The sequence below is a fragment of the Ceratotherium simum genome, chromosome 4 (assembly GCF_057802395.1).
Source record: "Ceratotherium simum simum isolate JZ-2026a chromosome 4, ASM5780239v1, whole genome shotgun sequence".
Taxonomy (NCBI): Eukaryota; Metazoa; Chordata; class Mammalia; order Perissodactyla; family Rhinocerotidae; genus Ceratotherium; species Ceratotherium simum.
Genome location: NC_141903.1, coordinates 88650949 through 88711896, shown reverse-complemented (window position 1 = coordinate 88711896; position 60948 = coordinate 88650949). Strand labels below are relative to the sequence as shown.

General features: G+C 43.2%; 1 protein-coding gene and 1 non-coding gene across 3 annotated transcripts; both read right to left on the bottom strand.

Moving 5' to 3' along the window:
• Positions 1-3074: 3074 nt before the first annotated feature.
• Positions 3075-17008, bottom strand: ZBED3 (zinc finger BED-type containing 3). Of its 2 annotated transcripts, none has more exons than XM_087430143.1 (3): positions 16260-17008; positions 9391-9486; positions 3075-8683 (listed from the first exon to the last, which is right to left on the bottom strand). In XM_087430143.1, the coding sequence occupies exon 3, from the start codon at positions 8669-8671 to the stop codon at positions 7994-7996; it is 678 nt and encodes a 225-aa protein (XP_087286269.1). In that variant the 5' UTR covers positions 8672-8683; positions 9391-9486; positions 16260-17008; the 3' UTR covers positions 3075-7993. The 2 variants fall into 2 exon arrangements, with proteins under 2 accessions (XP_087286269.1, XP_087286270.1); XM_087430144.1 differs by lacking the exon at positions 16260-17008 and adding an exon at positions 15616-16141.
• On the bottom strand, positions 11682-11819 carry LOC147917360 (small nucleolar RNA SNORA47). The gene has a single exon (XR_015552121.1). It is a non-coding gene; the product is annotated as a small nucleolar RNA SNORA47 (small nucleolar RNA).
• Positions 17009-60948: the final 43940 nt, after the last annotated feature.

The window sequence follows — 60948 nt, the reverse complement described above, 5'->3', positions numbered from 1 at the left end:
TGAGAAGAATAGTAACTCTGCCTGCTCAGACATTTGGATTTTGTGGTTCTAAATCTGAACAATAAATCATTAAAGTACCAAAAACAAAGCAACATGAATCAGGTCACTGGAACTTGGAGTTGATGGGGAACGTGTACATCAGCAAGTCCCTGGAGGATGAGGAGCAGACACACTTGGGGAAGTTAATGTGAATGGAGGCAGACAGTGTCTTCTTCCTGCTGAGTAAGAATGCGTTTTCCGAAATTCTTCCAAGAAAAAGCTAGCTTTCGGGGCATGCCCAGTAGTGCAGTGGTTGGGTTCACACATTCTGCTTCAGTGGCCTGGGGTTCGCCGGTTCGGATCCTGGGCATGGACCTGCTCACCATGCTGAGGTGGTGTCCCACATAGAAGTACCTATGACTAGCATATACAATTATGTACTGGGGGCTTTGGGAAGAAAAAAGAAGAAAAGAGTAAGATTGGCAACAGATGTTAGCTCAGGGCCAATCTTCCTCAAAAAAAAAAAAAAAACAGTGAAAACTAGCCTTCTTCATCTATGTTAAAATGCTATGGTATTTCATTGCCCAGAAAGCAAAAGACAGGGAGAAGTTGGTGGAATATTATTAAATGTATTTAAACATGTGACGATGTGTTACTTAGCTTCCAATTACTAGTAGACTTCAGAGGCCAGGAAGGTTGCCAGCTCATTCATCTGATCGTTACTTATCTTGACCAAAGGCCCAAGAGAATATATACTGAAATAATAAAACTTTCATTAACATTTAATGCTTTTCCTTAAAGCTTTCATTTTAATACTATGAAATCAGATTTCAGAGAATGTCATAATTAAGATTTTCATAAAAAGAAACATTTATTACTATTTAAATATGTAATGACTCCCAGTGCTCTCTGAACTCATTCACATCATAAACCCACTAAAATGGACTTTAATCTCTACTATGACCATGCTACCTTTACTTAACCTTAATATACAACACTATCAAGGCCAATTTATGAGCCACACAAAAATAATTACCATTGCTTTATTATAATCACAGCTTATTAACCAGAAAAGTTAATCTGGTTAATCATTTACCATATTCACCAGACGGCTTTGAATAACTGGCAGCTCTTTTAAAAAATCAAATTTTTCTTGGAGAGGTAATATTTGCCAATTTAAGGATGTTTTAAAGAATGTGCCAGAGACTCTGAGAGCTACTCTAAAAGAGGAGTTCCAGAAATGTTTTAAGCATGGAAGCATTTTTGGAATTACTATGTAGTTTCCCAGGGTGACTACTCTGAAGGGAAAAGTACTTAGATGGGTAGGTTTTGATATGTTTACTTGTAAGATTGGTCAGATTACTTTGTATGCACAAGTCATCTTGAGTTTTGACTGGATTAGTTCATTTGGCAAATCAGGTATGAAGTTTATATTCTGACAGAGAAATAGTTCTATCATGAAGGAAAATGACTGGGCAAACCTTTGTGGCTTGCCTGCAGCTGCTCTCAGGAATCATCCCTGGGAACCTGCTCATTCCGAGGTCCTTTGGATTGGTTATGAGCTCCCATTCAGATAAGTAAAAGAAATAGAAGTCATAGTTATTGAGTTTAAACTATATGTCAGAATTTGCCTAAATAACTCACTTAATCCTGATAACATCTCTGTAAGGTATGTGTTATCCTCATTTTACTGATGAGGAAACTGGGTTTTAGAGGGCTTAAGGTGGCTGCCAAGGTGACACCTAACATACGTGGTTGGAAGCTTAGACTTTAATTCACATCTGGCTCCAAAGGCTTGATGAACTCCTCACATGTCACCACCCGGCCTTCCAAGTCAGCAGGGTCCTAGTCAGTGCACAAATTTACAATGTTCTCAGAACTATGGAGGCCTCTGATTTCCCCCCAGAGGCATCCTTCATACCCACCTTCCAGCTCTCTGTCTCAGAAAAGGCTAAGTGCTCCCTGCACTGGGCAGAGAGACTAAGATATGAGGGGAAAGATTGGGACCCCCACTAAAGTATTGATTTCTGGGGAAGACAGGCTTCCCATCAAGCACATGACTTTCTCACCTTCCCCAAACTCTTCCCCGACTGGGCCGGGCAATATAATGTTGTGGTAGGCAGAATAATGCGGCCCCCAAAGATGTCATGTCTTAATCCCTGGAATCTATCAATATGTTATTAGGCAGGGGAGAATTAAAGTTGCAGATAGAATTAGGTTGCTAACCAACTGACCTTAAGATAAGGAGAGTGTCCTTTAAATGTGGAAGAGGGAGGCAGAGTGATGCAATGTGAGAAACACAGGCCCTTGCTGGCCTTGAAGATGGAAGGGGCTACAAGCCAAAGAATGTGGGCAGCTCTAGAAGCTGGAAAAGGCAAAAAATGCGTTCTCTCCTGGAGCCTTTAGAAAGGAACACAGCCCTGCCCACCTTTTGAGATCCATTTTGGACTTCTGACCTGCAGAACTGTAAGATAATACATTTGTGTTTTAAGCCACTGAGTTTGTGGTACTTTGTCACAGCAGCAATGAGGAACTGATACAAAGGCCAGCCTTGCCTCGTCTAGGAAAGCTGGCTGGCTTACCTCCAGCACCAGAGCTCCTGGCGGGAGTAGCCAACACCAACCCAAGTGTCAGCGAGCACTCAGGCTAGGATCCAGATATCCCAGCACCGCTGAAGAGGTGGGCCAAAGGAGAGGCATGGAAGGATGCACAACTGTTGGCCCCAGGTGTGACTGAGATCCAGGGATTGAGCTCCAGGCTCCAATCTACTGCTTAGTAGCTGTGTGGTCTTCAGACGGTCACTTCTCCTTGCTGACGTGTGGAGCCTCACCTGTAAAACATGGCCAGTTATACTTGCCCTGCCTGCAGGGTGTTGTGAGGACAGAGAGTCTAGTATGGAGAGCATGCTCATTGCTCTGCACACACTTTCAGTTCTAGGTGGTGAATCTGATGCTACCTCAGTACTGTGGAAGAAGTTTGGTATACTACTATTATTTTTAATAATAAGCATATATATATGACTTTCAACATTTTCTTCTAAATCTGCAGTTAAGGAGAAAATCCAATTAAACAGAGCAACTGATTCACTCCAAGGCTGGTTGCTGTTTCATTGTATTTCATGTAATCATAGCATATTAGAGCCAAAGGGACCTTAATGATCACCTCATCCATTTTCCAAACAAAGGAGCAGATTCAGGTTGCGAAAAGGTAAGATGTTCAAACCTTTAGAAATAGAATTCCCTAATGAGTCCATGGCAGCAAAACAAAACAAAAACAAAAGCCCAGTGTTTATGAATCCCTTCTGAGACATTAAAGACATGGATAGCTATGTAAAGTAGAAACTCAGCCCAAACCAAGTCAACCCTCCCATTCTCCAGCCTCCAAGGATGACAACTTGGGTGTGTACAGGGCCCTAGTTGTTTCAACCTTGGCCCACACCCCCTCTTCCCTGCCACATTTCAACCTAAAGAAGTGACTGATCACTTTACTTCATGGCAGGAGTTCAGGAGTTGGGTTCAGGGCAGTCTGATTCCAGCATCCTAATTCCAGCCATGCACCTTGCTAATGCAGTGCATGCACTGCTCTCAAAGGCAGCACCTGGGTGGTGCGATTAGCAAGCTATCACCTAAATCAAGGAAGTGCTGCCGATATAGGTGCGGTGTGTCACTGTCACCTATTTGCAGTGACAACGCGCTGAGAGCAAAGTGTCATAGCCAGAGAGGCCTCTGTAATACCCAGAACCCACCTGTGCGTGGCATAGCTGACTTCAGGGTGCCAGCTGAGCTGGTTGGTTCTGATAGCCCTTGTGCTTTGCCAGGTGAGCCAGCAGAAGCCCTCAAGGCCAAAGCAGCAGCATAGCTGTTGAGGAGGCTGGAGTCAGGTGAGCCGCCATAGCCACTGTCTCCTGACGGGACAGGCCACCCTGGGACTCATTTTTCTCCTCCGTCAGATGATAGAGTTGGACTGGATAAGGGCTACATTTCTTTCTAGGCTTTTATGGAAGTGAGGATTATATTAGTCCTTGTGTTAGAGGTTTCCTTTATTCTAACTAAGAAAGCTGAATGCTAATGGTGAGGATTTTTCATGTGCAAAATGTAAATTATTATAAAAGTATTCACGCTCGGTATAAAAAATTATAACAGTGCAGAAGTGTATAACGCAGAAAGTAAAATCTCTTCACTCCCACCACCAGCACTCAGTCACCAGTCAGGCTAATTGCTCTCCCGCCCTGGAACAGGCGATTGGCGCTCCCATTAGCTACCTTTCTTGAGGGAGAGGTTAAGATTCTAAAAGTAAATCTTGGCTTATTTTAATAGTTCTAACAATTGGTGAAATAGAAGAATAACATTTGTAGAAGTTTTTTTCTTTTTATAAAAAGTCCAGATTTAGACCTTATAGCCCAACTTATAAATCCACATTACGAAGTTAAATTTCAATACTTAAGAGAAATAACTTCTTATTAGAGTAATGTAAAAATTGCAAGAGACAAACTACATTAAAATGTTAATAGCTATTTTACCAAGGTAACAGGACTGTGGGGGATTTTTTTTTTTCCTGCTGTTCTTCCTAGATTGGGACATTGCATTTGTGTTACTTGTATAACGAAAAAATAATAATTTTAAGAAAAAAATTCCTGATAATGACATACTAGAACAGTTGATGGGATTCAAATCAAACAACCCAATAACTGACACTTCTTAAATTTTTATTGACTAAACAGCTTTAAAAAGATTATTACTGCTATTTCCTTTTAGGCTATTTTTTTCTGTTATGAATTCTACTCAGAGAATTAAATGAATAATTATATTAGTAACTATGGGAAAGCTAACTTGTAAAAATCTTAAACACATTGAGTGGGTTAAATGCCTCAAATATTTGAGCAGCTATTATCTGCAAGGCACTGTGGGAGTAGAAGGAGTAAACTCCATCCCTGTCTCCAAAGCCTCAAGATCTGGCAAGGGAGTTATACAAGAACCCATAAAGCCCTATGCTAGATTGCCTGTTCTAAGGGTTGTGAGATACAAAAATGCTATGCGAGTCAGAGAAGTAAGGAATCGACTAACCAAGGAGGAATCAAGGAAAGCTTCATGTAGGCAGTTGAATTTGGGCTTGGTCTTAGAAAATGGTGGGATTTCTCATACTCAGAATTGAAGGGGCTTTTTAAGTGGAAGGAAGGTGAACAGAGGCATAGAGGTGCCAAGACCAGGGCATGTGAGGAAGAACAAGGCGTGCAGTTTGGCTGGAGCTTACAGTGTACGAAGGAGGGACAGATAAGACTGGCACGGGGCGGGGGAACTTGAATGTCAAGCCACAAGGGCCAAGCTTGTAGATGATGGGTGATCTTGGGGGGCTTTTGAGCAGAAAACGTGTATGATCAATGTTGGCTTGGGACAGTTCCTTTGGCCAAGCTGAGTGTTAGGCAGGGGACAGTGGAGGAAGACAAGGATGGGAAGATGAACCCCAGATGAATGATAAATGGGGCCTGTGCTTGGCAGGTGGCATCAGAAGGAAGACAGGTGTGATATTTTGTAGAAATACACTCAGTAGATCAGGGGCTTAGGATCTAGAGTTCAAATCCCACTCTGCCTCTTAGCAGCTGTGTGACTGTGAAGACATTACTTAAGCTCCCCTGGGCCTGTCTCCTTGTCTATAAAATGGGCATAACAGCAGTTCTATCATGTGGTTGCTGCGTGGTAGGCAATAATACTTGTAAAGCATTTAGCACAGCCCTGGCCCATGTACATGTTTATGTCACTGATGATACTACCTGGAACTGGAGTTAGGAAGGAAACAGGTGTCAGCCCGGTGACTGAGTAACAAGGGAGACAGTACAGCAGCTGGGAGCATGGCGTCTGGAGGTAGACACTGGATTCAGATCCCAGCTCTACCTACCAGCTGTGACCTTGTACAAACTACTTAACTCTATCTCAGTTTCCTTAGCTGTAAAATGGGCATAGTATTAATACCTCCCCATGGAGCTGCTATGAGAATCAAGTGAGATAATACATGTCAAGTGTGCAGTGTGTGCTCGATACATTTAAGTGCCCAGTAAATGTTAGTTCTTGGATGAGGGGTGGGGACGCAGAGTTGAACAGCTTCATCCGTTCCACCTGTAGCCGCAGGTTATGCAAGCAGAGGTGAGACATGCAGCAGGGGATTGATTGCACATGAAGGTCAGAGCCAAGAGAACACTCATGGATGGATTATTCAGGAGTCACTGGCACAGAAGAGATGACTGTAGCTCTACAGGCGGATGAGCCGAGAGTGAGTGCACAAATTAGCCTAAGGAAACAATCAGACAAATCCAGAATATAGGACATTCTATAAGACAGATGGTCGGGACTCTTCAAAAATAAATGTCATGGAAAAAAATAGTAAGGGGGTTGTTCTAGACTAAAAGAGACTAGAGAGTAAGAATCAAAAGTAATGTATAACCTTGATTGGACTCTGTTTTTAAAACAAGATAAAAAGACATTCTTGGGACAACTGGGGAATTTTGATTAAGGATTCTATATTAGAGGCTATTAAGAAATTGTAATCATGTAGAATCATGTCTTTATTCTTAGGAGATAAATGCTGAAATAGGGATGAAATGTCGTGCATGTATGGGGTGGAGGGCAAAAAAATTAAATATGGCAAAATGTTAACAATTGTTCAGTCTAGGTGGAGGGTTTATATGAATATTCATTGTACTGGCCTTTCAACTTTTCATGGATGCTTGAAAATTTTCAATGTAAAATAATGAGAAAAAAAAGAGACCTGAAGAAAAATTGTTTGAGAACTAGTCTACATCAGGAAAAGGAATTCTGTGGAGGAAAAGCAAATTCCACTTACCAAAGGAGAAATTTCAAGAAGGGAGAGATTGAGCAAAATGAAGGCTGAAAATAAATCATCACATTTGGCCATTGGGAGATGGTGGTGGCCTCTCAGAGTCCAGTGTAGCATGAAAAGCTGACCGTGGAGTAAAGGAGTAAAGAATAGGGAGGAAGTATAGCAGCAAGGTCTACTCAACCCTCCTTGAATGCTGTTCCGTCGGGAGCATCCAGGCTGGGGGAGTTCCTCTTTTCAGAACAACGGAGCCTGGGTGTTGCTGAGGAAGAGGAAGAGTCTGGAGAAAGGGAGGGAATGAGACAGAGGAAAGGAGGAACACCAATGGAGCAAAGGCCCAGTGAGAGGAAGAGGTGGCCTTAGGTGGCAGGGAGCCTTCTCCTTTGGCCCACAAGTGAGGGCTGTGGAGACTTGTGGGGAAGGAAGCGCTCCTCCCACCAACGAGAGGATGAGGTCAAGTCTTGCTAGTCCTGCGGCAGGAGGTGTGAGGTGGAAAAGTGGGGAGGCTTACCACAGCTGCCACGAGGTCTGGACGGGGGAGAGAAGACAAGCTGGGGAGAGGGAGGGTGCACTTGGCCTTTTGGGGAGTAACAGAGGGCCTCTCTGGGACAGCCTTGAGGAGGCACAGAGATGGGGAGGGTAATCAGTGGCCCTCTTTTCAGAACTTCGTGTTGGGCAACAACTACCCATCAAAGACTCACTCATTAGGAAATGAGTAAAACTCTCCTGGATAAAATGCTTTGTCCTCATTTCCATGCACCCTCCACCCTGGGTTGCCCTGCTGGTGTACAGGCACATGGTGTGATAGTCTTTGGTGTGTAAGGAAGCTTCTGTCCTTCGAAGTCACAGGTGCACGGTGGCCATAGCTCTGGGTGATCTGGGCCCACAGGCTGCTGGAGCGCTCATTCCCCAAGGCACTCGGAGGAAGCCCAGCCCCACACGAATGGCCACTAGACGCCCACAGCAAAGGAGGCTGCTGGAGGTTGCGCTCCGGGCCCCCCCAGAGCGGAAGTGACTTTGGGTTCTACTCTAGCTTCCGAAGTGCTTCTCAAAGCCCCACATTTGGAGATTCCGATTCCGCAGGGCGGCCTCGGGCCTGAGATTCAGCTCCCAGGTGATGCTGAAGACGCTGTCCGCGGACCACACTGGAGTAGCGCTGGCATGGGGTGGTGGGAGCGGCCGGAACCTACAGGAGGACCTTCGTGATCAGGTAGCCGTCCCTCTCCCCTTCGGGCTCCTCTTTGAGCGGAGTCTGCGGCGGAGCAGCGGCCGCGGCCAAGACGCCCTCGCGGCGGCTGACCTCCCGCAGCCGCGCCTGCAGCGCCTCTCTCTCGGCCTGCAGCTCCCGCCGCGCCCGGGCCGCCGCGCGCTCCTCCTCCCGCAGGGCCCGCCGCCGGCGCTCCAGGGCGCGCTCGCCCTGCTCCACGGCCGCCTCGCGCCGCGCCAGCTCGCGCTCCCGCAGGCTGCCGCGCACGGCCAGCGCGCCCATCTGCTCCAGCAGGCGCGCCCACTCGCCCTCGGCGGCCGCGGCGGGCCCGGGGCCGGGCGGCGAGCGGCGGGCGGCGCCCTCCTCCAGCTCCCGCCGGTGCGCCCTCTTCAGGTGCTCCCACAGCGCCGGCGTGCCCGCCTGCAGGCCCGCGCCGCCGCTCACCTGCTCCCCGCACAGCCGGCAGGTGGCCCGGCGGCCCGCCGCGTGGCCCGGGCGCGCCGGCGCCAGGTGGAAGTACCCCCAGGCCTCGGAGTACGGCGCCCCCAGGCGGCCGGGAGGCGCGGGAGCCAGCCCCGGGCACGGGCCGCCCTGCGCCGCGGCCTCGGCCGGCCCGCCGCTCTCGTCCATGGTCACCGCCGGCTCGCCACTCCGCATCGTCTGCAGCGTCTGCTCCCGCGCGAGAAGGGGTAAGCACAACGACGAGCAAGTTAGATAGATACATGCACACACTCTCAACCTCTGTGCCTATAGTTAGCCTGTGAAGAACCATGCCTCCCTGTATTACAGGTAAAAATCCTGTGGTTACTTTGGGTAAATACCTGGCTTTCTTTTTCAGTATTATTAGCTGTTGATTCCTCAGGAAAAATATAAGGACGTCTAGCCCTCTTTTCTTAACTGGGAATTCTCTTAGAAATCGAATGGGTCCCCAGCCTACAAGTACTTACAGTAAAAATGGGCAGCCAAGGCTCCTAAATGGAAAGAACTAGCTAAATCCGAGCCCCATGTACTTAGTTGTAAGCAGTCTCCTTTCTCTGCTACAAAAGTTAGTCTTTTCTCTTCAGAATAAGAGCAGGGCTCCCTTTTGTATTCTTCTCTCAGCGTTCCAGAGCAAACTTGAGAAAGGAGCGGAAAAGAAAGCTTTAGGAATGAAAACTTTGTTTCTTAAACTTCAGGGGCAATAGTGCCAGCAGTGAAAAGCCTTTTAAAAAGCTTTCAATGATGGTACTTTTTCCAGATAAAAACATCTTTGTTTTCGTGATTTTAAAAACAATGTGCTTATGAGAAAATTCGCAGTACCAAAAGCCATTAAAATGTTTTTAAAATATGCACATTTAGGAAATAGCAATATACAAAGCAGCTTTCTAAACTTTTACCTTTAAATTAGGTGGTGGGCCATGTCCTCATTGCCTCAGGGTTTCCTGCCAACCCAGTTCTCAGGTAGAAACTGCAGCATGACTGTCAGCAGTGTGCTAGGAGTAAATTCAGAGGACAGGCAGCTGAGCAAAAGGAATTCAATTCAACAGCCTTCAAGATGCTACGAATACTGGCTAGCGCCATATCCTTCTGGTGTTCATTTTTTCAGACACTCTCATAGGTGCTGGAGTCATAAAACAAATAAAATTAGTTTTCTATATTGCTCATCCCAACTAAATAGCCCCCTCTATATATTTGCAAGATACAAAGCTTGGGCAATACTTTTGATTAAGGAAGAAAAAGAAAGAAAAGCAATAGCTTCTTGCTTTGTCCAACAAAATATCTGTGTTAAAGGGATCCAAACGCAATGCAATGACTATCATTCAAAGTCTTTTCTATTAGGAAACAGTTTACCACTGTGATAACCTATCAAACAAGAGGTATAGAAAGGTGAAGTTTATTCTTTAGGAAATAACTTCACAAAGGACCCGATGTGTGATTCTAGACAAATTTGCTTTGAAAGTTTAAAAATAATAAGAGAACACCTGAGAGACTCTTGGAGCTCATCTGAGAACTTATTTCAGGAGAAGATCAAGGCCAATTTGGGAGAATGATGCACAGTGAGATAGCCAGTGCTGGCTCCGTTAGCAATGAGATGATAAAGTTCCAGAATCTCTCTTGTTAAATGCAACTAGGAATGACTGAAGACAAAGATGAGAACAGGAAAAATAAGTTGCTGTAATAATAGTAGTATTTAGTGTAAGCTTTTCATTCAGTTGCTAATAGTCTTGTTACAGATGCACTCCAGTTTTCTAAACCTCATCATTTTTTTCCCACCAAGCAAGTCCACTAGGATCTGGCATGACATTTAACATCTCTCTCTCATTTTAAAAAAAGATAACGAATTTACCAGAATCATCAAAAAAGTACCAGGCCTCTTCTAACAAAAGAAATAGCTATTTACAGATCTTCTGATGCAATAGGCATTGATTTGAATATGGTTACTTATGATGGCCAATTAGTATAAAAGGTCTTTAGAAATTAAAGGCTAGATTTCCCCTAAGAGATTTATTTTTTATTTATTTTTTTTGTGAGATCAGCCCTGTGCTAACATCTGCCAATCCTCCTCTTTTTTTGCTGAGGAAGACTGGCCCTGGACTAACATCCATGCCCATCTTCATCCACTTTATATGGGACGCCGCCACAGCAAGGCTTGCCAAGCAGTGCGTAGGTGCGCACCCGCGATCTGAACCGGCGAACCCTGGGCCGCTGCAGCGGAGCACACGCACTTAACCACCTGTGCCACTGGGCCGGCCCCCCAAGAGATTTATTAAATAGCCCAAGTCCCCAAAGCAGGAGTGGTGGGACAAAGAGGGGAGTTACAGACTACCTTCAAGGATAATTTTTTTTATGGTTAGTAAACATTATGGTTATGTAACATTAGGGTTAGTAAACAGAACCAGATTTTAGTCTTAGAAATGTTTTTTCTTATCCAACTTTACCTAAAATTTTTTCTACACTTTTTTCTTTTTTTAGAATTCCATTCCTTCTATTTTAGAATCTTATCTTTCCCGAGTTCCTTTTTTTGTTAATAGACATATACAAAAGTGGAGAGAATAGTATTATGAATCCCTGTATTTATTTTATAAATTAAAAGAGATTTAATGTTTTTCTATAATATCAAGATTATCGCATTGCATTCTGATATGCTTTCTTGAGCTGCTGGTTGAAAACTGTACATAAGCTGCAGACTCTCTTACCTGTGCCAAAGTCTGAGAGTAATCATTACTGATATGCCTCTAAAAGTTCCAGAGGTGGCCGTTACTGTCATGCTTTTCCTCCCTGCAAGATGTCTCTAAGTTTCTTCAAAATCTGGGATACCCAGAGGAGTGCCACATACGTGAATGCCATCTGTTACAAGAGTTACGCTGGAAACAAGGCTGAGAAGCACTGATTTTTTTTTTTTTTTTTTAAAGATTTTATTTATTTATTTTTTCCCCCCAAAGCCCCAGTAGATAGTTGTGTGTCATGGCTGCACATCCTTCTAGCTGCTGCATGTGGGACGCGGCCTCAGCATGGCCGGAGAAGCAGTGCGCCGGTGGGAGCCCGGGATCCGAACTCGGGTCGCCAGCAGTGGAGCGCACTCACTTAACCACCAAGCCACGGGGCCGGCCCAGAAGCACTGATTTTGATGTCTTAATCCTTTAGACTTAGTGGAACGCCTCAACTGAGCCAGGGACAAGCAGCACCACAAATGTCGGCCAGCACAGGGCTGCCCCTGCGAGGGCGGCAGAGGGACGTCCTCTGCCTTGGCAGGCCTTCGCTCTCGGAGGTCTCAACCAGTGGAAGGCAGCACGGTACAGAACTGCCTCACCTTCTCAGTCCTCCGCCCAGCTACATTCTGGCTCAATACACTCTTCTGCTCAGACACAGTATCTAAGGAGTGACCAGCAGTCTGTGGCCACAAGTCATAACAGCCTTCCTAGCTCTGCTAAACAACCCCTGAGCTCATTTCAACTGCCCGTACAGGGCAGAGGGAGAGAAGCCATCTTGGCTTGGGAGAGAAGCCTTAGAATCATCAGCTACCACCCTAACATGCAAAGAGCTCTTACAAACTGCCAAGAAAAGGACAAAACACCCAGCAGAAAAATGGGCAAGAAATATGAGTAGGCAGATGACCTAAGAGCAATCAAATGGCCGGGAAATTTGTGAAAAGACACACAAAATAACTTATATTCAGGGAAGTGCTATTAAAGTAACAATAAGGTCTCATTTTCGATCCATCACACTAACAAAAACGAAGACGTCTGTCAGCCAAAGCCAGAAGGGACGCAGAGAAAAGGGTATGCTCGTGCATTACTAGTGGACATGTGCAGGATTTTAGGAAAGCAACCTGGCAATTTCCATGCATTAAATAGAGATATAATCAGGGATCCCACTCCTGGGAATCTATTTTGTAGAACTCCAAGTACCAGTACGTAAAGTAATGTGTAGTAGGATGTTTATTGCAGTATTATTTAGAATGACAAAAACTGGAGACAGGAGCGCCTATCAGGAGCAGAGTGGCTGGGTAAATAGTGTGTGTCCACATCGGGAATAGTTGCAGCCATGACAAGGAGGGACTGGAGCTCTGCCAGATGACCTGGAGGGATTGCTGGAGGAACTGTTGAGGGAGACAAGCAAGATGCAGAAAAGCGTGTATATGTGGTCTCGTCATTATTAAATAATATACAGATGTGTATAGGATATATAAAGTTTGTAGATATATGTGAAGACAAATAAGGAAGGAGACACGCTGTGGGTTGAGGGGTGGCAGCTGATGTGGGAGGAGAAGGAAAGAGGTGAACACAAAGGAGAAGAAACAAGGCACTAAGAAAGCGTGCAGGCCATCCTGGGTGTACATTTAGATGAAGCATGTACATGGCAGGGTCTATACCTAAATAAAAGGTAATTTTATAAAACAGTCCTCAGGCATGTGAGCTCAGGCAGGGCTAGGCAGCCTTAGCGATGGAGGCTGGAGGGGACAGTCCCGTGGGGCATAGTGCGCTGCCATCTGGCCCTGGAGGGAACCTCGTGTGTGAGGTCACTCAGTGTTGGGTGGTTCGCTGGGCCCTGGCTGCGCAGAGGGAGATTCTATATCCACAGGAGACGGAGGATGCACTGGGAGAGCAACCTGCCTCACTCACCTCCCTGGCACAGGGCAGACACTGAGGGGGCGCTGCATTAAATGAAGTGAGCCCGTCTTGACGTTTCTTAGCCCCAGCTCACCCGAGTCTCCATCTCCCCTTCTGTCAAGGGAAATGATCAGATTATCTGCCTCTAAACAGGTGGCTGAAATCAGATGATGCAAATGATCTCACTGTTGGCCTCTCCAGTGCTATATAAATTCAAAGCATGAACAAAAAGAGGCTACCAGTATTTACTGCTCAAATATGCCCACGTTAAGATCGTAGTGGCTAAAAGGCACTTATTTTTCTCTTTGACATTCTATTACTCAATAGAATAGATAGCTGGGGATTTTTTATTATGAAAAGCAAATAAAAAAGAATCACAGATCCACCTCCCCACCCCCAGCCAAATTTATTTTCACTTCCTAAATTGATCTTCATGCAAAACAGGTTGCTCATTACTCAGGCAGAAGATGACAGGGAGGTCTGGTTAGCTGGAATCTTGTGATAGGCATTTCTTCCTGACCACATACCCAGCAAAAATGCACCTCCATTAACTGTATGGTTAACTAACAAGAAGAAAATGAAAAATAAGAGCTCCCTTGATTTATCCTTAAACAGTTTTTAAACTACCCGAAAGGTGCCAAGGAATGTGATTATTTTGCTTACATCCATCCAGTGCATCAACTCTTTCATTCAAATGCTCTTGTGCACCTGCTCAGGGGGCACGTGCTCGCTGCTGAGGATGCCAGTGGGAGCACCACATAGTCCCTGCCCTCTGCAGCCCACTGTCTGGTGGGGAGAGAGGCTTCAAGCAATAATTCAGATGCCTGTGGGAAAGGTCAGAGCAGCGTTCACTCATGAGGAGTGAGGAAGTAGGGGGCTTGGGGGCCCTAACACAAGACGTTAGTGCAGACACTTCTGCTTCAGCATCCCTCCTTCCCATCCTGCTCAGGGTACAAAATTGACTACAACACATTACCACTAGTGCTGACTCTAACAAATAAAGTTCCAGTTCTTTAGTTGTTTAACTAGACTTCCAAGCATGTATTTTAAAATAAAATTTCTTGAAGCTAAATAAAGCACTGCTAGCATGAAATTAATTTAACAGTGGAAATTTTTTAGTACAATTTCAGGGGAGAAAAAGTAGATTTTAGTTATCTCATGGAAGAGGAGAGAGTGATATTGTTGGTGCCACGCCTCTGAACTCTCTATGGTGAGTTTCATTCTAGTATCCATTATCTGGAAGGGATGATAAGAAGTGTAACTCTGTGGAAGATAAATTCACATTAATTACGTCTGCATTTGAAGTTCTCTGAAGAAGTTTTATTCTTCTAATAATCCATCAGATTAAAACCTATATTCCTCAGTATGCTCTCCCTAAATACCAATATTCAGGGAGAACAAGGGAAGAGATCAAAACCTGGATGAATAATTTGTATAAATATGGGTATAGACACACACCATATGACTGTAACATTGAGAATCATCCTACAAACCACCCATAAGAGTTAATTTTATTATTTTATACTTATGCTTGTACACGTACAAAATATCAGGCAGGCTAAAGGCCAAAGAACCAGGCAATGTTCCCAAAAGCAAATAACAAATGAATTATAGCACTTGTAGTCCTTCCATAGTCAAGGCTAATGTGGATTAATCCAGCAGGTTGAGCCCAGATCTTAGGTGGGAAATTCACACTGATGTGAAATCTACACAGACTTGTGTGGAAACAATGAAAACATTTTCATTTAGTTCATCCACCAGTAGCTTGACTCAAAGCAGAACATAATGATTAAAACAGATAATTAGCCTTGACAACTGAGGTATCAAGGAAACCACAATTCATTCATCTGTCACCTGTTATCTCTGTTGAAATATTAGTTTACTGCCACGTATTAATCTATTTATAAGCAGATCCAGACAATTAGAAAAATTAGTCTAGAATCACCAGGCTGAAGGCTCAGATGAAGTAAAAATGCTTCCAAACTGTGAGGTACGGATACCTGGGTTAGGGAATAAAGGGTTAAGTATGAAGAAATTTGGGAAAAGGTTGCATATGGACTGTAAAAAATGTACTCGACCCACAGCTAATTATCTGGTGAATCAGAGGTGTTCTCTAAAGGTCATAAGCCAAATTCTCAGCTACCTCTACCATTAGCTAAAAGGCCGAGAAACACTCACTCTCTATTAATGCATTTTTTAAAAATGAAAATTGTGACGTGTTCTGCCCTAAAGTGGACTTTCATGTCAGGCCTGCATTATTTAATACATATGTTCCCAAAAAGAAGCGTGTTGATCCATTTTATCTTATAAAACACATAGTTTAATCTGAATTAGAGGGATTAAAAGCTGCCCTGCTTGTGCCACAGAGGTTTTTAACTCAGAGCTGTCTTGTTTTGGCTCTTGGCTTTTTACACATTGTGGTATACTTTTTATTGTCGGTTGCCTCAGGCTATTTTTGGCCAAAAAAGGTGTACAAAAAATACACTAATGCCAAGTGCAGAAAATAATTACCCTAATTATGTCCCTTTATTAAGCCGTTTTTACAACAGTTTCTCTTCAAGACCGTATCTTTGTAGCGTTGGCTAATTAGAAGTTCCAGTGGTGGCAGGTAGCATTGTGGCTTCCAGGGAGGGAGAAAGAACTTTGCCGGGTCGGCTCTGGGCGTCTGGTCCGCGTAACCACAGCCAGCCGCTCGCGCCCGCCCCGGGGGCTCAGCCCCTCGTGCGCGCCCCGCGGGGGCTGCGCGGGGCTCCACGTCGAGCAGCTGGCTGCCCCCGGGCCCCCTCCCCGAAGTGGGCCACGTGGAGAGTGTCCGTCAGACAAAGACGCTCCCGCGCCCCCAGCCGCTCGCACTGCCCCAAGTCCGCCACGAGGCGACCTGCACAAAGGGAGAGCAGTGGTGTCCCACGTTCCCGAGTGACTCTTCTGAGGGGAGGCCGGAGAGGGAGCAATAACGAGGCTGCAGGAAGCCGCGCGGGGCCTCTGCAGGGTGGCGGTCGCCAGCGAGGACGGCCGAGCACGGCGAGGGGCCCGGCCGCGACCGCAGCAGCCAGCCTGCGCGGACGGGCCCGCCGCCCCGCCCCGCCCCGCCCCGCCCCGCGCCGCGCCCCCCCGACCGGCCGCGGGCGCCGGCCTCCCCGGGCGCGCCCACTCACCGCATCTCCCCGGGCGCGGCGGCGGCGGCGGCGGCGGCGGCGGCGGCGGGGCGTCGCGACCCCGCAGACATCTTGTCCGGTGCGGAACCGCCGCGCGGCCCCCTTAAAGACACAGCGCCCGATTCCCGCGTCCGGGGGTGGAGGGGGACCGTCACGTGGGACCCGTGGTGGAGGGGGCTGCGGCGTCACTCCTAAACCCTCCGGGCCCGCGAGCGATAGACTTTGTGTTTGCCAAGGTTTAAAAATGATGCAATAGTTCAGCGATTTTAAAAATACAATTTTTGTTTCACAGCTTTACGTTAACCTTCCAAGACCTGGATTCCCGTCTGGAGTCTCGGAGGGCAGTTTGCGTCCTCTCAGGTCCAAGGTGTGATGGCGCAAGTTGTTAGAAGAAATCCCCCAACCAAGGTCTGGACAGAGCAAGGTGGGGCTCAGTGGTGTTCACTAAAACTCAGTAACACTGGCCTGCTTGTTAGTCAGCTTTTGACAGATGATGCTGGGGTAACAACTTTTACAACTCAGTGATTTACAGCAACAAAGATTCCTTTCCCAAGCAAATTACGTCTGCTGCAGGCAGCTTTGGCTCTGCTCCACCAGTTCCCTTTATTCCAGGCTCCAGGCTGAAAGATCAACTCTTTTGGGACATGCCCCCTGTGTGCTGGAACCAGCTTTGAGGGAGGAGGAGTCCTGGTTTGCAGTGTTTGCTGTTTCCATGATACTCCCACAGTTGCCAATTTCATGCTACTAGCAGTTTAACAAGTGGCTTGCCAAGTTTCTGGAAACGCAACAACCGGCTCTTATACACCACTGGCACGTGCAGCTCTTAAAACGTAGAACAGCTCACGTTCTATTGGCCAAAGCCAGTCACGTGACAAAGCCTGCTGCCAATGGGGCCAGAAAGCACATTCCTCGCATTGGGAAGCCTTGCAAGTCACATGACAGTGGGCAGAGATTGTATCATCCTTTTCAAAGGAGGACAGGGAATAACTGGTTACGTTAATACAATCCACCTTACATGCTTTGGTTCAAGTAATTTTTTTTATTTTTTTACCTTATTCTTTCTATAAACTAGAATTTCAGAGTCCATTAATGGAGTTTCTCCTTACAATTCCACGAATGGATTCAGAAGAAACTGGTTGGGTGTCTTCAAAGGGATAATTTTGCAATGTGATGGTGAACTGTTAGGTTACTACTGTTCTCTCCCAAAAGGACACTTACAGCTGTGGTCATCTCATTAAAAGAAAAGTAGTATAAATGAATCAGGTAAAAGCTATCTCTTACTCATGGTTTAATTCATAAACAAATTTTTAAGGTTTATTGTAATCTGGCAATCCTTTTAACAAGAGGCTTTATGACTGAGTACCTTAAAAATCCATTTGGTTTTGAACTTACCATGTAATGTTGATAGTGCCACGGAGTAGGTTCCGACTCCTAGTGGCCCTGTGTACAACAGAGCGGAACCCTGCCCAGTCTTGTTGCACCATCCTCTCACCTTTCGGGCCCTCTATCCGACAATGCTCCGCTGCTATTCATAGGGTTTTCATGGCCAATTTTTTTGGAAGTGGGTGGCCAGGTCTTTCTTCCTACCCTGTCAGCTCCACTGAGACCTGTCCACCATGGGTTGCCCGGCTGGTATTTGAAATAATGGTGGCATAGCTTTCAGCATCACAGCAATGTGCAGCCACCACAGTATGACAACTGACAGACGGGTGGTGTGGTTCCCTGACCAGGAAACACCTGGGTCACAGAGTGAGAGCACCGGATCTTAACCACTAGACCATGTAATGAGATACGTGCTGTTTTCCTTAGTTCATAGAACAGTTTTTAGTAAGTGCTGGTTATGGGCAAAGCACAATCCTAAACCTGAGTAAGAGTCTGGAGATTCAAGAGACCATTCCTGCCCTCGAGAAGATTACACTCCAGTAAGACAGTAAGACAAATGCAACTCTAGGAAGAAAGTGAAAAATGATGTAAGAGGAAATATTCAAGTGCCGCACTGAATTGAGAACAGCCACATGTTCCTGAAAGTGGCAGCATTTCTTTTTTTTGTGAGTAACACTGGTTTATAACATTATATAAATTTCAGGTGTACATCATTATATTTCGATTTCTGTGTAGACTACATCGCGTTCATCACCCAAAAACTAATTACCATCCATGACCGTACATATGTGCCCAGTCACCCCTTTCACCCTCCTCGCTCCCCACATCCCCTCTGGTAACCACCAATCTAATTTCTGTATCTATGTGTGTGTTTGTTGTTGTTGTTGTTTTTATCTTCTCCAAAGTGGCAGCATTTAACCAAGACCTGCAAAAGGGTAGGATTTGGACTCCTGGAATTATGTTGATTATCCTAGCAAGATGTGTTTTGGATTTATTTTTAAAGTCCAGAGAAAAGGAGCCTGTCATTTCTGTTTGATTCAATGCTTAAACTTTCCTATAGTCTGACATCTCTTTCTTGTGGTTTTAAATTAAATTTTAAATCAAATTATAAAATATATTACAAACGTCTAATAACTCTTCTTCTTTGCCCCACATTCTTTGTTCAAATTTCAGCAAGAAAAACACTCTTCAGTTCTTATTTTCCTAGTGGCAGTTTTCCTAACTTTCATCATGCATTTAACAATAAATAAATAAATAACATTTAATTTTCATAAAAGGACCTCATTTCCATCCCCTGTCCTGGAAGTTGGCAAAACATAAAAAGCTGCATTTCATTGATAATGCAGAGTATTTACTTTCCAGAGTCTTTTTGTGTGTGTGAGGAAGATCAGCCCTGATCTAACGTCTGTTGCCAGTCCTCCTCTTTTTGCTGAGGAAGATTGGCCCTGAGCTAACATCTGTGCCCATCCTCCTCTATTTTGTATGTGGGACGCTGCCACAGCATGGCTCGATGAGTGGTGTGTAGGTCTGTCCCTCGGATCCAATCCTGTGAACCCTGGGCCGCTGAAGAGGAGTGCATGAACTTAACCACTATGCCACTGGGCTGGCTCACGCTTTCCAGATTCTTCACTGAGATTATAGCCTTGAAATCTGCTATCTAATTCTTATCAAAAACCCAGCTTGAGAAAACTGTTTATGGAGATTGCCTCAAAGACATGAAATTATAGAGCTGTATAATCGGAACACACTTTTTTGGTACATCCTATATGTGCTCTTGGTCTGTAGTTTTCTTGTGATGTTTTGTCTGGTTTTGGTGTCGGCGTAGTACTGGCCTCATAAAACGAATTGACAAGTATTCCTTCCTCTTCTATTTTTTGGAAGAGTTTGTGAAGAATTGGCATTAATTCTTCTTTAAATGTTTGATGGAATTCAACAGAGAAGCCATCTGGGCCTGGGCTTTTCATTATGGGTAGTTTTTTAGATTACTAATTCCATCTCTTCCTTTGTTATAGATCTATTCAGATTGTCTGTTCCTTCTTGAGTCAGTTTTGTAGTTTGTATCTTTCTAGGAATTTGTCTGTTCCATCCCAGTTATCTCATGTGTTGGTATACAGTTGTGCATAGTATTCCTTTTTATTTCTATAAGGTTGGTAGTAATGTCCCCTCTTTCACCTCTGGTTCCTCTATGTGCTCCTAATGAACTTTCCCTTGGGGTCATACCATCTGCCTTCAGTGAGGCACCTTGTAGGAAACAGCTGCATAAAATTCATTATCAGGGCCAGTGTCATGATGTCATCGACCACAGTCATCCATTGCATCTCACAGTGTTTCTTCTGTAGGACTCAGAGAGAAGACCATTCTCTGATCTCCCGTGTCATGAAAAGCTCTGCATCGCATGAACAAATGGGACCTTTTAATCCTGTGGGCACTGTGGATCATGTAACAGGCTGTTTCCTTGCCTAAACCACTAGGAAGGCTAAGAGTCAAATATGGGATGCCTACTCTGTTAGTTTCCGAGGGCTGCTGTAACAAAGTACCACAAACTAAGTGGCTTAAAACAACAGAAATTTGTTCTCTTATAGTTCTGGAGGTTAGAATTCTGAAATCAAGGTGTCAGCAGGGCAGTGCTCCCTCTGAAACCTGGAGGGGAGAATCCTTCCTTGCCTCTTGCTAGCTTCTGGTGGTGGCCAGCGGTCCTTGGTTTGCAGCTGCATCACTCCATCTCTGCCTCTGTTGTTCTCTGCCTCATGGCGTTCTCTTTGTGTGTGTGTGTGTGTGTGTGTCCAAATTTCCCTCTTCTTATAAGGTCACCAGTCATATTGGATTAAGTCCCACCCTAATGACCTCATCTTAACTTGACTACATCTGCAAAAACTCCATTTCCAAATAAGGTCACATTCACAGGTACTGGGGTTAGGACTTCAACCTCTCCTTTTTGGGGGGGCCACACAATTCAACTCACAACACTTACCTACCAGTTGCACATGGTCAACTTCTCTGTGTGCTAATCTTTTGTTTTTCTACCTGTGTTTTCCTTTTGTCCTGATTCCCTGGATTACTGTTTTTCTTAATTATCTGCGTCTTTGGCAGTGTCTGGAGGAAAGAAGGCAGAAAGGAAGGAGGGAGGAAAAGGGAAAACGGAGAAAGGGAGGGAGGAAGAAAAGTTTGCCAAAAAAAAATCAGACATGGAACTTGGGGAACAGAGTTGCAGGAATGGGGAGTGGGGGCAGGAAGACTGGCTAGAAAAGTGTTCTTGCTGTGTGGGCTTCATCAGAGCCTCAGAAGTACTCTTTTTCGGGGGATGGGAGCAGTGGTTAGCAGCTGCCTGCAGCTTAGTGACCCAGAGAGAAGTTGGAAGGTAGTTTAAGAGCTGAGGATTAGGAGGAGAAGGGCATGATCTGGGTACTTCTAATACCCACGTTAATAGACACAGCATGGGCCGGCCCCGCGGCTTAGCAGTTACGTGCTCGCGCTCCGCTACTGGCAGCCCGGGTTCGGATCCCGGGCGCGCACCGACGCACTGCTTCTCCGGCCATGCTGAGGCTGCGTCCCACATACAGCAACTAGAAGGATGTGCAACTATGACATACAACTATCTACTGGGGCTTTGGGGGAAAATAACAGGAGGAGAATTGGCAATAGATGTTAGCTCAGAGCCGGTCTTCCTCAGCAAAAGAGGAGGATTAGCATGGATGTTAGCTCAGGGCTGATCTTCCTCACAAAAAAAAAAAAATAGACACGATATGGATCCAGGTTCTGTGGTGCTTGAAAACTTAGACTGTGTTGAGGACCCGTGTATTCTAGCTAATGGGGGCACAGACCTATAAATCAGTGATTTAATGCACACAATTTACCTTGAAGGACAGCCTCCCATCCCCATAGGATATCATGCCCCAAATGGCCCCTTGGCTGAAATTTTAATAGGCTCTTCTAACGGTCTGTGAGGCTAGCTGCTTCTGGATGTATGTATTTATTAGGATTAGCCAAAGCTCCTGAATAAGCCACCATTTCCCCTTTCAGCTGTTCCTCATCTTTTTTCTTTTTTTTTTTTTTTTTTTGTGAGGAGATCAGCCCTGTGCTAACATCCGCCAATCCTCCTCTTTTTTTTTTTTTTTTTGCCGAGGAAGACGGCCCTGGGCTAACATCCGTGCCCATCCTCCTCCACTTTATATGGGACACCGCCACAGCATGGCCTGCCAAAGCAGTGCGTCGGTGTGCGCCCGGGATCCGAACCAGCGAACCCCGGGCCGCCGCAGCGGAGCGCGCGCACCCAACCACTTGCGCCACCGGGCCGGCCCCCAGCTGTTCCTCATCTTAATCCATCACAGGTGAGAATCTTACTCCTACGGTCCCAGCCCACCCAGGGTTATCATCACGCCACTTACCACTAGAAATGGGGTCCCTGTTACCATCTGGTGGGTACATAATCCAGTTCCAGAATCCTGTCCTGAACTTTGGAGGTTCAGAGGTTCTAAGCTTCTACTTTCTAGGGCCACTCTGGTACCTACTTTCTTGGCTTGGGTTTCCCCAAATGCAGTGACTAGGACAAGAACTAGGATGCAGGTGGTCTGAGAGGTGATCACACAAGCAGGACTGGGGCAGCAGGGAGAGTGTGAAAGAAATGCACACCCAAGAAAAGAGGCTTTATTTTTTTTAACTATAAATAATTGTATGTCTTTCAAATAATGTCTTCATTTTATATTTGTAATTACTATTGTAACAAAAGTTATTCCCACATGGTGAACTGTTTTCAGTTGTCACCTCTAGGCATTTTCAGACCCAACTTCTTCATTTTTTAACTTTATCATTTTCTGTCCTTTAATGTTAGAAAAATGTTATCATAGACTTTATGTTTATTTCATTGGTTGGCTTTTGGCTTGGAGACTTTTACGAAATTTTCTAAACTTATCTTTGAAACTTGCCATTTTCATTGTAATTGTATACAAGTACAAGTCTTTCTTTGCTTGAAACATAGTGACCTAAGCTTGGAGTTTACCCTGGAGGTAGTTTTAAGCAAGAGAGTTATATAGTGAGATTTATATTTTAAGTATACCACTTGGGGAAGTATGGGTGATGTGTTTGGAAAAAACAGACTAGAGACAGGTAGACAGTTGGACTACTGCAACACTGTGGACCAGAACCAAGATGTTTCAAGATTCAGCCTGTTCAATATGTAGCAAAAAGCAATAAACCGGAGAATGGATGGGTGAGGGAATCGGAATAAGGAACTCCAATGTGGTTTGTGGTTCCCGTGTCTCCCTGATGTCTTTGTCTAGCCTCGGTGTGCTCGAGGAAGCTGAGCTGCTGCTCCAAGGGCCTCATCCCCGGGGAACTCAACCCTAGCAAGTAGTGCTACCCGGGTGACCTTTCCAGGTCACCGAATGAGAGGGAAACACTGTAGCAGAGAGAAGTGGCTCTCTTCCCATGGGAATTCTCAGAGAGGCATTAGACATTGCTTTCTGTTTCTCAGAACTATTAGGAAGAAATAGTACAAGGATTTACCTCAGAATTTCACCCCCTTTCAGATCCATTAGTCCCTATCCTGGATTCTGTTGTGGTTTGTGTGCGTCCACTCACCGCCACATGCCTGTGACTGTGGGCGGCTTGTACGTTACCCAGGCAGGACCCGTTGCTGCCGCTGCACAGTTTTCTTCTCCTGCAGTTGTAAAATGCTTGTAAAGGTGCACTTTCTGGCTGCTTCACTTAGCCCCACATTTGCAATTTCTGTTAACATACATACAGTTGGATGGACAGTCAGAATCAAACCTATATGCTGTGGGACACACTAAGGAATGTTTATGTCTAAAAGCAAGAACTGCTTTTTGTTACTGCCACATCTGAAAGGGAATAGAGAGAGGGAGGAAAAAGAGCAGAAAAGGAAAGAAAAGACAGGGCGATGTGAGTGACAGCGGTGCAGTCTTCCTGTTCTTCCTCCCCCACCAGGGTCCCTAGCCAAGGCTTACACTGGAAAGCAGACCAGGCAGGAGGAGATGTGGGAGGTGGGACGCGACCCTGCACAGACAGCCTCATCTGGTGCTGCTCCGCTGGCCGCTTGCTCACAGTGCAGGGGTGGGGGGTAGGGGGGTGGCTTCCATACTGCATGTTTAAAGGACCTGTGTGACTGGTTAGAGTGAGCATCTGGAGGCTTATCTCACCACAACTCCAGGGGGCCGTGTCCCCAGCTGTGGTCAGGGTTGATGTGACCTGACCCTGCTGGTTGGACATTCCACACAAGTTTCAGAAGTTCTTACTAACTCTTTTTGCCAAAGGAAAAAGACAGATTTGCATAAAAAGAGCTGGTTTGGCTATTTTTTGAGATAATTATAGAGAATAACAACAACAACAAGAAAACCTTTTGACTTCCTTTTGTGTCTATTTTGTGATAGGAGAAAAGGAGAGCGTTACGTGTGTGGCCTGGGATACAAGCAGACTTCTGATTCACAGCTCTAGGGTTTATCATCCTGTCTCAGAGAAACCAGGTCAGAATGCTGTGGCCCGTTGGCTTTGGCTGGGTCTACTTGGAACGATTCAGCCTGCCTGGATTTGCGAATGATTTAGTTAATCCAAAATCTTCCTCTCTCCCCAAGCAAACCTCCTTCTCTTTCCTCAAGTCACCATTCTTATGAAGACTTCTTAAACTGTAGCAGTTTATAAAGATCTCTCTCTCTCATCTAAATCTCCCCATCCTCCAAGTTAGTACCATGCGCATATGCATTGTTTCCCAGAAGCTAGCCTTCCCTTCATGGCTCAGCTATAATGATCTCAGTGGCAGCAGTCAGATCTCATATTTTATATATTCTCCCCATAAAGCCTAGCAAAGTCCTGGGTAAATAGTAAGTCTCAGTAAATACTTGGAGGGATTGAAAATTCAAAGCATATGCTGTGCCTCTTATATCAGGTGCTTAGAGTGGTCAGATTCAGGAAGTAGAAGGGTGGTTGCCAGGGGCTGAGGGGAGAGGGGAATGGACACTTGGTGTTTAATGGGGAAAGAGTTTCAGTTGGGGAGGATGAAAAAGTTCTTGGGACGGATGGTGGTGATGGTTGCATAACAATGTGAATGTACTTAATACCAGTGAACTGTACACTTTAAAAAGGTTAAAGTGGTAAACTTAATATATATTTTACCACAATAGAAAATATATTTTTAAAAAGGCACATAGTGTAGAAATCTGAGGCTCTTCCCTAGTTCTGCCATCAGCCGTCCTAGCGGGTGCTGGTGTGCAGAAACAATATCTCGTGTGAATGAAATCTTTACTTTGACGGGCTTGCTGAGCAGGCTTCAGGGTACTGGGCTCAGCTTCCCACTCCCTAGCTCCATTTTTCAAAAAATGGGAACATTTGCATCAGGCTTTTCATTTGGATTTGCTTTCATAGTTCACGCCTCCCGGAGCATGGTTAGGAAGGAGTCCAGCTGTAGACCAGGCACTGCTATTGTTGCCCTCAGAGAGGTGGGAAGAGGCTCAGTGATGGTGTCATTGTGGGCAAGTTACTTAAGACTGCAGAGCCTCCAATGCACTTTGGTTTTGTTTCTCGTCTTTAAAATGGGGATAATAACAGTACCTTCCTCCATAGGGTTGTTGTGAGATTAAATGAGATGACTTGCGTGAAACACCCCTCAGGGGGCCTGAGACAGAGTAGAAGCTGGAAAGTAGGGCTGTTTATAAGTGGCAGCTGAGAATTCTTTGGTTTTGTGACTTCAGCTTGGATTTGAGAAGAATGAAAGTGGACCATAGGTCCCTTGAAACAGTGCCTTCCCTCATGTAACCAAATCTCTGGAAGGCGCCGAGTTGGTGGCTGGATGGACCAGCCGACTCTGAGAGGTAAAGGTCTAAGGATCCATTTTCCCCCCTGAGCAGGAAGGCAGCTGCCAGCAGCTGCAGGGCTCACTTGTCCCCAGTGGTGCTCTCTTTCTTTCGTTCGAAAATCATGGGAAAGGACTCAGGAGACCCAGCTTGGCTGGCTTTCTCACCTATGTGGTCAGGATGCCCCATTTGGCAGCTCTCATGTGACCACAAGGTGGCAACGAGGGAAGGCAGTTTTCCAAGTGAAGAGGATGGCTTCCTCCTGAAAAAAAAGTGTTGGGTGGAGAAAAACGAGGTGTCCTCCCTGACTCAGCTTCGGCTGTGGGGGAGCCAAAGCAAAACCAGCCACAGGCCCCACCCTCGAGGCGCTCGTTCTTTGGTGACTGGTGACCGATTCGCAGTTGTCTGTTTTCAGAGAACAGTTGCCTTATGTTCTTCTTTTCAAAGGGAGTTGAGCACATTGATCTGAAGGTTTTTCAAGTTGGCATCTAAAATTATTTGACCTTGGTTTAATACGGGGCGAGCTTATCAGATTGTGAAAACGGAAATGAAAAATGTTTGAAATAAACTCAAGGCCACATTAACATGTAATTTGCACTTCCAAACAGAAGCTATTTTTACTAGTATATTTACTAGTATGAGATACTGTAGTTATTTTTCCCCATGACTCAATACGGTGGGGTATTTTTCCCCTTTCTTCAAATAGTTCTCAATTTGAATGTAACGCAGAGTTCCCATTTTCCCCATAAATTACATATTTATAGCACATGGAAATAGCTGGAATGCTGTGTGTCTCTTAAAAGTACTTCTGTATTTTGAATTATAGAGAAAATGACTTAATAGGGTTCTGAACTTTGGGCAGTCTGAATGCAGCTGGCGCAAGAGAACAGGACTCCGTGTTCGGGCCTGGTGCTGCTCGTTCTGAACACCGTCCCCTGAGCCCGCCCCCACTGTGTGCGCTCCGGGTAGGGTGGGGGGAGGACGGCAGGAGCCATCAGGACAGAGCTGGTTCCCCAGCGAAGGCAGTGTGGGTTCAGATCTGCCATATACTAGCTCCGCAGGCTTGCGACCCTTTCTTAGCCTCTCTGCCTCTTTGGCTTTTTCCTGTCTGAACTGGCATCACAGAAGAGTTACATTAGGGTCATGATAAGAACTGAATAAGATAACACGTGAAAACCCCCACCATAGTGTTGGCACGGAGTGAGTCATCAGTAAGCGATGGTTGCTGTTCCTGAGTGAGCGCTAAAGCAGGACAGGGGTTCTTCTATTCCTTGCACCCTTCTTCACCTTCTAGTTTATTCCTTTGGAAGCCCTGTGGCTCCTGCTGAGGCCAGCTAAGTTCTCTGCGTGGGAGGAGGTGCCCTTCATTCCCCACAGAAAGCTAAGTGGGATCCGAGGGTAGGGGAGCACAGAGTAGGCCCTTCCATGTGCATCTGGTCCAGGCCTCCTGTCGGGGTTCATGGGAGGCTAGTCCTCCCCACCACGTAAGTAAGAGACCACGTGAAGGTCTGGGAGCCAAGGGCATGTTTGCCTGGAGGGTCCTCATATAGTGGAGGCCCCCTTTACAACGCTACACCCTAGGTGACAATGGGCAGCTAGTTAAGCATTAAGGAACTTTGTTGTTGTTGTTGTTTAAATGAATTTTACAATACAATTTGTATACAACAAAATGCTTCCATTTTAAATGTACAGTTTGATGGGTTTTGAAAAATGCATACAACCATGTAAACACCCCCTCAATCCAGATACAGAATATTTCCTTGACCCCCAAAAGTTTCCTTATATCCTGTTCAGTTATTCTCATCTTCTTCCCACCCTCAAGCAACCACTCAAATGCTTTCTGTCATTATAGAAAAGTTTGCATTTTCTAAAATTTCATATAAGTGGAATGTGTCAGGCTTCTTTCATTTTTCATAGTGCTCTTGAGAGTTGTCTATGTTGTTGCATGTATCAGTAGTCTTCCTTTTTATTGCTGAATTTTATCCCATTATATAGATATAGCACAATTTGTTTATCCATTACCCTATTGATGGACGTTCAGGTTGTTTCTGGTTTCATATATATATATATATAAAAGCTGCTGTGAACATTTGTGTACAAGTCTCTGTGTGGATATATGTTTTCTTTTTTTTGGGTACATACCTGGAATGGAGTTGCTGGGTAATATGGTAAGTATAGTTCATTTATTATTAATTAAATTATTATTAAATAATTAATATTATTATGTATAAATAATAATAATTATTATTATTAATTAAGTAAATTGAAGAGAAACTGCCAAAATATTTCCCAAAGTAGCATGACATTTTATACTCCTACTCGCAATGTATGTGAGTTCCAGGTATCCTCATCTTCACTGGCGCTTAGTATTATCTGTCACTTTCATTTTGGTCATTCTAGTGGGTGTGAAGTGGTATCTCATTTTGGTTTTAGTTTGCATTTTCCTGATGGCTAATGCTGTTGAGGTCTTTTCATGTGTTTTTTGGTCCTTCATATATCTTCTTTTGTGAAGTATCTGTTCAGATATTTTGCCTATATTTTATTGGTTTCTGTCTTCATGGGTGAATTGTATTAGTTCTTTATATATTTTACATACAAGTTCTTTATCAGATATATGTATTGCAAATATTTTCTCCCATTCTTTGGCTTCACTTTCATTTTCCTAATAGTGTTTTTTGATGAGCAAAGTATTAATTTTGTAATTATGTAATGTACGTAATTGCATAAAAGACCAGTTTACCAATTAAATCTTGAATGGTTTATGGTTTTTATGTCCTAGCTAAGAAATATTTGCCTACACCAAAGTTGCAAAAATTTTCTCATAGGTTTTCTTCTAGGAGTTTTATAGTTTTCACTTTTACATGTTGTCTATTATATATTTTGAGTTAATTATTGAGTATGCTGTGAGGTCAGCGTCAATACTTACATTTTTTGAAATGGATATCTAATTGTTCCAGCACCATTTGTTGAACCATCATTTTTTCACATTGAAATGCCTTGTCACCTTTGCTGAAAGTCACTTGACCATATATTTATGGGTCTATTTCTGGACTGTCTCTCTTCTATTGATCTACACGTCTATCCTTTTTCCAGCCATTATCACACTGTTTTGACTACTATAGTTATATAGAAAATCTTGAAATTGCTTTGGTTATTCTAGGTCATTTTCATTTCCATAAAAAGTTTAGAATCAGCTTGCCAAGTTTTAAAAAAAAATCTGCTGGAATTTTAATTGATTATTTATTTATTTATTTATTTATTTATTTATTTATTTATTTTTCCCCCAAAGCCCCAGTAGATAGTTGTATGTTATAGCTGCACATCCTTCTAGTTGCTGCATGTGGGACGAGGCCTCAGCATGGCCAGAGAAGCGGTGCGTCAGTGCGCACCTGGGATCCGAACCCGGGCCGCCAGCCGCGGAGCGCGAGCACTTAACCGCTAAGCCATGGGGCCGGCCCCTGGAATTTTAATTGAGATTGTGTTCAATCTATGAATCAATTTGGGGGAGAATTGCTATCTTGGCAATACTGAATCATCAGCTCCATAAATGTAATATATGTCTCTGTTTATTTAGGTCTTATTTAATTTTTTTAACAATGTTTTATAGTTTTCAGTGTACAGGTTTTGCACATATTTTGTTAAATTTACTCCAAAGTATGTCATGTTTTTTGATGGCATTGTAAATGGAATTGTATTTTTTATTTCATTTTCCCAATGTTCATTGCTGGTGTATAGAAATACAGTTGAATTTATATAGTGACCTTGCTGAATTCAACTTATTAATTCTAGTAGCTTTGGGTGTGTGTGTGTGTGCGCGCGCACGCACGTGCATGGATTCCTTAGGATTTTCTAACACAATAATGTTACCTGTGACAAAAGATAATTTTTTTTTTCTGTCCAATATCTATGCCTTTTCTTTCTTTTTCATGCCTTTTTTTGCAATGGTTAGAACTTCCAGTACAGTGTTGAATAGAAGTGATGAGAGGGCATCCTTGCCTTGTTCACCATCTTAGGGAGAAAGATTCAGTCTTTCACCATCAAGTATGATATTGTCTGTAGGTTGCCCTAAAATGTAGTCTGCTTTTAATTATTACCATATTTTGGCAATTTTAAACCATGTCAATGATGGAATACTGCCCCCAAATGATCTTTTGCTGGTCTAAGTTCCAAACAATTGCTGAATTTTATCAACATATATATGTAAGCTTCATATTTATGCATTTGTATCAGTTATCCTTTAGTAGTTGTATTTTACATGGAAGTTGAAAGAATTTCTAGTTATACAGTTGTCCTCCTGTTCCCTCCTGCCTGTCCCCTCCACCCCACCACCCCCACCCCCTACACTGACTCCACTGCATGCATTCTTTGGAGAATAAATTTGAAACAGATTGAAGTCATTCCAGCTTGATTCAGGTGCAGTGTGTGCCCCTAACCCCTGGGATACACATATTCCTGCATTTACACAGTAGAGTCGAAATAAACAGTTGTAGCACAATGAATATAAAGATGAAGACACAGAACTTTATTTACTTCAATTCTATCGTCTATATGACTACTGGAGTTTTTATTTGTGTTTAAAATTTAAAACAGTGCAACTCTGAGGTGTAATATTTTTGTTTGGCAAGAGAAAATTTTAATTCATATATGAAATATATTACTGATTTGAGTAATATCCTTAAAATTGAAGTTTATTCATCTTAATTACTATTCTTGTTGTTGTTTAATTGTAATATTCATTTTTGTGACGAACCAATAGGTAAGTCTAAGTTTTTTTCACTTTAAGAATATATTAATGGAATGAAAAAAATATCAATGACTATTTTTGCATGTTTGTACTGTAATATCTTTTCTTTTTTTTTACTTTTTGTTTCACTGGCAAAATTATATGCACCAAGTTCAGTAAAAGAAAACTTTTATTGTCAGCAGTTCTTTTCTGGTCATCATTATTATTCATTTCAGCTCATGATTATTCAGGACAATAATTTTAGTAGAGAAGGGGGAGATTTGCTCTGGGCTTGAGTGTGCTGGCTGCGTCACTGGTGAGCTGGGGCCTGTGCAGAGCCAGCCCCAGGCAGTTGTCAGCCCACAGACTACCCTACGAATCAGACAGTGTAGTTAGGTTGGCTGCTTGTGATTTATTTGTCTTCTGGGGAGCATTCTGAGTTTTTTTCTAAGGCAGGGGTGCAGATAAGATAATAGATTAGTGGTTAAAAGCAGTGAAGTGATTTTGTAAAGCTTTGGTGGAAAACTCTGGACCTGAGAGGCAGGACTCTGCCCTGTCACCACGTCATCTGCTCTCCACCTCTCTGGGGTTGAATGGGGCAATCTCAATGATTTCTTCTGGTTCTGAAATTCTATGATTTGCTTATCCTACTACAAAATATAAGGGGTTATTATTACTGTTGTTGTTGTTTGTGTTAATGAACAAAGAAGAGGCCCTAGAGACTTTGACCAATGGGGCAGGAATGACAGAAAGGTAGTTAAATATTTAAACATCTTCTAAATGGAAACTAAAGAGTCTTGTCCTCAGGTATTTCAGAGATGCTCACTCCTGTCACTGACTGCGACCTTGCACCTCATTCTCAGGGCTGTGGGAACTTTATTAAGTAAATTGTAGACGGTAGACTCCGATGGTGGCTAACCCATGATATCTCTGCCTTCAAGGCTTCTCCTGGATCCTTAGCTCAAACCCACCTCTGCCTGGGAATTTTCTGTGGACTTGGACGACAGAGACTGTCCTGTTACTGGCAGAGGCAGGTACATACGAGGTCAGAACCTCTCCAAAGGTGCTCAGGGGTCACCGACATCAGAATCACTTGGAGTGCTTCCAGATTTACAGAATCAGAATCTAAGAGTGGGGCCCAGGATTCTTCCCACATACTGTTTGCCAGTTGATACAATGCATTCTGAAGTTTGAGCATCTTTCATATAGAAGGATGGCCAAGAGAGTGAGGATTTGAAAATGGTTCGAAGCTGATACTCTAGAAACGAATTACTACACATATTTTACTGCCTTTGTTATTTCACAATATCCTTTAATTATTCAATGACCAATGTTTTGTCCTTCAAACTTGTCATCCTGAAAAATGAAGTGATGTCATTCTAAGTAGTATCAAGTGCTGAAGAATAAGATAAAGTGATATGACTGATATGACAAATTGTCAGGTGACATTCATCACATGGAATCCATGACCTGAATGAAAGGTTAGGGAAACTATAGGTTTCTAATGAGAAAGTCAAGTTTAATTAATTGTCCTCTGATGAATAGATTTGCATTGGGGTTTTGCATCTGAAGCTTAATAGCTAATTACAAGGCCTGCCAGTGAATAGTAGGTAGTCTGCATCCCCGATTTCATGTTGGAGATGTCACAATTGCTGTTTGTTGAAGGACAAGGCAGAGGGAATGGATACAAACTGAAGCTTTCTAGAGGCATCCCAAGATGGTGCTCTGAGAGTTGGAGAATGGATCCCAGTTGTCAGCCACAGACTGAGATGGAATCAGTAGTTTCAATGGGATGTTGTCCCTGAGCTGACACTTTAGCTAAGTTATTAAGATGACTTTCCAAGAACTTCTGCTTCCAGCTATGAGGGAGTAAGCTGGTCTGGAATTACCTTTTGAACATAAGCAACTAGAAAACTAAACAAAATATAGGAAATAATTGTTTTCAAACACAGGACAAGAGTCAAACAAGATTGTGATCCTTGAGAAAAGGAAAACAAATGGGCAGGACCTACCATTGCATAGACTTTGTGCTTGCATGTGCCTCTAAGCTTGTGATTCAGGGAGAGGAGACCATGCAGAGGGTGGCAATCTCACTGAGTGAAGAAGACAGAGATTATAGTCCAAGAAGACCAAGGTAACCATAATTTGCAGGGCAGAGTACCCGAGAGGAGAGAGCTACACACAAAAAAAGCTCAAGAGAGCCAGCCCTGATGGCCTAGAGGTTAATGTTCAGTGTGCTCCGCTTCAGCGGTCCGGGTTCAGTTCCCGGGCGCAGAACCACACCCCTTGTCTGTCAGTAGCTATGCTGTGGCAATGGCGCACATAGAAGAACTAGAAGGACTTACAACTAGGGTATACAACTATGTACTGGGAGTTTGGGGAGAAAAACAAAAGAGAGAGAGGAAGATTGGTAACAGATGTTAGCTCAGAGTGAATCTTTCCTAGAAAAAAAAAAGCTCAAGAAATCTTTATAGGAATCCCCTTGAGTCTTTGTCTGAATACAGATCTACTCAGGAATAGGGTGTATTGCCAGAAGTCCGGGCAAGAACAACTTCTGAGGAACCAGTTATGTGTAAGCTGTAAGACAAACAATAACCAGAGTCCACACAGGGCAGGGAATCATTTGATTTCCCTCTAGCCAGAGTAAAGAGATCTTGTTGAATACACATGAAATTTAGCAGAAATCCTAGAAAGGCAACACTTCAAAGTCGGGTTAAGTTCTCTCTCAAATAAATGCTATAAATGCTACTCTAGACCACACTAGAAGAGCCTAAAAACATGCCTCAAAAGGATCAAACTAATCTTCAAGTAAAAGTCCAAGAAAAAAAGTCCAATACTCATTGAAGATATACAATGTCCAGCACCCACCAATATAAAATTTACAATATCCAGAATCCAACATAAAATTAATAGACATATGAAGAATCAGGAAAATATGAACAATAACCAAGAGAAAAATTAGTCATAAGACCCAGACTCAGAAGTGACAGAGACTATGAGATTAGCTGCCAAGAATGTTAATATAGCTTAGAAATATGCTCCATATACTCGAGGATGAAGGAAGAACACAAAAATGATGAGAGGAGAAATGGAAGATTTAAAAAGGACTCCACTCAAGCTTCTAGAGATAAAAATAAAATATCCAAAATTAAACCCACACTGGATGGATATAACAGTAGATTAGACACTGCAGAAGAAAAGGGCAGTGAACATAAAGACATAGAAAAAGCCCAGAGAGAAAGGACTGAAAACACAAAGCATCAGTGAGCTATGAAATAATAGCAAATGGTTTACCATGTGTGCATTTGAAGTATCAGAAGGAAAGGGATCAAAAAAGAAATTGAAAAAGTAATAGTCAAAAATTTCTAAAATTTTCACACTCATTAGGATGCCATTATTTTTTTAAAAAGGAAAATAACAAGTGTTGTTGAGAATGTGGAAAAATTGGAACCCTTGTGCTTTGCTGGTGGGAATGTAAAATGGTGCAGCTGCTGTGGAAAAGTTTGGTGATTCCTCAAAAAGTTAAACAAAATTACCATATGATCCAGCAATCCCACTTCTAGGTATATACCCCAAGGGACTGAAAGCAGGGACTCAAACAGATATTTGTATACCACTGTTCATAGAAGCATTATTCATAAAAGCCAAGATGTAGAAACAACCCAAACATCAATCAGTGGATGAATGGATAACCAAAATGTGGTATATACATACAATGGAATATTATTCATCTTTTTAAAGGAATGAAATTCTGAAACACGCTAAAACATGGATGAACCCCTTGAAAACTATGCTAAGTGAAATAAACCAAATATAAAAGTAAAATTTTTTTTTTAAAGATTTTATTTATTTATTTATTTTCCCCCCAAAGCCCCAGTAGATAGTTGTATGTAATAGCTGCACATCCTTCTAGTTGCTGTATGTGGGACGCGGCCTCAGCTTGGCCTGAGAAGTGGTGCGTCGGTGCGCACCCGGGATCCAAACCTGGGCCGCCAGCAGCGGAGCGCGCACAATTAACCGCTAAGCCACCGGGCCAGCCCTAAAAGTAAAAATATTGTATGGTTTCACAAATCATACTAATGAGGTACCTAAAATAGATAAATTCATAGAGATGGAAAGTAGAATAGGGGTTATCAGGGGCTGAGGGGAGGGACAATGGGAGGTTATTGTGTAATGGGTCCAGAGTTTCAGTATGGGGTGATAAACAGTTCTGATGATGGATGGTGGTGATGTGAATGTGAATGTACTTAATGCCACTGAATAGTACACTTAAAAATGGCTAAAATGGTAAATTTGATGTATGTATATTTTACCAGGATAAAAATATTTTTTAAGTTAGTCACCACTGTTCAAGGATAAACCATCCTTTATTTGCCATTACAAGTTATTCAATGATGATGACAAAAATCAAAGAGCTTGATGGAATTCAGTTATGTAGAGTGGTTTCTGTGTGTGTTTCCTACAAACTTTTAAAAACATAAATGCTTGTAAAATTTAAATTACATTTTGCCTCTTTTAATTCCTAATGAACACTTTCTACAACCTGTCATAAATAAATAGTCAAAAGAAAAAATGTCTACTCTGATATTTCCACTTGTCTGAGCCTTCTGACTCCTTTCTCAGGGCTGTGCCAGGAAAGTTCCAGCAACTGAACTTTATTTACTGTAGGCCATTATTTTGTCCAAGCCTCAAGAAACTATCCTTGCAGTGGCTAGTGTCCTTGCCAGACGGCTTAGATCAAGGAAGAGTGTCAGTAAATTCTCTGCTGTCCACTCACTACCCTGGTCCGGCATCCTCAAGATGCACTCCCACTAGCATATCCAGGTTCCTGGCTGTGTGCTTTGGCAGGGCCTTCAAGTCCTTCGGAAGCTATGTCTTCCTGGAGCAGGCATATATTTCCCCACCTGCTTGAGCCCAAACCTGGCTCTAGTCGTCCTGGAGACAGTGAGTGGAGGTGGAGAGGATCTCGAGGAAGACAAGCATCACCTTGCAGGACAAGATTCAGGTGAGGTCTTTACCAGGTCTCCTGGCCAGCTGAGGCTGTTCTCTTCTAGCATGGGGAAGAAGGCCTGTTCTGCCCTCCTAGAGGATAAAAATCCATCTAGTTGACTCAGGATTCTCAGACTTGTCTGCCCTATCCCAGGTCTTAAGATCTTAAACTTTTCCTATAAAGGCCCTAACTTTTAAAGAGGAGACCTGTTAAGGCTTTGCATTCTGTCTCCTTTTTGACTTTGTCACCTTATGACTAAATTATTGGCTTAATGTTGAAGACAGCATTCCCTGCACCTGCGGGAGATAAAGTTTTTAGACGTTGCCATGGAGACCTTCTGAAGTTCACAGTGTGCTTGAGCTGGCTGTTGGCTAGCCTCAGTCTGTCATTTTGTTTTTTCAAGACTTCTGAAGAAGTTCACAAAAGCCAATAAATTCCCCATTCCTTATCATCATCATTGCCTTCATATTATTCAAGTGTGCAGCTACACATAACCCAAAGCGCCTCCCTTCCACCTGTACCTCATCCCAGTCCACCAGAGGTGAGAGCCTTCATTGTGTTGCGACTGGATGTGCACTTACCACAGCAATGGGGTCCTTATTTCTGTCTACCTACAACATCCCATCCAAAGGGAGCCTCGAAAAAGTAGTAATTGCTCAACATTTCTGGATTGTGCACGTGTGACCGCCAAGCACAGATCTTGGTGTCAGAGAAGCCCTGGAGCAAAATCTAGAGGTCCCTGTTGTGGACTGAGGTGCTGTCCGATTACACCTGGGTGCAGCGGGTCCAGGCCTGCGTGGAGCTGGTTGCCCGCAGCAGTGGCTGGCGTAAATGGCAGGGCTAGGATGAGAAATGGTGCTCAGGAGTTCTGGTACCCCAGAGGCTCTGCCTCCAGCCAAGTGTCAGGACACAAAACAGTGTCAGCCCGATCCGAGCATTTACTTGAGCCCAAGTAAATTGGAGGTCAGTTCTTACATACATTTGACCAGAACTAGAGTCAAAGTCTATTCTCCTCATCAGTTTCCTGACGACTCTTCTATCTGTGTGGTTCTGGTATTGGGTTTGATCTGAGTCTGAAGACCATGATCACAAATCCATTTCTCGGTGGACTCAAGGAGAAACAGGCTGGAGATTCCCAAACTTACTAACATCCTTGTCTTCAGCCAGACATTAACCCAATGGCTGTTTCATTCACCAGCATAGCCTTAAACACAGTTTTCAGTGTCAAAACTCTGTCTAAATAGTTTCTTTCCCTGTTCAGTTATTAGATATATAACCTATTATATGATGTAATATGTCCACCAAAACATTACCAACATTTTCCCAACCGGTTTATTAATGAAGGTACCTTCTGATTTAAAAAATATCTTCAGTGTGGGTAAAAGGAGGACAGATTCAATTATTAGACTGTCATCAATCTTTTGAAAAATTATAATTGCTTGAAGACTTTTCAAAACTTTATTATGGAAAATTTTAAACATACACAAAGTATAAAGACTAGAATAACGAATCCCCATGTACCCACAAGCCAGCTCTTAGGGGATCTTTACTGAGACTCCAAAGGAATCTAGAATTCTAGGCATACTTGGCAGGTAGCCAAGATGGCCACTGTAAGAGGAGTGTTTTTCTCACTATTCCCATCACAGCTTGTGTGAGTGATCACATTGCCCACCCTGGAAATGGATTTCTTCCCCTCCAGTGGGTTTATTTGCTCATGTTCTCTTGAACCAGAGGGAGGCAAGGCCAGAGATGAGGAAGGGTCTAGCTGTGCCCGCTGGAGGAAGCAGTGTCCTCCTGTTTCTCAGTATTTCACTGTAAATTGGTGCTGATACTTGTCAGAGTTTTATTTAGCTCTGTTCTTCTCCTTCTGCTGGAAAATCATTCGTTTTTCTTGGACTGTGGGATACGGTCCGTGACCTTCACACCGGCGCCAGCATTACTGTCTGTGGTATTTCACAGTAAATGAATTGGCATAACGTCACCAACCTTACTTCTACTCTGTTTGACTCTTGCATTTCGATCGGTCCAGGCTGCTCACTGTTTTCCATCGTGTTTCAGGGAAACCAGAAAAAAATTGCTTTGAAATTGAATTTTTTTTAGTGTTTTTCTAATGAAACTCTGTGATGACCTTGATTGTGTTTTTCCAAATCTCCTCCCACCTCTCTTCTGTTTTCACACTGAGACACTGTTGTTTTTCACAGTCTGGAGCCCAGAAAAAACATGGACAGTACTCTATGCTGGTCAGAACCCATATGGGCCCCTGGGTTGTGTTTTGGGCACTGCGTTTGAAAGGATATATTGGCAAACTGGAGTGCGTCGGGGGGAGCTAACAGGCTGGTCTGGGAGCAATGTATGATCAACAACCGTGGAGAAAGCAGACCCGGAGGGACACAGCAGCTATCTGCAACTAAAAAAGCTGTGTTGAAATCCGACTATGACCGGTGGGGGAAGTTAGAGGAAGGCAAATTTCAGCTTATTATATGATTAGAAATGTCCAGCATTTAAACTAGATTGTCTCATAAAGAAGTGAATTCTCCTCCCTAGAAGTCAGGTAAATGCCAGATAACATCTCTCAGGAATATGCTTAGAGAGGGGGCTCCCAGTAATAGCAGCAAACCTGTCTAGGGCACTTGTTTTGTGGCATGTACTATTCTAAGCGCCTTTCCTATATTACTGATTTAATCTTCACAACAGCCTTGTGAAATGGGCACTTCAGATCCACAGGCTTTTATCTAGAAGCCTTAAGACCAGATGTGTCTTAAAATTATTTGGATTTTAGAAAGGTACATGGCACATCTACCTTATGTTAGAAAACACCCCCAGGGGACTGTACGCCATAATCAAATTACTAATAATCTGTGGTGAGGCATATGAGTTTTTACATTAAATGGAGAAAATGCCTTTACATGAATTGGGTTAGATTTTTCTGCCAAATGAGTTCAGCTTGGCTCTTCCCACCAAGTAAGTTTTGGAAATAATTTTAGATTTTTAGGTTCTGAGTTGTAGATAAGGGAATATGAACTCATATTGCTACTCCCAGTTTACAAATGAAGAACCTGAGGCATAGAGATCAGACAACTTGTTAAAGTCGTACAGAAGCCAGGGTCCAGCCATGCTCTTAACCACTGCGTATGCTGCCTCACTATGCTCTGCCTCCTCTCGTTGAGGAGTTGGGCTGAATCCCCCAATGTCTCTTCCAACTCCAGGAGTCTTTGATTTCCTGACTTCTGACTGCAACCTGCCTAAGGCTTTCCCCAGAGAGATGCCCAGATCTGTCCTCAGAGGCGAGGTTGAAATGAGACACATCCGGAAAAAGGAGACCTCCTCTTCTACTCCAAGTGGATTGTCTCGCAGAAAGCATTTTAGTGTGATCACTCCCTTCCCTCCAACCCCTAGGCAGAGCCAGCTGAAGATAAGATTATGTATCTTCATGATTTATCTTCAGTGACCTTTCCTATTGTATCTTTCACCACCACCTGTTACCCAGAACAACACCACATGAATCCCGATGATTCCAGTCTGTCCCCTTTCCACCCATGTTCCATGGCTGATTTTCCCAGAAAAGGAGCTGATGCCTCTTAACTTTTCTTCTACCATCTAGATGTGTACTAGGGAGTAGTGGGAAGAAAATGGATGTGGATATTCAAACACCTGAGTTTAAGTCCATATGTGCAAATTTGGGCAAAGCCCCTTAACCTCAGTCATCAATTTGTAAAATGGGGTAGGTAATACTTACTCAGGGATGAATTTGAGTTTTATGGAGCCTGAAGTTTATACTATTTGGGGGAGCCCTTTTTAAACAAAAGAATACAAAATTGTGAATACAAATTAAGTGAGTACCAAATGTATATTTATTTAGAAATAAAGCCCATGGCCACATAAGGGGAAGTATGATGCATTGGAAGTTGGAGTGGAAACAGTCATCTTAATAAAAGGCCATTTTTTGGGTACAATTTACAAAAACGTATGACGTGTGAACATATTGCTAGGGCCCCTACTGGAGTTAGGAGGCGGTCCATTCAGGAAGGGGTCCTGAAGTTTACGATTCGTTAGCATCATGGCAAATTTGCTTCTGTATCAACCTCACAGAGTTGTTGAGAATTAAATCACAAGACTAAATATATACAAACCTGTTTTATATTCATTAAATACTGTGCAATATTAATCATTATTTTGATGCCTGGAACCAAGCATAAATGTTTATACAGTAAGTGGCAAAGTGGTTGAAATTTGCTCTTACCAAAGTATTATACAGGCTTATTGTATTGCCTTTCCCTTGGCCTTTATAAAATTTATCAAAATAATATATGCACATATTTTTACGAGTCAAATATTAATAAAAGAGTTGCAACAGAAAACAGCAATCCCATGTCCCACCCTTCATATTTTCTAATTCCACTTTCCAGAGTCAATACATTTCTTCCATATTGCTAAATAATATGTATTATATTGCTTTTTCCTGATTTGTCAGTGTTGGATATTACCTAATGACTTTCTGTTTCACTTTCTTCCTCCCATTCTCCCAATATAGTTGTAGCACAATTTTTATGACTATCTTAATATGTGATATTGTTTACAGCTGAACCATAGTGGACTATCATTGTATTTCTTTTCATGTACATCTTGTTTATTTTCCTGAAGTTAATAATTGTTTCCTGAAGTTAATAATAATTTTTCACTTGCTTAGTTTTTCATTGTACATATATTTGAGTTTTCCCACTCTCTAGAATAGCATTTTGTATATTTTTTCACACAGTTAAATTCTGCACACTACAGAGAGCCATGGAGCCCTCTGCTCCAGACTGTTCTCGTTGCTCTCTAGGCCACAATATGGAACTTCCACGTGCTATCATACTGGATGTTTCCTTCATCTTTCTCTTATACTGCATTTCCTATTTCCTGTATTCCTCATCTTTCTCTTTCTTGGTTTACGCCCCCTTTTTGGTGGATCTTATTCTCCAGTAGCTTCCTGAGGAAGGGTATATGGGGGGTAAATTAACTGAGACTCTGCGTGTCTCAAAATGTCTTTATTCTAGCCTTATAATAGACTCATAGTTTAGATGGATATGGAATTCTAGGTTTAAAATCATTTCATTCAGAATTTGGAAGGCATTCTGTTGTCTTCTAGCTTCTGGTATTGCTCTGAGAAGTTCTGCCATTCTATTCCCAATCCTTTGGACGTTATGACTTGTCCTCTTTGGAGGTGATCTAAAATTCCACAATAGCACATGTGGTAGATTAGATTATTGCTCAAAAATATTCACTTTTCCTCCTCCCCTTGCACTTATTTGGGTGGAGTGTACTTCCCTGCCCTTTGATTCTAGGCCTGGCCACATGACTTACTTTGGTTAATGGAATATTAGCAGCTATGTTGCAAACAGAGGCTTGAAAAGCACTTGTGTGGTTGAGCTTGGTCTCGCATGCTATGTCATTAGAAGCCGGAGAGCACGCTGATGACTAGCCCACTGGTTCTAGGAGGAAGATGAGTAATACATGGAACAAAACTGATCAGTCCTTGCCAAGCTCAACCTAAATCAGCAGAGCTGCCCAGCTGGGCACAGCTGAGATCTACCAGTCCTCAGCTGATTCACAGATCAATGATAATAAATTACTATTATTTTAAGCCAGTAAGTTTTTGGATGTTTGTCATGGAGCATATTATGGCAATAGCTATTGGTATCAGTAGTGGGATATAGACGCAAGAGGAACAAAAAGTGAGTGGCATTGGTTTGGGGACTGGGTGGCGGGCACAAGAAAGCTAAACAAGAGGCTGGAAAGAAAATGATGATCTGTGTTACGTAGGGATGAAATATTTTATAAATATTTGGTAACTTGGAAGTTATAATATGCACCTAAAAATATTTGGATTTGTGCTGAGAGATCTCTGGACAAAATGATTAAGCGTGAGTTAGTTGTATTTAGCTGCATATAATAGGACTACAAGAAAGAGATGAATTCATAAATGAACCAGCCAGTTTTCAAGGAAAATGTAGATGGAATAGTGAGAGCCCAGGAATTCTGGGACTTACTGAGTTGGAAAGTAAAACTTTGCCATCTCCAACTGGCTACTGAGTGGCAAGTCAACTACATTGGGCCCCTCTGACCTGGAAGGTTCAGCAGTTCATCATCACAGGGTTGGGTACTTGTTCTGGCTATAGGTTTGCCTTTGTTACCCACAGAGCTTCAGCAAGCACCACTCTCTGGGGGCTTACAGAATGCCTGATGTATAGTCATGGGATCACACACAGCATAATATCGACCAGGAGATGCACTTCAGAGCAAAGGAGATGTGAGAGTAGGCCCATGACCATGGGATCCACTGGTCATATCACATATAGCCTCGTAAAGCACTGGATTGGTTACTAAGACACAGCTGCAGCTCCAGCTTGGAGACAATACTCTGAAAGGAGGGGATGCCATCCTCTAGGAAGCAGTATACACATTAAATTGGGGCCTCCATAGGGTGCTGTGTCATCAATAGGAAGAATACATGGGTCTGGGAATCAAGGGGTGGAAGCAGGAGTGGCCCCACCTATCATCACTCCTTATTACCCACTGGGGAACTTTGTGTTTCTTGTCTCCGCAACTCTAGGCTCTGAGGTATTAGAGATCCTGATACCCCAATGAAGTGCACTCTTGAGACGAGACACAGCAAGGGTCCCAATGAACTATACATTATGGCTGCCACTAGGGCGTTTTGGACGCCTTAAAGCCAAAGACCATAAGGTGAGAAGAGGAGTCATCATCTTGGCAGAGATAGTTGACCTTTATCAGCAGGAGGAGGTGGGGCTGCTTTTACACAATGGGGCAAGGGGGAATGTGTGTGGGTCCTGGGTGACCCTTGTGGGCACCTCTTTCTACACCCTTGCTCAATCTTTGAATGGACATGGGCAACAAATCCTGCCTGAAAAAGATGTGATTACTAAGACTCCTCTAGAGTGGAGGTTTGGCTCACACCACCAGGTAAGCCACCAAGAGCTGCAGAATTGATAGCTGAGGGAGGCGAATTTAGGGTGGATAGTGCAGCTGGGAGAGGATGAGTACCAGTTGTGACCTCAAGGCAAAGAGCAGCACCAGGGGCTATAGGTCGTCCCACTAACTTCCCTTTTCCTAGTTTCTCCTCAGGAAGAGAGGCACACAGCAACCATGGAGAATTGAATCTATGCAGGGCAAGAAATGAATTTGGCAGTCATGGAGGTGCATTGCTTAGATGTCCCTTTAAGATAATCTGGAAAGCATAGTTGACTGACAGCCCAGCTGCCACACCTCTTGGTTCACCACCACGTGAACAAAGAGGCCATGCTTCCCTTAGGCAGCTTCCAGCCAATAACTGAATAAGGTGAGGGTACTAGAGCCAGACTATGCTTACCTGATGGGGGGCTCCTCTCATGGACAATCTTGGGCTCAGAGACTCCCCTTTGGCCTGGCTGAGACTTTCTCAGAACTGTGGTGGCATCTGAAGCTTTTCCTACTCAAGTCTGTCCTTCCTCCCTCCTTTCACAGTATCAGACCTGCATCGTGGTCTGAAGGTCCTCCCCACCTGCTCCTGCTCTCTATCCCTTTATCCTTCACAGACATTTTCCCCAGGAAATCTCTTGCACATCTAATTTAATCTTAATATCTGCTCAGAGGACCCGTCCCATTGTGTTTTTTGGCAATAGCTAATTGATATGCTATGACTTGGTGTGGTTTTCATTCATCGTGCTGGACACTTGGGGGACCCTTTCAATTGAAGGACTTGAGACTTTTAGTTAGAGGAAATTTTATTTCTTTTTAAATTTCTCTTTCTGGAGCTCCTATTAGTTGGATATTGGACCTCCAGGATCAAGCTTTTAATTTTCCTATCTTTTCTCTTCTATTGCCCATATCTTTGTCTTTTTGTTCTACTTTCTGGGAAACTTCCTCAACTTTATCATCCAACTTTCCTATCAACTTTAAAAATTTCAATTCTCTTATTATTAATTTCCAAGAGCTCATTCTTATCTTCTAATTATTGATTTTCTATAGTATCTTGTTTTTATTCCACGAATGCACTTTTTTCTTCTTTTCTATCTAAGGGTGTTATCTCGAGTTTTTTGTCTTTGAAGTGTTCATTTATTCCCTACATTGTTCTACTTCCTCTAAGTGGCCTTTTGTGTTTGTTTTTGGTTGTTTGGTTGGTTGGTGGTTTGGTTTGGTTTTTGTTTCTGCCTTTCATGCAGGAAACTTTTCAAGTGTCTACAGATTCGTGACTATCTGTTCTTATTTAAGTTAGGCACTAACCAGATAATGGGAAATCTGTGAGCTTGGGAGGGGCTTGTCGCCCCCTGCCTCCACTGCAGTGTGTGTGGCAATAAGCTGTCTTTTTCAGTGGGGGAAACTCAGATGTCAGTATCTGCTGGACTTCTCTCTGGGACCATTAATGTCTGGAGAGAAGAATCTTCCCGTCTCCTTCTTAAAGGGTATAAGCCTAGCTGCTGGCATTTTTGCAGCTGAAATGAGGAGGATGTTTGCATCATTCAATATTTTTACTCTGAAATCCAACCACCATCATACTAAAAACTTTCTTGTTCAGTTTTTCCCCAAAAATATATGTAGGGAAGGGTTTTTATCTCTTTGTTAGCATTGTGGGCGAGGACTAAATGCACAGTAAATGGATTTTGAGTAAATCTCTCTGATTTCATCAGTTGCTTCACTCCAGCTAGTGCCTCACGGCCTCAGCTTTTCAGGGGTTGTGTGGTGATTTCGTTCTCTGCAGGTTCGTAGAGTTCACCCTTCTCTACTCTGCTCAGGCAGAATCTTCCAGTTACTTTCTGTCTTCGTATACTGTGATTTGAGAACAGAAGGATCTCCTGGTTTCATCAATGCTGCATGTTTGTTTCTGTTTCTCATCTTATTACTGAGAGGGGGAAGGAGAAAACATGTCTTTTCCTCACCATCTTAAAACTGAAAGTCTTCCCCAGGCTTTTTCATGTTAAAAGAATAAATGCCTAATTCATAACCAGGTTGTGTAGATGATCCCAGGAGAGCTGGGCCTAGGAGGCTTCAGAGAATCAACAGGGCAGGTGCACGTGGATCAGCTGGATCAAATGTCAAGAGCAGGAAGCATGATCGAGCTGGGAAAGCGCACTTTTCCAAGTGGTTTGTTCAGAAGTGGGATGGGAACTGTAATGGGGTTGAGGGTGGGCTCAGCCAGGTGTGGAAGAGGGAGCAGCTGTGAGATGCCCTGGTGCTGCTGGGCTGGCCCAGGCCGACTCAAGGTGAAAGCAGCTTGTTGGATGTTCTGTCCAAGCTCTTCTAGTGGCCATGTTGGGCCTGCCTTGATGTCGCCGCCTTAGGGAAGGTTGCTTCCTTGCTCTCAGTGTCTTAACACAAAGTAAGAAGCACCAATGGTCAAATTCCAGTGTCAGCAAGTGCCCTCTGTGTAGCCTGCAGAAAAGGCCTCCTTACCAAAATTTCAAAAAGTCACACTCTCACTCTAGCTGTGAGCTCTATCTGCCTTGCCTTCACATTTCGTGGATCTTTTCCAATTTGGGCATTTTCCCCCTGCAGGAGGTAAATAGGGTGTGGTGGATGTGGGGTGGTATGGCTAAAGATGGGTCATCATTGAAGCAAAGGGGAGACTTCAGAGTCTGGGATGGCCAAGGGGGCCGCCAAATCTACAGACTAATCAGAGCAAAGGCACACACTGCCCGTGCCAGAAGCCATTAAAAATAAGGACGGTTGCCTAGGTGGCAGGAAAGACTCCTTTCACTTCCCTAGCACCTTAGGTGGCCCATGTTGATAGTGACCAAATTTTCAAAACTGTGTATTTGAACATCTGGTATGACAAGTCCAAGGGTACTCATGAGAACAGGAAGTCTGAATATCTAAAGTGGGTACCATCCCTGGAAACTTGGAGCCTGCAAGTGCTGTCTCCTCGCCCCTCTCGTCCAGAAGCCCCTCAGTGATCACTTGTCCCCATCCTTCCCTAACCCTTTATTCTCTGGCCCTGCATTTGGGTCCTAAATGGATTACATTAGGATTTTCCTAGGACAGGTGACACTTTTCCCTTTTGCCCCTCAGTTTTTTTGCCTGATAGCTTGTATATTTTGAATAAAACAGTCGTTGTGAGGATTATCTCCCTGAGAGCCCTTTCCAGAACAAAGTGTTTCCAGAATAGAGGTAAATGGGCTGCTCTCATTCGAAAGTCTATTGTGAATATTAACAAGATTTCCTTATTTCCCATGAGTTTGTTTATCAAAGACTCTAGTGTGGAGTTTATTTAGGAAAAATAAATTACCTTCTAGCTTCTGCTTCTTGGCTGAGAGGAATAGAGAGTCATGGTTTAGGAAGCCCAAAATAGGAAAATCTTGTTGTTTTCTCCTTTTAACTGGTCTGTATTTTCCATTTTTCTACCTGCTTTTATTTCCCACAGATCAGCCCCATCTTTCCTACTTTGCCCGTCCGTCAATCTACAAGACCGTGTAAATATAATTCTTGTTGATTCTTTTAAACATTAACCATAATCCAAAAAAAGTCTTGCTGCAGTCCTAGCAGACCAAATTTTAACCCTGACCAAAGTGATTTGTTTTTTATTTAGATACTTTGAGCTGGTTTGGAGGGTGACGTGGTCGTAGGTAAAACTAACAATTAGCTACCCCAAGCTTGCAACAGAGGCAAAGAAAGTCAAGTCATTAATGAAAATGATTCCAACTTCCTTCTTGGAACCAAGTTGTCCCCAGTAAGTCAACAAGTGTCACAATCTGTGTAAAAGGGCAGAACAGGCTACACAACAGCACATTTGAAAACCCACCTGCAAAACATTAAGTCAGAACACAGAGGCCTTTGGTCCCTGCGAGGCTAACTTGTCTTTGGCATGAGAGTTGCCGGGCACTCTCTGCAGGGAGCCCTTGTGGGCTGAGCCTCTTTCCCTTCCCCTTTATTTCTTAGTCGGCTAATGTGAGCGAGGCACTGCCCACTGCCCACATCTGCTGGCCGACCACAGATGCATGAGTAACCTCTCAGCAGAGCAGAGCCCAAGTTGTTCACCCACAGAACTATGATTTAAATACGCAGTTGTTCTTTTAATCCACTGAGTGTTGGGGTGGTTTGTTACATAGCAGTGGATGCTGATACAGTGTGCTTGTCAATCAAAGAATCCCTGTCTCTCGCATTTTGTATTCACCCCTTCCATAACTCCTGTTGCATATCCTTTCTGTTATTTATGATTCTGTCCTTTATGATTCTTAAACTCTCATATTTTTTTTTCATTTTTATCTCTGCGTTACATTCTGAATTGTTTCCTTAGTTCCAGTTTCTGTATTTTCTACTCAGGTATTAATTATATCTATTTAGTTTTGACTTTAAGTGGCTGTAAGTTTCATTTATAAAATAACTATTTGGTCCTTTTCCAAATCTGCATTTTCTTTTTATATGCTTTCCTATTTTTCATTATATTTTCTATTCCTTCTTTCATCTTGTAAGTCATTTAAAACATACTTATTTTAGGTTGATCTGTTTTCTCTGCTTCTTGGGGCACTAATTCTCCTGTTAGTTTCGTGATCTGACCCTCAAGGTGGTTTCCTCCTATGGTTTGTAATTTTTATGATGAGCTTATTTTCAGCAGGGATGTTCCCCTGGGAAGCACTCTGTGCCTTGGGCTATTAGATTGTCTCTTTACTGTGGCTGCAAGTTTGTTTCTGCTGGAGCCGTAGAGCTACCACCAGTTCTCGACCAGCCTTTATGTTTCTTCTCAGCTTGGTATTTCTACCTCACTGAAAGTTCAAAACTCATGTCAAAGTATGGCACAGGCTTGGTTTCAAGTTTTTGTGCGTGAACTTTTTTTTTCCCTATAGCCTGAGGACACAGGAACTTGTCTGATTCTGTTTTTGCCAACAGCTTAACCCTCAAGAACTCAGATTTTGCCGAGTGCTCAATTCAAGTTGCCTTCCTTGCTCACAGCAGAGACAACATCTTATTGGCCTGCAAGGGTGTTAAAATCCTTGGAACCCCTAGGGCCTATAGCTGGTCCAAACCCGGCACAGGCTACTGTGGCATTAGCCCCTCCTTCCCGCTCAGCCTCTGATTTCCCTCTGTTTCTGGAATCTGGAGAGTTCTCTTTCTTTCTGTCAATTATATATATATAAGTGTTTTGTCTAGTGTTTCTCTGTAGTAGCAGCTGAAGGGGAACTCTTCTGCATGATCTCACCCTACTGAAGTGCTCGAGCTTCTCTCCTCCACACTTGAAATATTATTGTATAACAATGAGAGGTAAAATTCACAGCAAATATATAACATTTGGTAGTCTGTATATGCTAAATCACAATGCAGAAAAATATACAAAGCAAAATTTGTTAGAAACACAATAGTATTGGAGGCTTTAATGTGCTGCACTGAGACTTTACCAAATCAAGAAAGTAAAAACTAAGCACAACAAAAGGATCTGAATAATATTATAAACAAGGCAAACTTAGTACATATATATCAAACTTAGTAACCTAGAAGCAGAGAACATACATTTTCTGATGCCCATTTAACGTTAAAATGCTCAAGAATTTAAACAGCAGTGGATGGAGTTGAATTGTTCATGGCTTGTTGCCAAAGGCGTTTGCCCTACCTGCTTTATCTGCTTTGGATCCCTAGTGTGTCCAAGTCAGATCTAAACTCTGTGGGCCACTGGAGTCGTCCTCTGAATCTTCTCCAACTCTGCTGGATACAGCACGGGGCCACTTTGTGATGCTGCCATCTGGAGACAGGGCCAGATCTGACTTGGGCTATTTTTGTGTCATCCACAGGTCCTTGAACCAGGACATTGTGCCTTACCAACCTCTGACTCATAGAAAACCCATCTGTACACCTACGTGGGGGCCACTACCCTGTAACTCCTGCTGCCATTACCGTGAGATTTGTTTGGAAAACCTTGCAGCTTATTGCAGTATTGCTCGTAATTATGAAAAATTGAAAACAACTGAAATGCCTGTCAAAGGGGGAATGGATAAATAAAATGTGGCATATTCACATTATATTGTGATATGAATCATCATAATATCCATAGTATATTGTGATATGAATTATAATAATCCATTATGTTATGATATGAATTGTTATAATAGCCATTAGAAGGAATGGATTGTATCTATATGTAACATAATATATCCATATGTGAAATATCTATATCTCTGTATAATGTTAACTCATAATGTAAGAAAAAAGAAATTTGTAGAATAAAATGTACATATTGCCATTATATAAATTTTAAAACACATGAATAATATATATTGTTTCAGAATACATATGTATGCATGTAAAGTTATTACAAGTGGACTGATTGGGATATACAGTCACGTGTCGCTTAATGACGGGGACACATTCTGAGAAATGCATCGTTAGGCAGTTTCATGGATGTAGGAACATCACGGAGTATACTTACACAAACCTAGGTGGTATAGCCTACTACATACCTCAGCTCTGTGGTACTAATCTTATGGGACCCCTGTTGTACATCCGGTTCGTTGTTGATTGAAATGTCGTTATGCTGCAAATGACTATACACTAAATTTATGATAGTTGCTTCTGGGTATGGGGGTGAAATGGAACTGTGGTTGGGGACTTCACTGTTATCTGTTTTATTTAATTTCTTTTATATAAACAATACTTGAGGCAAATATGATAAACTGTTAATAAGCGTCAGTTCTGAGGGGAAAAAATACACATGTGCATAAGTGTTAGTCTTCGCATTTTTCTTTTTTTTACAATTTTCTTGAGGTATAATTGATGTACAGTAAACTACACATATTTAAAGTGTACAATGATAAATTTCTCTAGATGTGTATACCCGTGAAACCTTTACCACAGTCAAGACAATGAACATTTCCATCACCCCCACAGTTTCCTCAGGCCGCTTTGTCATCCATTTCTCCTTCCTTCCTTGAATTTGGGCAACCACTGATTTGCTTTCTATCATTATAGATTAGTTTGCTTTTTCTAGGATTTTATATAAATGGAATCCTACAGCATGTACTTTTATTTTTGATCTGGTTGCTTTCACTTAGTTTCTCAAAAGAACAGCAATTTCTCAAAAACAATTTTAAAAATCTTGGAACTGCTGAAACACAACCTAGAGCATATAATCTGTGATTCAGAAATGGAGGAAGGAGGGAATCTGTGGAAAGCAGGTAGCATTTGGAATAGACTCCCAAGTAGGCAGAACAAACATACCTACTATAATGGCTCCCTTATTCACCAAAATCTTCCCTTATGTAAACTGTATTTTTTTCACTTTCTGACACTTCGTGCAATTGCTCAAATGCCAGTCTTTTGGATAGCTAAGATACCCATTTGAAAACAGGCATCACTGAGAATTCATTCATGGTTATTGGTTCAGTGGGATGCCTGTCATCCTAACACCACCTGAACTTGGCTCCACTAAGGGAATTGATGCTTGGGTCTTGGGAGAGGGGCGCTAAGATGTACTGAAGCATGGAGGATTGGGGAATGAGGGAGATCTGAGTAGGCAGCACCCTAGGAGACTTCAGGCAACGCTAGGATATTGGGAACTAGAACACTGGGAGAAGGACCCAAAGAGGTGGGAGAAGGCCTGAAAAGAATGAGAGAAGATACCCAAGGTGAAGGGTCACCCATTTCAAAATGTTCCCAAGGCTGAGAAACTGAGAAAGGGATTCCCATTTCATTTTCCTGCATCTCTTGTACTTAAGATCAGAGAACTCTTATTCTCTAAATTCAACCTGATATCATTGTTGCTCTGTGACTTATTGCTCTGTGACTCTGTGGCTTTTGTTGGCTGGGCTGGGAGCCCAAGTACCAGATATAACATTGTTTCTGTGGAAAAATGTGCCCAAATATTGAATAACTGATCTACAAAGAAAGTTTTGAAACATAACCTGTTATACGCCAGCCAGGGACCCCTTAGGTATATAAATCTTTGTAACAATGAGCTATATTATAATGGAAATGTTTTCACAGATATAATTCTTAATCTATCGCCAATATCAGTCATTAAAACATACTGTTCGGTCCTGGGGCCGGTACGCGGAGGATGTTATGGAGAAATTGGAAAGGAGCCAGGGGAGACAAAGTAAATGATGAAAGGTTTTGAAAAATAGCCCTTCAGGGAAAAGTCTACATTAGTTCAGAGGAGAGAGGTGTGAGTAGACTGAATATCAGTCTTCAAACTATAAAGGGATGTTATGTTATTGATACCAAATCTTTTTTTTTCTCCGTGTCCACAGAGAGTGATATGAGAGAAAATGAGTTTAAACTTCAGCAGAAGGGATGTAGGCTAGTCGGGTGTCCCCAACCTGAAGATCAGAGCCCACTCTCAAGTCACCGAGCTTCAGTCTCACAAGGGAGCAGGTCATTCTTGAGGTTGTTTGAGCTCTCTGGTCAGTGGCAGGCGAAGTCCACCCAGACCTGGTCATCAGCCCGAGGTTGTTTGCATATATTATTATTTGGGAACCTGGTGAGTTCTGCCCAAGTACAGAAAATGCTTCCAGGCTACAAAGAGGGTAACGTAGGGGAAAATCCAGACAAGAGAAATCTCGGCCTTCCATCCATCATGTGACAAAGCTTCTCCACAGAGCTTCTCGTAGAGCCATTGGGTGGGGCGCACCGAGGTGGGACAGAGGGCCTACATCTCAGGGAGTAGATGCCATTCTTGCTGTCAGTGTGTTTTCAGGGGCTGTTGACAAACCAGACATGCCTCCGGAGGAGAGTGACTGGGAGGAAACTGGACACGGGGTCAAATGAGGAGCGGGTGAAGGAACTCCGCCTGGTGGCCTGGAGGGGGGGTGGGGGGAAGCGAGGGATGCTAAGAGACTGTTTCCAGATATCTGAAGTGCTGTCAGGTGGGAGAGAGATTGGAATGGTGCCGTGCGGCACAGCCTGTGCAGAGCCAGCGAGTTCAGGTCACCGGGACAGGGTGTCCGCTGAGAAGAAGGAAGCGGCTTGTAATTATTAGAGATACTCAAGCCGATTGCGGCGCCTGGTGACGCAGGAAGTTGTGCAAAGACTGGATGAAGATCTCATAAGAACGTTAGCGGAATTTCTGGATCTTTTATTTTTCCTTTTGGTCTCGCTAATCAAGGGAAACTTCTTGGAGAGCGAGATGACCTAGCAATAAGCGTTTTCCTCCTGGTGCTCGGGAAAGGCGGGCTGTGCCGTCTGAGCCACTAGAGGGCGTCAGGACAGCAGCGTTGCAGAGCCGCCCTCCCGCTCTTCCGTCAGATGGCAACTGGCTCGTGTCTCCATTCTGCTGCGTTCCATGTCTCCCCCATGAATCTTTCTGGAATGCTCACATCTGACTAAATTCTTTAATGTCCAAGGGGCCTCTGTACGTTGAGACGCACAATTACTGCTATTTGTTTAATGCTCGATTTATTAATTATGTAAGTAGATTAAACAGTATTCCTCTAAAAATTTAGACTCCTTATACAACTAAAAAAATGAAAACTTATGAATTTAATAAATATAAAATTTTCCAGACATTTAAAAATTAATTTACGAACTAATTGAATTCTCTTAAAATGGTGATCCTATACCTGAATCTTTTAAATGCTACAAATGCCTTAAAAAGCAGAAACACACAAAAGCATCATCACATTGTTTACAACACTCGCTATTATATTTAAACTTCCACTGTTATAAAGTACTTTTATATTTAAATTTATTTCTCCTTTATCACTATACTTACAGTTATGAGTATTCTTATACTTTCCTGAGGATAGAGTATCTTTAAAAATTATATATTTCTTTACCTTCCTGGTGATATAGTAATTTTCTCAAACTCATAAGTGAAAAATACCATTTCTGAATAGCTCAGGTTGGAGGTTCTGGGTTTTGAAATTTATTACAAACATATGAAACCTTCCCATGTACTTAAAATTGTAGTAGATCTAGTAAACCTTTAACACAAGATTATATTTTGGTACCTGAGAGTGGAGTGCTACTGGAACAAATATCTAAAATAGTAAGAGTTAGACCTTTGGTTAGAGGCTGGAAGAATTTTGTGTTTGTGTGTGTGAGGAAGGTTAATGCTGAGCTAACATTTGTTGCCAATCCTCCTCTTTTTGCTGAGGAAGATCGGCCCTTCTTGCTGAGGAAGATCCGTGCCCATCTTCCTCTACTTTATATGTGGGACACCTGCCACAGTTTGGCTTGCTGAGCGGTGTGTATGTCCGTGCCTGGGATCCGAACCTGAGAACCCTGGGTCACCAAAGCAGAACACGTGGACTTAACCACTACACCACTGGGCCAGCCCCAGAGGCTGGAAGAATTTTGAGGAGCATGACAGAGAAAGCCTAAGTTGCCTGGGACAGACTGTTAGCAGAAATTCAAACCTGGAGGATGCTGCCAGTGAGGGCTCAAAAGGAAGGAAGAAACGTGTTGTTGGACATTGGAAGAAGAGCGTTCTTTGTTAGGTAGTAACAGAAAGCTTAGCAAAGTTGTCTCCTGCAATTATGTGAAAAGCAGAACAAGTAAGTGACAAACGATTATCTGGCTAAGATTTCCAAGCAAAGCGTTGAAGGTGCCACCTGGTTTCTTCTTGCTGAGTTTAGTAAAACACAAGAGGAGAGAGAGAAATTGAGGGAAGAACTATTAAACAAAAAGGAACCAGGACTTGATGATTTTACAAATTCTCACTCTCTCCAGATGGCAAAAGATGTTAAAATTAAGAAATGACTTTCAAGCATGTGGCCTAGAGATAAGCCCTGGCCTAGAGAAAAAGTCAAGTGTGATTGTACAAACTTTTATAAAACCTCAGGAGGCTCAAAGGATCAGAATAGTGGTCAGTCAGACAAAGGGCCTTCTCCAGAGAGTAAGAGTGTGCCTCATACAGCTTATCAAACCATAAGGCCTCTGGAAGTCTGATCGAGTTGTCCTTTAACTGTCTCCGCATCTTTACCCTACATAAAGGAGTGCCTGTCTCAAAAACAACTGTGGATGTTGCTTTCGTGCAAAGGGAAATTGACAGGAGACCCACAAAGTCTTTAAGAAATTCATTTCAGCAAAAGCACTGCCAGCTTAAACTGAAAGGGACAGAAAGAGTACAAAATGAAAGGAGACCGTTAGATCTCCAAAATTCTACTGGCAGGAAGCAGAATGATAAAACTACTCAGGTGCAAACATGTGCTGCCTTTCATGAAAACGGAAAGGTGACTCAGAGGGCAGAACCAAGAGTACTGTGGCTTATTCCCAGGCCTTGGAATCTAATCAAGGAACTCTGGCAGGAGTTTGCTAGCTGAATTTCAAAACTACTTTGGACTGATCTCTCCTTTTTGCCTTCAATTTTCCCCCTCGCCCCTTTTAAATGGAATGTCTATAACTATTTTACTATACCTGTCCCTCCATTGTGTGTTGGGTGTGTTGGGAGCCAGATAGCTTGTCTTTAGTTTTATAGATTGAGAATGACTATACCCTTGACCTGATTTAAATGATGAAATTCTGGCCTTTGAGCAGATGCTGTAATGGTATGAGGTTCGTGGGGAACTTGGAAGGGAGTAAATGTATTTTTCCTGTGGGAGGGACACAAATCATTGGGGACCAGAGGGTGGAACGTGATGGACAGACACTAGGGTAGCTCTGACATTTCCCACCTCCTGCTTTCAACCCTTGTGTGAGCTCCTCCTCTTGAGTGTGAATGGGAACTGTGATTTGCTTCTAACTAGTAGAACTTGGCAAAGGCAACGGGATATATATTATTATATGTATATGACTACATTACATAAGATTGTAATCCATCTTGCTAAAGACCCCCTCTCCCTTGCTGGCTTTGAAGGAGCAAGCTGCCATGTTGTGAGCTGCCATGTGGAAAGGGCCAGGCAGCAAGGAGCTGAAAGCAGCCTCCAACTGATAGTCAGCAAGAAAATGAGGTCCTCAGTCTGAAAACCTGCAAGAAACTGAATGCTCTAATAGCTATATGGGCTTGGAAGCAGTTTGACCCCAGTCAAACCTTTGAAGTGCGTAGGCAGTAGTGGGAAGGGAAGATCACAAGCAGGCTAGTGTCCCATGAACATGAGCCAGAACCCTACAAGGACAGATTGAAAACCATGTTTGTTCTTGTTGCCTTTGACCTTGTTGACAAGAAGCTGGGGTCCTTCATCATGGAGCTAAACACGTACACCTGGCCCAAGAGTCAGAAAAACTGAGAGAATCCAGGGAAGTAGAGCAATTGCGAGCCCAGATGCTGCTTCATGCCAAAGAGGTGGGTCAGCAGGTCAGCAGCAGTGTGTGTCAGCTCCAAAACGACTTCCACAGGTACCAAAACATAACATCATATGAACTTACGTAGTCTTAAGTATTTATAAACTGTTAACAAAGTTGGTACAATTCTCTTATACATTTAACCTGAAAATTACAGTCTAATTTGCACTTTCAAAAGTTCACCCTGGGCTGGTGAGTGGAGTATTCTCTTGTATGGTCATGGTACATTGTGTTTACCCATTCAGCAGTTAACAGAAATTTGAGTTGTTTCCAGTTTTTGACTGGTATGAATAATACTGCTATGAACATTCAGGTACAATCTTGGTGTGGACATATGTTTTTCTTTCTCTTGGGTAGATTCCTAGGGCTGGAATCACTAGATTTTATGGTGATGTATGTTTAACTTTTAAAGAAACTGTCAAACTATTTTCCAGCGTGGCTGTACCGTTTTACATTCCTATCAACAATGCAGAAAGGTTCCAGTTCTTCCGTATCCTCACCAACACTTGATATTGTCTCTATTTTTACATCATAGCTGTTCCAGGAGGTATATTGTAGAATCTCATTGTGGTTTTAATTTGCATTTCCCTAATGGCTAGTGATTTGAGCATCTTTCCACATGCTTATTAGACATTTGCATACTTTAGTGAAATATCTACTTATATCTTTTGCTCATTTAAAATTGGGTTATCTTATTATTGAATTGTATGAGTTTTTATTTTTTCTGTATACAAGTCCTTTATAAGATCTATGATTCTCTATATTTTCTCTTAGTCTGTACCTTGTTTTTAAAAAAAGCTTCTTATATATTTAGGCCTATGATACATTTGAGTTCATTTTTTAGGTATGATGTGAGATAAGGGCCCAAGTTCATGTTTTTGAATGTGGAGATGCAGTGGTTTTGACACCATTTGCTGAAAAAAGGCTATCCATTTCTCCATTCAATTATTTTGATGCCGCTGTCAAAAATCAATTCACCATAATGTAAGGGTTTATATCTGGACTCTCAATTCTCCTCCATTGATCTATACGTCTATCCTTGCACCAATACCCCACTGTATTGATTCATGTGGCTTTATAGTAAATTTTGAAATCAGGTAATGTAAGTCTTCCAACTTTGTTACTTCTTTTTCAAAATTGTTTTGACTGTACTTTGCATTTCCATAAAAATTTTAGAATCAGCATGTCAATTTCTACAAAAACAGCCTGCTGAGATTTTGATAGGGATTGTGTTGAATATGTAAATCAATTCGGGGAGAATTTCCATCTTGACAGTATTGAGTCTTCCAATCCATAAATAGGGAATGTCTCTCCATTTATTTGAATTTTCATTAATTTCTCTTAGTAACGTTTTATAATTTTTAGTGTACAAGTCTTGCACTTCTTTTATTAAATATATTCCTAAGTATTTTATTCTGTTTATGCTTTGTGAATAGGATTTTTTTTTAATTTTGTTTTTGGATTTGCTGGTATAGAAACACTAATTGATTTTAAAATATTGATCTTGTATCCTACAACCTTGCTAAACTCATTTATTAGTCTAGTCATTTTGTATGTGGATTCCTTGGAATCTTCTACGCACAAGGTAATGTCATCTATGAATATAAGCAGTTTTACTTCTTTCTTTACTCTCTGTCTCCTTTAATGAACTATTATTATTCTGTACTGGTCAGACCTTCCCTTGGATCATAGTATCTATTCTTGGCCATCACATGTTCCTTGGGGAAACAAAAAAATTAAAAAGATAAAACAACTATCACTATACTTCCTACACCCAGACACAACCCATGAATATGTGGGCTGGATTCTTCCAGACATTTCTGCTAGAAGCATCATAGCAGAGCTTATGATGTACTGAGCCACATCCTTCAGCCAGCAGATTTCAATGAGGCTGCAGTGAACATTGCCATGCACTTTGTCAGTGCCTATACAGGCTCATATCATAGTGTCTCGCGCCTTTGCTTTCTAGAAGTCTGGAAAGCCTGCTCAGCTACATGTAGGCACAACCAGTGGTTCCAAGGCAGTTCACACCCCTGTGTTGGCGGCAGCCCTAAACCAATGAGAACAGGATTTCATGGATAAACGGCCCAGCCTTCCCATCCTGCAGGACATAGAATGTGGGACAATTCTAAGGTGCCTTCTACCTGGTTCCTCAGAGCCCCCTATGGGATTGAACCCCAGGTGCCCACAGCTGTAATCCGCTCATTTATTGATTTTTCTCCCTTCCTCCTTTCCTTCACTTCTGTTTCCTAAGATCACTCCCCCACCCCACCCCCCCAAATTATCTGCACCCAATTATCTGTTTCAGGATTTCTTTCAGAGAAACCTAAACTAAGGCGAGCATCATATCTGACAAACTGGGATGTGGCCATGGAGCAGGCAAGGAGAGTGAGGGGGCTGGCAATGACGTCATGTAAAAACAATGAGAAGAGCTGAGGAACTGGGAGAAGAGAAAACTTAGAGAAATAATCACGGTCATCTTTACATACCTGGAAAGCATTTCTGTAGAAGAGGACCAGGGCGACACCAGCGTGAACTGAACGCCTTCTAGGTTCTGCACTGGATATTGTGCGGTGTGCTAACACATACCTTATCTTATTCCATCCTTACAACAACCCAGTGAGGTAATGACTGTCTTTCTTTTTCCAATGAGGAAACTGGGGCACAGAGAGTTTAGGAATTTGTCCAGGTCCAAAGCTAGCAAGTATTAGAACTGGGATTTCAATCCAGACCTGCCTGCCCCCGAGCTTATGTCTTCCTGCTCTCCTGTGTGTGTTGCACTGAAGGGAGTGACTGGGACAACAGGTAGACATTCTAGGTCAGCAGAATTGTGTTTGTACAAATGCAGAGTGTGGCAGAGAGTATCTCTCAATCTGTCTCTTTTTCTCTCTTTCTCTCTCTTAGCTGGCTGAAAGTGGAGAAGCCCGTAGAGGATTCTGGGAAGGTCCTGGAGAATGGCAGAGCCACCAGATAGAAGGTGCATGGATCCACAGGGCATAGAGTGGAACAGAGCAGCCTACGTGTTGACCACATTGGACTGGGGCCTGAGCAATAAATGAACATGCGCTGCATTGAGCTACTGAGATCTGGGGATTGTTATACAACTGACATTCCCTAAGAAGCCACGAGCTTCCTGTGTCTCAGGAAACACACGAGCAGTGATTAGATGTTCAACAGTCAAGGCTGTTGTAAAAGAGATTCCTGGGAGAGTGGACCAGATAACTTGTGAAAATAATAGCTCATATTTTTTGAGCTACTATAGATTAGGCATGTACATGTATTCTCTCATTTAAGTCTACTACATACTTTATCATACTCATTTTATACATGAGGAAGGTAAGGCACAGAGAGGTTGGATAACTTGCCCAAGGTCACACAGTAAGCAAGGGGCAGAATCATACAGCCTTCTTACCCCTTCCAGGTACCTTACTTTTAACGCTACTCCTCACCTTCTCTAAAGCAGAAGTTATAGTTTGAAGGCTTGGAGACTGGATTGGTTTTGTCCACACAGGGATTTTTTGTTTTGTTTCTGTTTTAAAATTTCAGCCTATGCTTAGAAATGAAAAGATTTCACCTAAAAACTGTTTTCCAGTTTCTCTTGAAAATTCAGAAGATCTGGCAAAACTGGTTTGTAGGCCATTATGGCAATCAGAGGTTGGAGCTGAGGAGTGGCGCCCCCTTTAGGTGGGGCGTAAACATGGCCCCTCATTTACGTTACTATCCTGCTCCAGAAGCTTTTGATCTGGTGACCCCTGAAAGGTTCCATCTGAAGCTAAGTTCTCCCAGGCGTCCAGCACAGTGTTGGGCATTAACAAGGACTCAAGTGTTTAGGAAACGAGCGGATAAAAGCAGAACCCGGATTCTCTCACTCTCTCCCTCTTCCTCCAGCTCTCCCTTCTGAGATTGGGAACCACCGAATCTGAGTCACTAAGTGGTAACACAAAAGACTAATTTCTCTTTTGTTGCAGCCAGGACCCAGGTTCCAGGTACCTACAAACGCTGAGCCTGATGTGGGCTCACGTCGACATTTTCTATCAACTGAAAATGTTTGCTTCCATATAACTCGAGTTTGCTCTGAAGAACCGCCCGGAGCTGGGGGCGAGTGGCCGGGCGGGTGCGATGGTTCTGTCGCAGGTTGGGTTGTGCACAATGGGCTCTTTGTAAGGCCCATAGCGCAGGGTGCAGGCGGCGGGCGTGCCCTGCTCCCAGCTTTCGAGCCCCACTCGTGGCGGTGCTCAAGATGGGCAGCACAATTTTAATCTGCCTGTCTTAGAGCAGCCAGACTGCTGGACTTGCATGTGGGTGTGCAAGCCTCGCGCAAGGGAAGGTTTTTTTCCCCAGGGTTGTTAGCAAAGCTCATTTGGAGGAGTGCAGGTCTGGGGCATGGCCTGGATCAGCAGCCGTGACGCACACAGTGTAAGCCCCAGAAGCTCGCTGATCCCCTTAGCAGAGCCCAAGCCTGCCCATCCCCACCCCCTGCCCTGTCCTCCCAGTCCAGAGCTGGGACAGCACTGCTTTTCTCTGGAGGGCTGGTGTCTTGGCATCATGAAGGAAGAGAGGAATGCAAGGGCTCTTCCAGGAGGAAACCTCCTGCTTGTTTGCCAGGAGGGGAAAAGGGGTCTCTCCGTAGGCCTTCACTTCTGAGCCTCTGACTGTGCGAGCAAAGTGGGCTGCTTAAAGCAGCAGTGTTCAAGCCCAGGCGATTTTGCCTCTCAGGGGCGTTTGCTAAGCCTGGAGGCATTTTTGTGTTAAAAATTTGGGGGACTGGGGTGCTGGTGATATCTAGTGGGTAGTGGCCAGGGATGCTGCTAAACAGGACAGCCTCCACAGCAAAGAATTACCCATCCCAAAATGTCGGGAGCGCTGAGCTTGAGAAACCCTGTCTTAAAGGATACCTTTTATTACTTTTTTAAGCTTCAAAACTATGGAAAACAATTTATTATTTTATAATCAGGAAAATAAAATATGTTGAACTTCCCAAGTCTCACCTTTTTTCATGATTGTAATAACTGTTGGCACAGAGTAGTGCAATGAACGGATGGATGATATCCTGCAGTAGTTTCTCTTATTTAATTTGTTATAAAGCGGTTACTTCCTTCACTGAGGCAGTGTACAGCTCTTTTGGGGGGAGGGAGGCAGGTACTGGACAGTACGTTCATTCATTCATTCATTCACTTTTCTGCTTTTGGCTTTAGCACATGGGCCCCTTCTTCCAGCTGCACTTTCTTTAATAAAATGTTGTCGGATTTGCTAATAAGCTTGGCCTCTCTCTTTTCTCAACTCTTGCGCTATTCGGGTGGATTTGACTTGATATATTTCCAATCCATCTGTATGAGAACCAGATTTGATATTGACATGGATGGTAGCCATATAGCTGTTTTCACTGAGAAAGAAACATTTTGTAGCTGAAAAGTTAAATTGTTACATATATCCTTTGAATCAAAAGATCCCAAAGTTAAGAATTTCATATTGTTCAAAACGGGAGGCCAGGTGGGATCATGACTCGTTGCTGGTACTCTTTGGCACCCACCAAAACTGCTGGTGGCCCCGGGCCTGTGGGCTTTGCTTTTTCCGTATAGCCAGTGGTTTCTTTATGGTGTTATCACCACTTGAAATTCTGTCAGATGTCGTTTGCTTGATTTGCTGTCTGTTTTCTCTTCTAGATGTGAGTTCTCTAAGGGCAAGGACCTTGTTCTTACTCATTCATTGCTGTATCCTCAGTGCCTAGAATGGTGCCTGGCACAGGGAGGCATTTGGTAAATATTCGTTGAACGCATGAATAGCAGAGCAGAGAGGCGCAGAGACTGAGCGACCTACCTAAGGTTATACAGAGCGCCTTCGGGAGAACCGGCCTTATAACCAGGTCTCGGCCCTCTCCTTTGGCCTACCCCAGCTCCCCCGACAACTACACGATGGGGGGATGCTGGGCATGCTCTCCTAGCACCAGAGCTGACGAAGGAGACTCAGGAGCACAAGGGTACAGTATGGCGTCCTCATTTCCCAGATGGGAGGGCCAGTGTAGGGGTGACCTGGTGACGTGACACAGAGTAACCAACCTGGGTTGCCTGGGACCAAAGAATTTCCTGGATGCAGGATTTTCAGTCTAAAAAGGGGAAAGTCCTGGTTAAACTGTGATGAATTGGCCACCCTCTGTGACAACATTCAGTGAAAAACTATGGTGCCCTACAGTGGATCCTTCCTCTGGGAAACGCTGTCAAGTGCCAGGGAATCATGGACTCTTAGTGGTGGGAGGGAGAAGATGTAATGAGCATTGAGTCCAGAGGTCGTCTGGACTGCGTATGTCTACAAGAGGCCATGAGAAATGGAGACTATGGCAAATTGGGGAATATTTGTCCCCTGTAAAAGGAGGAGCCGCACTCCACTTGAGGTAAATGTCGACCTGTGGGAATAAGAGTCCATGTGGCAAGAGGAGCCCATTTTCAAGAGAAGCCTGAAATGTGTGTGTGTGTGTGTGTGTGTGTGTGTGTGTGTGTGTGTGTGTGTGTTTGAGAGAGAGAGAAATCTACTGATTTTTAAATGTTGGCAACTGCTTTTTAAAAATGTAAGCATTGCACAATGAATGTAACAAAATGTACCTGCAGGCCAGGTCCA

Excerpts from the sequence above, each read along its gene's own strand:
- ZBED3 (XM_087430143.1), bottom strand. The coding sequence starts at position 8,671 with ATGCGGAGTGGCGAGCCGGCGGTGACCATGGACGAGAGCGGCGGGCCG.